Here is a 72,089-nt window from a genome sequence, read left to right as displayed (position 1 = left end):
GGAAGACAAGGACGGGGAGCAGAAAGAAGCCACCATAATCCGAGGGCAAATGGTTAGTGACCTTCTACTCCACTTAGAGACACACACATCAATGGGGCCGGATGGGATCCACCCAAGGGTACTGAGGGAGCTGTGGAAGTGCTCAGCAAGCCACTTTCAACCATCTATCAGCAGTCCTGGCTAACCGGGGAGGTCCCACTTGACTGGAAGTTAGCAAATGTGATGTTCATCTACAAGAAGGGCCAGAAGAAGGATCCGGTAAACTACAGGCCTGTCAGTCTGACTTTGGTCCTGGGGAAGGTTATGGAGCAGATCATCTTGAGTGCCTTCATGCGGTATGTAGAGGACAACCAGGTGACCAGGCCCAGTCAGCATGGCTTTATGAAAGGCACGTCCTGCTTGACTATCCTGATCTCCTTCTATGACAAGGTGACACACTTAGTGGATGAAGGAAAGGCTGTGGATGTTGTCTACCTGGACTTTAGTATAGCTTTTGACACCATTTCCCACAGCATTCTCCTGGAGAAACTGGCTGCTCATGGCTTGGATGGGTGCACTCTTTGCTGGGTAAATCTGACTGGATTGCTGGGCCTGAAGAGTTGTGGTGAATGGAGTTAAATCCATTTGGCAGCTGGTCACAAGTGGTGCTCCCCAGGGCTCAGTATTGGGGCCAGTTCTGTTTAATATCTTTATCAATGATCTAGATAAGGGGATCAAGTGCACCCTCAGTAAGTTTGCAGACAACACCAAGTTGGGAGGGAGGGTCGATCTGCTTCAGGGTAGGAAGGCTCTACAGGAGGATCTGGACAGGCTGGATCGATGAGCAGAGGCCAGTTGTAGGACATACAACCAGGCTAGGTGTCGAGTCCTCCACTTGGGTCACAACAACCCCATGCAATGCTACAGGCTTGGGGAAGAGTGACTGGAAAACTGCCTGGCAGAAAAGGACCTGGGGTTGTTGGTCGACAGCCGGCTGAATATGAGCCAGCAGTGTGCCCAGGTGGCCAAGAAGGCCAATGGCATCCTGGCTTGTATCAGAAATAGTGTGGCCAGCAGGAGCAGGGAAGTGCTCATGCCCCCGTACTCGGCTCTGGTGAGGCCACACCTCGAGTCCTGTGTTCAGTTTTGGGCCCCTCACTACAGGAAAGACATGGAGGTGCTGGAGCGTGTCCAGAGAAGGGCAACGAAGCTGGTGAAGGGTCCAGAGCACAAGTCTTATGAGGAGCGGCTGGGGGAACTGGGGTTGTTCAGCCTGGAGAAGAGGAGGCTGAGGGGAGACCTGATCGCTCTCTACAACTACCTGAAAGGAGGGTGTAGCCAGGTGGGGGTTGGTCTCTTTTCCCAAGTAACAAGTGATAGGATGAGAGGAAATGGCCTCAAGTTGCACCAGGGGAGGTTTAGATTGGGTATTAGGAAAAATTTCTTCACCGAAAGGGTTGTCAGGCAGTGGAACAGGCTGCCCAGGGAAGTGGTTGAGTCACCATCCCTGGAGATATTTAAAAGATGTGTAGATGTGGTGCTTAGGGACATGGTTTGGAGGTGGACTTGGTACTAGGTTAACAGTTGGACTCAATGACCTTAAAGGTCTTTTCCAACTGAAATGATTCTATGATTCTATGATCTCTTTATTTCATAGTGTTAACGTTTATTTTTTTAATTTTCTCTGTCTTGTCTACATTTGTTTTTCCTTAGCAAAGCCAAACCCAGCTGCAATTAAGACCCAATATATACCAGACATTCTGATGTATTTCAGAGGAAGCTGAATCAAACTAGCTCTTGGGGGGGGGTTTGAGATATCAGTCCAGCCCTTCATACTGAATCTGTATGGGTATAAAGGAGCTGTCGTCTTTGGAGTGTTTCACCTGTCATAACTGAAGTGCTAAGCTTCTAAGAGGAATCTTTTCAATCTCTCTGTGCCTTTACAAATATATTGGTATCTGCATATATATTCATGACAACTTAAGAGCCATGTGGAACTCTTGATTCTCTTTCTGTACATTTGTGACAACAAACAGTCAAAGACATTATTCTCTTCCCTTCTGAACTTTAAGAAGTACTATGACAATGATTATTGTAAAAAATAGATAACCAGTGTTTTCCCTCCCTCTTATCAGTCAACAAGCCCTCTTGCAGAATGAGTTTTGCCAGCCATTGAATATATTTTCTCAAATGGAGCAATTTGTCTATTTCTTGCATGCTGATTAACGAAAATTAGAAACACTTCGCATGTAACACTAACCCCTACACATTTGTTTGAGATGTATTTTGGTAATTTAGTCTTAGTTTAATAAATGTGTAACCATTAGTACATTACAAACGTCATCAATATATCATTCATGCACTGAGTGATTTAAGCTCTTTCTCGCTTTTTCTACATTATGCCATAGATAAAAACCTTTTTTTTGGCTTGAGAAATTGCTTCTGAATACAGAAATTGCTCGTTCATAATTTTTTCAGTATAATTCTACCAATCATTGGGCTGCAAGAGGGAAAAAAGGCTAAAAGGATTGCAGACTAAAACTCAAGCTATGTCAATCATTGATCTGTGAAGAATTAAAAACTAGTTTAATTTGGGAAAAAAAGCTAATACTCTTAGGAAAACCTCATCTATTCAAGTTCCTGTGCATCTTTTATAAAAAACCACAGGCCTACTTCCAAGATATGCAAACAAGTAATTAGAAGTTTCCTTAGGATTTTTTTTCTAACTAGCATGAGAATTTAAATTAGAAAACTTATTTGTCTTTAATTTTTCATTTCTAGATATGTAAATACTATTCAGAATAATTTTCAGAAAAGGATATTTAGGCATATTGGAATGAATCCATTTTACACGTATAACAAAAGAATAGTTTACAGCTGGAAACATACCATGAAGAACTCAATAGGGAACAATGTTGCACTGACCTGGGGAGGGAAAATGGTGCTAAATGGTTTCTCCAGTGTTTAATTTTTGTGACATAAGAATGCTAAACTAAACTAAACTATGTAACTGATCTATCCACAAAAGAAAACTTGGAGCAGATACAAGAAGAGACTTGTACTGTGCAATAGTGACTACTGCAAAACCTCACTAATTTTCAGAATCTGTAAGGGGAGAGGCATCTAAGAACAGAGCCCACAGTCCAGTACTGGAAGTAGGGAACTATCTCAACAGGGTTCAATAGATATTTAGCAAGATAAGTGCTAGGTTTTAAGTATCTTCTTTAGTGCTGCAAGAGGAAGCAGTGGTTAGTGATCTCTCAGAAATGTGTGATGGGGGGTTAACTCCCAGTAGGCTCAAAACAGGAATGAAGCAGGATCTCTGACATTCTTTTAATCATTGAGTATATTGGACAAAATAGATCACCTTCACTCCAGTTGTGTGTGGAGCCTTTTAGCCATGGATGCTCTGAGAGCCTTTCTGCACTGAGTCTGTCAGCAGATTTGGGCTGAAAAAATACTGATCTTTGTAATTTTGAAGAGGTAGGCATGAAGCTGATGTACACCATCAAAAGCAAGGTGTTTATATGGCTTCCATCTAATATTTTGGAAACTGGAGACCTGCTGCTGCCTTCTAGGATTGAATGGTAGCTGAAAAGGATTTGTGAATCTAAGTTATAGATACAGGAGTCAAAAATGGCAGCTGAAAAACTCAAGATAACTTTGTGAATCAAGTTTCACAAACAGTAGATTTGATGGTGAGCCCTAACTATATTGAATTCCATTATTTGTGTACAATCCAAAATACCAAAAATAAATGGACCAGACCACTTTATAGGAAGTCCCGTAGGAAGAAGTCACTGCATTACTCACTGCAATCAGTGAAGGATTCAATTCAGAAATTGGAGAACTAAATATAGTTCTCCACATATCGCTATCTACAGACATGGTAACCATTGCAGTCAAAAGAGATCTGAGCCTTTGTTCAGCTGCTCACACATGACTGTTTAGTGGAATTTGAGATACTCTAAGGCATACTGTCTGTCAGTTGCTCATCCCAAAGGATACAAGTGTCCTGTAATGGATCCACCAGCCTCACAAGAATGTCTTGGTTGTTCTAGAGCATGTTATACAAAATTAAGTGCCTATACACGGGCAATTGAATCAAAGACCTAGGTATTTACTTTAGGGTCAACTTCTAGCAGAGTTCTAAATTACACTGATTGTAGTAATTATACTTCCATTGATTCCATGGGGATTTATGTGGCATACCTACAGGCACCTATACACATAGAACTAAATTTAGACATTTTAATTTTGAACAGAATTCTGCTGTTGAAGTCTGACGCTGATCAAAAGTATGAAGGGCATCATTTAGATATGACCTTGTAGATGAATTTTCTTCCTTTTAAGAAGAATGTTGCTATAACCCTTTTTTTTTCCCCCTAAGCCTCTAAAGACTGTACTTACACAGTGGAAACCACAACAGTTGTATCACACAAAAATATTAAGCATAAAATTCAGAAGATGTGTCTATGCAAAGAAGGAAATAATTTTTACAATGCCTGTGTTCATTTATATCTGGTGTAGGAATAAAAAGGAATACCTAATGAAGTGATGATTCAGCTAAATTTAGTCAACTTTGTTTATGCCAGCATAAATTCTACAGAGCTTTCATTGACCTAAATGCATGTGAGCATATCAGTTATTCACTGGGGATCACACTGCAGTCTTTTTTCTGTCTCTGAATCCTGAAGCACTGCATAAATTAAAAAAACATGTGCTGAAGGATTTTTGAATTAAGACTCTCTTAAAAACAAGTTGACTGATTTGTCAGGCTTGCAAGATAAAATAAGACTGCCTTTCCATCCTTACCAAAGTTTGGTGTTATTGCATAATCAGTGTGTAAGGGAAAGAGAGCTTTGAGATGATGTACAGCAGTCATGAGAAGAGTGTTTTGATATATGGCAGTTATCTGTGCTGCTATCTTCTGCTTGACTCTCTAAATTCATACATTATTCCACCCTTTATGTATTGAACTTGTGCAGTCACAGTCTTGTATTTGTATTGTATTTCAGCAGACTTATGTAAAATTTTAGAAAAGGCATGAACAATTTTATTTTTGTAATTTTTTGGGGGGGAGAAATTCATTTTGATTCTACCATTCTGTCTTCTTTGATGCAGAGAAGTTATAAGTAATTTACAGACATAGATGCATTTTATGTGCATTGTGATTAAAAAAAGAACAAAATCATATAGGAGATTTCATTGATAAATAAAATTAATACAAATTAAACTCAAAAGTGAAAATGCATGAGTTTTGTAATTGCTATTTCTGAAGATTTTTAAGAGACCAGGAATAAAAATAATGATTATTGGAATATCTTTCCACACTGACAAAGACTTTCACATGCACAAGATATTCAAAATATCTTCAACATTTTAAGACAAAGAATTCTGGAAAAATGTGCATGAAAAGTAGTAAACAGAATGCTCCTCGTGTTGATAACAGTTTATTCTCATTCCTTGTAAGAATACAATATATATATTGTATATTTCATTATAGTTGTGTGATGACAGATGAGACTACTTGTTTTTATTAGGTTATGAGATTAAAAAGCTAATCACAGTGAAAACAAAGACTCAGCAAGCATCCAAGGAACTATGACAGGCCAAGGCACCCAACAAGTAACCTGACCAGTGAATATGGAGCACACCGTCAGCTACTCTTAATATTGTCAAGAAGAACAATTAGATCACTGCCCCTTGTCCCACCTGCCAAGGTGACTCAAGGAAAGAAGTTCTGTTCCTGAAATGCCATATAAACTAAGGGGGATTATTTTCCGAAGGGGTACAGGACTTATTTTGGGATGCAGGCAGCTGAGGATTTTGAGGAGGGAATTTGAAGATGGTATAAAACTACAGGGTGTCTTCAGGGGACTGTGAGAATGTGCAAAACATTTAGGGGAAGGATCACAAGTAGGGGAAGGGAGAGATCAAGTCGGGTCAGGGAGAAAAAAAGGAATAAAAAGGGCAAGTAGGCAAAAGCCTGGCAAACCTAGTGGTCGACTACCACTGCCTGTCATAACTTCTTTTAAATCCACTCTATTTTCTGTGTGGGTCACTCCATAAGTCTGTGTGTGCAAAATGCTCATGAACTTCAGGTTGGAGCAGCCAGTGAGTAGGAAGAGATCCGTATAAGGAAACACCCAAAGCCTCAGTCTGTGTGTGGGAATGGGCCACAGATATTGGATGGATTTAAAATCTGTGTCGGTATTCAAGGAACCCACAAATGTGAATCAAGAGTGAGGGTGTGCACATATCCTGCCTCCAATCCCAACCGCCCTGGGGGGAGGAATGGGATGAGGCCATCTATGGTGTTCACGTCTGTGAGTGCTGTGGGTGTTTATGTGAGTGCTGATAAAGGCACTGATCTCCCTCTGTGCTGGTCTGTGCGTTCGGCCATGTGTGCATGTGTGCGTGTGTGTGCGCGCGTGCACGTGTGCGCGCGCAGGCACCCGCTGGGAATACAGGCTCAACCTCACTGCTGGCACATGGAGAACACAGACCTGCTGCAGCCTCCCTGCTGACACACTGGGATGAGAGGGACCCCAGGAGGATTCATACAACCATATGATCACAGTATATCACTAAATCCCATATAATATTAGTCTGCTTCCACAAGGTGTAGCCTCAGCTCCACTGGGTCAATCGTAAGTACAATATTTATCCCCACCTAGCAAGGAAATGCTAAGCAGTTATAGGTAGGGAGGTCATAGCAACTGAAAGCTAGCTCACCTCAAACACAAGGTACCGTTCCTTTCCATTTCTGAGAAGAGAAACTTACTTAAAACTTAGTGAATCCGTACGTTTCATTGCCAAGGATGTTGGCAACGAACAAGCATTGAAGCAATGAGAAGGTATTCATGTGGTTCTAACGGTCACTCAGGACCTGACCGTCCGTGTGTTTGTTACTTAGATGAATAGCACAAGCTGTTGCAGAGCAAAAGACCTGAGAGGCAGCCTGTGTGAGAGAACTTCTGCCTCTGCAGATATTTCTTGTGATGGCTCTCCATTTTTGTTTTAAATTCATGGTGCTTTTTCATGCTGCAACGAGGGTGGGGATTAAAAAAATGAGGGTGTCTCCATCGCTAAGTCTCTGAAACAAGACTGCAGAGGGATATTTTGTGCACAGATTGACCAGGCAGAATAAACCCCACTATTTCATTGCACATCTGTTACTGACTCCAAAAAAAGAATATCATCTAAGCAGCTCATACCACTGCGTTGAAGGCTCTAAATTCTTTGTCTGTCATCAGAGTATTGTCTTATACTATTTCTGCTTAACTGGGGGGACCAGATGGGATCATATGTTCTAGATATTCCCGGCATGTGCAGTGCTGCCAGAATTAACAAGTGTATGCCATTTCTGCAGTTACACCATTGACAGAAAAATGACACGCTTGCTAGTGACATTGCAGAAAGTGCTCTTGGAATTAACTTATTGACAGATATCTATCAATTAAAAAAAGTAATAGTAATATGTCAGAAAGTGGTGTGCTGCTGACAGTCTACTACTTGAGCTTTAATTGAGAGAAGAACTCCATATAGCTTTATAGTGTACATACTTAGCAGTTTAGAAGGATCCATGTAACGCAATCCTATTCCTTTAATCTACTTACCTACTTACATGCTCTTCTGTTGTCTGGGAAGAGTTGCTGAGTTTAGTGCAAATTTCTTCTACTTCACCACTCAAAAGTAAAGGCCACATGTTACTGATTTTCTGTTTCTCTCCTCAGAATTCATTTGCTCTACATTTTACTCAGAGTTTTAATGTATCTCCTGCAAAACTATAACTGTTGATCACTCTGAGTTAGTAGATTTTCGGGTGAGTTATTAAACATCTGCCAGATTTTTTTTTCCCTCAAACTTCAGCACGCTATCAGGTTCTCTCATCACCATTTCCCACTTCATGAAATTAAGATTTTGAAACTCTTCAAAATTATGTTATCGGACCTCTAATAACCCAGCCTAATTTGCCCATTTATCTGCTGCTTTTCCTAATTTGTCTTGATCTACAGTTTTCTTCTCTGGTTTCAAAACTGGCTTAGCTATTAGTATAGCAAAATGATAGAGGCTAATTCGAAAGACACAGTTACATATTCTCTAGGATCTAATTAGCATGGTGAAAACCTCAGTAGTTCACATGACTTGTCCTTGGGATAAAGTTTTGGGACAGGACTAAGCAAGGTGGAAGGGAGAGTAATATGTGTGTTATATAGAATCAGGAACATCACTTATGTGCAGTAAATAGCAGTGCTAGACTACAGGTTTGTTGTCTGAATACAGTCACAGAGCAGAGAGGCCATAAAAGCTGATGGAGCAATGTGCAAGTAGGGTCACAATTCCTTTAGGTCCTTAATCACTGTTCATGGAGCACAAAGCAGCTGCGAGGCATGCTGCGCTGGAAGTATAGAGCAGGTCCATCGCCACACTACAGACTGAGGCAGGATTCCTTTTTCTTTCATTCCCATGTAACCCTTGGTTATGTGGGCTGCCGACACAAACATCTATGTGCCCAGTTTCAGATAGCCAAGCAGTCCTACGAAATGCAAAATTGCTGAATAAAACTTTTCTGGAAGCAAGGTAGAAGTCATGATTGAGAATACAGCACAGTGCAAGCACCTAAGAATGAGGGATAGAAGGGAAGATGAAGGAAAAATACTACAGAATGCTCACATACATTCAAGGTATTTTGAAATAAATGAGAATTAAAAGCTACACAGTAATTCACCTTGCCCAGAAGAAAGATTTACATTTAAAAAGTAAGTTGATAATGCTCTCTGTAATAACTCCATGCCTTAACATTTAACCTTGGCAACATGATCTCTCTCCCAGATAATAGCGACATAAACAAACTCCTACAGTTGTTAGCAGCAAAATGAATTGTTATTCTCTCAAATTAGTGGGAGTTTCAACACTTTTGCATAAACCTAAATCAGAACCTTGAAAGTTCATGAAGGGCAAATTTGGTGCATCGGTGGCACCACTCATTGGTAGTTATAAAGAAAGAGCTTTGAACAAAAATGGTAATTAAAAATTACTCTTTCTGTTGCTAAAACAGGAATCCTGTTAGAATTTTGCATTATCATGAACTGTAAATTACCAGGATTAGATGAAGAGCTCTGTCCACCAGGAATTTAAAAGGTAGAATATAAGACTTAATGCAATTGAAAAACATATTCTCTTAATTCAATACCTTTCAATTTTCTGACTTGGAAAAAAAAAAATATCACTCCATCAAATATCCTTTACCTTCCCAACGCATCCCACAGACACAGTTATTTCCAGACTTCAAATTGAGTAATATCAGGGTAATATTTACCTATCCATTAATACATGTCGGAAAATCTTAAACTCAAAATCTGAGACACATTGTGGATACACTAGATATTGCAAAGGTGCTTTGCATTCTATAAATATAACCCCTCCATTTCACTACTGAGGTTTTACTGACATTATTGTGAGCTTTACTAAATCTAGAACAGATTGAACTAATCAGGATATTCAGTTGTGTGCATGTATGTCTCAAATTAGCTGTTGATCAGGAAGGTGGAGTGGGGAATGATCAATAGATCGCCTGGGTTTTCAAGCAGTTTTCACTACATTAAGAGACAGAGCAAGTAAGAAGTCAGACCTCTCCAGAGGGAAGAAAACACTGAAACATATTTAACAAAATGTGATGGTTTTTTCCCCGAGCCCATTCTGAGAATATGCAAGACAGCTAAAACCTTTATCAACCTGTATTGACGTTGCCAACTCTAAGGTAGAATTTATAGCAGGTAATAACTCTGAAAGCCGCAATCTGCATCAAAATTAAGCACCGAGCACAGGAAAGAATATCATCTCCTTTGTTGAAAAGTTCAATTTTCTAGAATAATGCACACTTTCAGCTCCATTTTTTCTGCCTATAGAGAGTATGAGCGAAAAATATGTGGCAAACAGTAGTTAGATTGCTAGAAGAACAACTGGCAGGAACTTAGATGCTGTGATGGTGACTGCAAAGCAAGAGGCAATACAGATATGGCAACCCAACTAATCCTCAGTACGTGGCCTACCAGTGACAGGAAAGGGGGAAAAAAGGGTGCTGTATTAGTGAAAATTAATTTTGTAATTAATGGGATTCACTATCCATTTTGCTTTTGGTTCTAGTTGTGTTGATTAATGTTATCAAATCTTTCTGTCCAAACTGTGGCTGGATTCTCCCTGTGCACAGTTAAATCATAAAAGGGCCCAGGTTCACTTTAATCCTTGTATCTTGCCAGCATGGTATAAATGATAGTGAAAATGGTGCTATGGGTTGTTTTATTGGTATTTTAACTGCAGTAATATACTTCTGATGTCATAAAATTTTAGATAGAATTTAAACTCGGTGGAGCAATGAAATATAAACTGGTTGAAGGGGGAGATTTATAAGTAAATTCAGCAGTCAACTGGTAGGTTAATGAAAAAAAGAAGCATTCTGGTTGCAACATTAATCACTGAAATGGCGTTAATGTTTTAGAAGAAAGAATGATATTTTATATTATAATCAAAATTTCATTAGCATTTCAATAAACTGAAAGGCAGTGCTTTGAACTCCAGCAAAACTAATCATTTATAAGGTCTGTAGTAGATCTACAGGCTATTTGGTTCATTTATTCTAAATGTGCATTTTAATGTTCCATTTTGCCTTCAGAAAAACAAAAATTTTGAAAATTTAAAGATTAATCTTTGCAATTTGAGCGTGCTGTAAATATGGAGGAAATGGAACAACTTAAAAAGGCCATCTCCCTCCTCACCTCCCCTACCAGCTACTACACTTGAAAGCAGGACCCCCATTTTGGTTGGTTTTTTTTAAAGTAAAGTGCCTGTGCATATTTGAGAGAAAAGAGTAAAGGAGAGGGTCCTGACTGATAAATGATTCAAATCAGTGGTCCAGGATTACTGGGTTATTTTTTTCTGTTTGTGGTGGGCTGACCCTGGCTGGAGGCCAGGTGCCCACCAAAGCCACTCTATCACTCCCCTCCTCCGCTGCACAGGGGAGAGAAAATATAACAAAAGGCTCGTGGGTCAAGATAAGGACAGGGAGATCACTCACCAATTACTGTCACAGGCAAAACAGACTCGACTTGGGAAAAAATAATTTATTGCCAATCAAATCAGAGTAGGATAATGAGAAATAAAAACAAAATCTTAAAACACCTTCCCCCACCCCTCCCTTCCTCCCCAGCTCAACTCCACTCCTGGTTCTTTCTCCCTCCTCCCCCAAGCGGTGCAGGGGGACGGGGAATGGGGGTTGGGGTCAGTTCCTCACACATTGTCTCTGCCGCTCCTTCCTCCTCAGGGGGAGGACTCCTCACTCATCCCCTGCTCCAGTGTGGGATCCCTCCCATGGGAGACAGTCCTCCATGTTCTTCTCCAATGTGGGTCCTTCCCACGGGCTGCAGTTCTTCACAAACCGCTCCAGCATGGGTCTTTCCCACGGGCTGCAGTCCTTCAGGCACACACTGCTCCAGTGTGGGTCCCCCACAGGGTCACCAGTCCTGCCAGCAAACCTGCTCCAGCACGGGGTTCCCACAGGGTCACAGCCTCCTTCGGGCATCCCCCTGCTCTGGCGTGGGTTCCTCCCCGGGCTGCAGGTGGAGATCTGCTCCCCCGTGGAGCTCCCTGGGCTGCAGGGGGACAGCCTGCCTCACCAGGGTCTTCCCCACGGGCTGCAGGGGAATCTCTGCTCCGGTGCCTGGAGCATCTCCTCCCCTCCTTCTGCACTGACCTGGGGGTCTGCAGGGCTGTTTCTCCCACATGTTCTCACTCCTCTCTCTGGCTGCAATTGCAGTTCCACAAGGGGTTTTTTCCCCTTTTTAAACCTGTTCTCCCAGAGGCACTGCCACCGTCGCTGATGGGCTCGGCCTTGGCTGGTGGCGGGTCCGTCTTGGAGCCAGCTGGCATTGGCTCTGTTGGACAAGGGGGAAGCTTCTAGCAGCTTGTCACAGAAGCCACCCCTGTAGCCCCCCCCGCTACTAAAACCTTGTCATGCAAACCCAGTACACTGTTTAACTCAGTTTTAGTTACCCTTTTCAGTCTTCAAATCACCAGTTAACCCATAAAAACCAATAAAGGTCCTATCAACAAATAAACATCTACTATTGCATATTGAAGTCCTAATAGATTTACCTTTAAAGTCAGTGGAGAGAAACAGACATTTCTCCAGCAGATATCTGAAGTTAGATGAGAGGCAACTCATTCCTGGACCCATACCATGTAATTTGCGACACTGCAGTATTGATGACCACATGTGAGGAAGTCCTCTTTAAAAGGTGATTCCTGACCCTGAGATAGTCATCTTTCCTTTCTCTGCTGCCTGAAGATATCCAAATTATAGAGCCTTAATTTGGACAGATGATTGTCCTCCCCTATGACTCCCTGCAAAACTTCTTGCATAAATGACCCTGTATGTTCCTATGTGCTTCCCGTCAATACCTCATTAATGTGGAGGAGCCTTAGGCACACACGCATGCTTTCCAACAGCATAACAGCCCAAAGGGACATACTGATGCACCATTTGGGGAAATAAGGCCGGCATACAACTGCCACGCGTGCTTGACTGAGAAAGAGAAAGGCTCACCAGGGCTCCATCCAAGTAATATCCCTAATCAGGAAATCATTGAAGGACATGTTGTGAGTCAGAAGCCTAAATACATACTGAAATTCATCAAATTAAGGCCAGCGTGTCTGAGACTATTTTTTTCTACATTAAGTGTACTTTATGGAAAGAATGAAAGTGGTGTGGATCAGGAAATTATTTACAGAACAGAGTGCATTTAGAAGGTCACCTCTTGTCTCCAGCATAGAGTGAGAGAATTACACTGAAAGATGCCTCTATCAATCAGCTGTGTAAGAAATTCTCCTCCTCCCACTCCTTTCTTCCATATATTCCTTTTCACTCCTATATTTCATAACACATATTATCAAACAAACAAACAAAAAAGACATCTAAAAATCTTTGTATTTATTCTTTCTGTTTCTTTCCTGCTTCTCCTTTTGCCTGCATTACATAAAGTCTGTTAACCTGGTTCATGTTTCTCCTTTTTTTTCTATGTTTGAATTGTCTGTAGTTTTCCCCAAGCCAGAGAAGTTACAAGATGGCAGGGTTGAAATCATTCCTGTTTGATTTATGTGGAAGAAATAAAAATTGCACTTCCATAACTGTAATTTTTCTCTTGCAGCTCTGTGAACCCCTGAAGAGTCACATCACTCAAGTTACTAGGTTTTAGTAAACAAGTGGCTGGATATTGATGTACTTAGTGCTTCCTGATAATTCTGTAGCATCTACTATAATGATGTAGGAGAAAAATAAAATCTTATGTATTCTCAGTATTGTTTAATTCTTTAGTAAAAATTAATACTTATCTTTCCTATGGATTTTAGGATGGAGTATAATGCTAACATGAAATCTCATGTAAGAAAGCTCTGAGACTGTAGCATTATGCTTAGTGCCAGTTTTATCGTATTATCCTGGATTTAGTTATTGAAACGCCCACTTTATTTATAGAAAATAATCCTCATTTACAAAAGCAGAGCTAGTGGACACTGCATGTTTTCACACAGGTAATTTGCAAGGAACAATTTTTTTTCTGGGAATTTTGGGGGCAAAACCAAACTATTTTTTAAATTTCTTACCTCATGTAAAAACAAAAAAAAAAAAAAAAAGGTGAGGGAGGGAAATAAAAGCTCTCATGTGTCTGAACCATGCTTCATACAAGAGACTTCAGGCTTAGAGGAGTGAGTCCTTGAGGATGCCTGCCAGGGGAAGACTCCTAATTAGTCCCAGCAGCTTAACGAGTTACTGCCTTCACCCAGACCCTGTGGAAGTCACCTCCTTCTGATCCTGTGAATGGTTCCTACACTGCTGCAGTCAAAATAAGCTGAACCAGCAAAGACCTGTTTATTTTTTAAGCCTCTTTTGACTGAAGCACTTAAAGGCATGCTGATACAAACAGTTCAGCTCTCAGGTCAACAGAGGTAGCAACAGGAGGCAAAGGGGGCAGTGAGGAGGAGGAGAGGGCAACAGCAATTAGCAGGGGAAGGCTGGAGTTTGCAACTTCTGATGGCAGCGTATTTGCTGCCCGAGGAGTTTACTCTTTAGAGAAGTAGCCACCTCTAAACCTCTGCTCCCTTGTGTCACTATAAATATAACTGGTAGTTTTGCATGATGCAGTTTTCTGCAGCTAACCAAAGCTGTATAAATTATTATGAATCAGTTACCATCTACTTTCTACTCAAGAGGCATGTAAAGCTAAAGGTTGTTTCTCTTCTCATTAAAGTCCAAAACCATGTCCTCTGCTGCTATATTTATAAAACTACTTTCTTCTCTCAAAAATAAATGTGGCAACCAAGAATACATTTAATTATCTCACCCACTGACCCCTAATTGCTATCTTCATGAATTTACGATCAAGCAAACATTTAATTTAATTTAATGGAGACGTGCGCACTTACTTCAGAAATCTGAATACATTATAGGTTGCCAGATGATAAATTTGATAACACAGCTGCTGTGTTCTGCTCAAATGAGTGAAGAGAACTGCCATGAGGGTTTTCACTATCTGATTTCTCCTGGTATCAGATGGGTCCATGGAAACAAATTTTATTCCAGTTGCACAAAGACTTTATTTGATCTAGCTTATTAATAAAAACAGCAAATATTCTTTCTTCTTATTTCTGTCTTCAGTCAGGCCACATTTTGCTCCATTGGCAGAGTTAAGTTTTCTAATGCTCCATGATATTCTTAACACTTTTGATCTACTGTGCTTTTCATATTTTTCTGTTTTATGCTTGGAAAATGTCTGAAGAGATTAATTTTACCTTAAAGATTGGGTATAGGTTCACAAAGTAAATGCATAGCCAGCCACAGCCTGCAGGATGACACTTTAAGTTGCTAAGAGGTGTTTTCTAAAACTGTATCTTATTTTTAAGGAAGGATTGGCTCTGACCTACTATCTCCACCTTCTGCATCAACCTCTGACTATCTCGTAAACCCAGACCTTTTCACAGCTCTCCTCAGGAACTTGTGGCACCAGGTGACGAGATGCAGGATTTCAGTATTTCTCGCTCTTCGGAACAGGCTGTTCCGACTTTCACGTGCAGGCCTGGCTGGGGCAGGGCGATGAGATCGCGCTCGGGAGCTCGGTCTACGTTAAAAAAGAACAACACGTTATGAGCAGATTGCACACACGCCAACAAGACTGTACTGGCACGGCGTTTGGTGCAGCAGCCGTGCGAACGGTAGTAGGCAGCAAAAACGGGGGGAGGGATGATAAGGTATTTGTTCGATATTGCAACACCTGCATCACGCCACTGTAGCCCTGCTCTCTGTTACAGGCCGAGACTAGGCTGTGTGCAGAGGGGGTCACGCTGGCAGTCACAGCCATCGGCATACGCCACGGGCCTGTGGCTCCCCGGGGCCGGGAGCCACCAGGGCTCCCCCAGCACAGCAGGGCCTGGCAGCCGAGGCGCGGCCCACCTCCAGCTGGGAGCCGAGGGGCCGGCAGCAGCCCCAGCCCCGGCCGTCAGCCACCTCCCTGGGGACAGGACGAGGCCGGGCCAGGTCGTGGGCCTGCGGGTAGGCCTGGCCGAGTGTGGCCCACGGTGGGGCCCACGGCCAGGCAGGGCTGGGCTGTGGGGAGCTGGAGACCGGCCCAGCTGCGGCGTCGCTGGGGCAGGGGCTGGCGGGGGTCCTGGGCTGCGGGCGGGGGGCACAGGTTCTGGGGCAGCTGGTTCAAGCAGTTGCTGTGTCAATGAGAACTCCCGCATGAGCAGGCACTGGTGATCTGTCTTCTTCCAGCTTGATTTAAAACTTCTTCTGACGATTCTTTGGTTTGGGATAGGTTTTTCCTGTTCTGTGAATGAAGAGCCCCGGGGGGGGGAATCTCTGCAACTTCTTGCAAATGCTGGCAATGAAAATCTGGTTTAATATTTGTTGGTCTCTTATTTTAGCTCTACTTCTTTATATATTGTTTTAGCAGAACTGCTTTATACATAAAAAAAAATGCAACTCTCAAACATAGCTGTGGATGTGGCTGAATTATGGGGTTTGGAAGTAAATTATATTGTTGCGTACACATTATTAGCATTTTTGGTAAAGAGGCATTATCTTGTTTTCACTTTGCTTTATGTTTTACTAACTAAATTTTGTTTTTACACTTGAACTCTTTGTTAGCACAGGCTATATACAATTACATCAAATGTATAGTTTGTATCACCATGCAAGAGCTATATTTTTCAAAAATAGTTAATGAAATATAATTAAGAAAATGCATTGCTTTAATTTGATAAAACTAGAACTATATACCTAGGGAGTACAGACTTTATTGAAGTCACATCAGAATTGCTTATTACCATTATGAAATTATTTGGGGGTAATTTAGGGTAAATTGTATTTTGCTCAGAGACTGTAGAACTAGTTCTGATCAATTTACTTTCTCTGAGTTTCTTTGACTGGAGCTCTAACTTTCTTTGATGTTCAGAATACATTTCTCTTTTTAGCATTAGTTGCTGCATTTGTTGCATCTTGAAGAGAATTGCTCACATCCTAAGGAAAAAGACTGTCTGGACAGACTATGGCACTAAATTTATAGCTTGTAAACTAAATGCACAGGCTATAGTCTTTCCTGAGTTTTGTGTAAATATCCCAGTTTTTGAGAACTCAGCCTAAACAGTCTGTGAACCCTGTGACATCAGTTGACCTTTGACCTTCTGACCATGCCTTTGACTAAAATCTGTTTAATAATTCACCATAAGTAGCACTAAGTGTGAGTTTTGATGTTCTCTTGCAGCTGACATCCCCCAAAGAATTCTATTATTGGACATATTAATAATTAATATAGAACTTTGACTTTTAATTTTTGTTCAATTCTTTGGCTAGTGCTGCGGGAGGGATGTTCCTCCTGCAATACAAGATCATCACAAGTTCCATTGTATGTCATGACTGAAGGGCCAGCTGCAACTCCACCTTTTTCTGGATAATTTGATTACATTCACTGAAGGCTCTATCTTTGTCAGTATAATTATTCTGTATCAAAATAATGCATTGGTCAGAGAGACTTCCTTAGAAACTCTGAATGTAGAAAAAGCCCCTAATAATATGTACTGTCTTTTATTGCACCTTAAGCTTAAACTACCTCTTCCAGGGATCATAGCTAACTGCTCCCAGTCCCTCAGCCCTGGGTGTTTATTCAATATTAAACTCAATTTATATTATTTGTACTGTAGGGCTGCTTAGGTATTTCAATAGAGAAACTCCAGTTCCATGGGAAAGAGTTGAAGCTTTTATTCTCTGAAAGGCCCCAGATGTGATCTTTTTTAATAATATTATGTAAATTGTTATTGATACCCATTAGACAGATGAGGATTCTGATATCAGGAATTTTGGTACTTGGCAAAGGAGGCAGCTTTACTATACATCAAAGCACTGAAAAAAACCCATATTCTTTATTTAGGATCCCTGGATTTTCAGCTATGACAACTAGTTTTCCTACCATCTCCTCCTAACAAATGAATATATGAACCTGGAGTTTCTTCCCAATGTTTAGCTGAGACAATGCTAGTTCTGGCTAAAGACAGTCAGAACACAGAAGGTTAAAATTTTGAGAGATTGTAAAAACTTTCCTTTCTTCTTTTAATCTTTCTTCCTTCTACTTTTCTTTCTCAGCTACTGCAAATTAAAGTACACTGTGAATAATTACGACTGCTATCCTTGTAGTCAGCATAGCTGTCCCTGAAATGAAGACAGAATAATCACTGGTGTCCTGAAGAAAGTTAATGGATTGCATAACTCCCTGCTTTTTTTTCCGGTAATAAAACGAAACCATCTCTCTGATATTGCTGTTCCTTTGAACAATTTCTGTAACGGGCACAGGTGTTATCACATCAGAAGTGGGAGTGAGAAGGGGATTACTGAAGAGATGGCACACACTGAAGTTGTTACAGAATCTTAGCGTTTCAGACTTTTAGGTGAAAGTTATGTTCTGAAGTACAATTATGTAGCACCATAAAAATAATCAGCAATTATGAAGAAATTTGCAGGGATGTGTAACAACATTGTGTGCAGTATAATGTTCTGTTTATTTATTATCAGCATTGAAGATTAAAATATTATCTATAGAAGCTCTTCACATCTAAGCAATGTTAGCAATAGAACAGTATTATTTGCACTTATGAGGAAAGCTCAGGGGTAAAAAAATTGGCTATGTTTCCTTCTAGACTATAGGACTTGACTTATCCAAATGGTCATCTAGTGACACCTCTGGAGAACTGGCTAAACAGTATGACTCTGCAAGGGCTTTGACCTTGATGAGGCAGACCGCTAGATGAAAAATAATAATAAAAATTGTAAATTACTAGTAACTGGAGAAGAGCTACTTTTGCAAAATTCTAATTAATATAAACATAATTAAGCCTCTTAAGATAGCATCACTGACTGCAAATTTCTAATAAGTATAAACATAATAAAGCCTCTTTAGATAGCATCATTCCTAACTCTGTTAGCCACTATGCCTCATGTGAATAGCATTGATATCAGGAACATTTGTGCAGAAAACATTGTTCACATAGCCTGTTATAAAGTCTGTTAGGTTCACAAAATATAGTTGGGCTAATGGTTTATTTATCAAAACTGAATTGGCACTTGAAACTCATTGAATGAAAATTCATGGATAATTTAAAACCCATAACTGAAAATCATGAGCTCTGAGTTCTGTTAGCTAATCCTATAAATTCTCCATATCTTATTTTCCTAATTTTGGGTAGTGGTGGTGGGGTAGTAATACTATTGCATCCTATGCAACCTATAGCACTACAAAATTAGAATATGTAGATCAGTGGTAATTGAATTTCTTAACCTGAAATGGAAGACACTAAGGTCATTATAAGGACAGTGGTCAAGGTTATCCATGTGCTTTATGGGTAGGAACTTATGTACATTCTTAGGAGAGAATAGGAATTTAGGACCTAGGATCACAAAAGGATTTTACTTTGGATTTATATTCTCACATGAATAGTTAGATTGAAGCCTACATCAGTGGTTTAGAACTTTGAAATATAATTTAATAAAGTTCAGAACAAGGACAGTATTTGCACTGTATTTGCTGCTGTGCATCTGTACTTTGAAAGAAGTTTTCCTATGTTAAGCATAAAATTTGAGTAGGAAGCTCTTCCCTTATTTTTATTTTTCCAAAAGGAAAGAATATGTCCTTCCTGATCTTTAAGAAGTATAAAATAGAAATGATGAAGAAAAATCAGCTTTCTATAAACATTCTATTGTTAATGTGGCATAGTGAATTGTTTTTATTTTATGATTGATGTAGTTGAAGGAAGATGGGCAGTTTATACCACTACAGTTTCAACTACGTCTGAGCATTTAAATGAGCAAGATGCCAAGATCTAAATGAGTATTTACTTGCTGTAGCAGTTCTTTAATCAAATACAGACCTGTCAGATTTCAAATGGGGATGTGTTTTGATGCAATATGTTTATTTCAACATTTGACAAGGAAACAAAAGTAACAAATTTTCATCTCTTGTTTAGCTTTGAAACCCATGGTTATTGGGTTTTGAGATGAAAAAATGACATCTGTAAACTTTAATTCAAATGGTAAAATCAAAATATGCTATCTGAATTAAACAATACAAATTGGTGGGAGCAGAATTCCTTTTCTAAAGGAGATCTTAAGATCTTCCTCAACTGTGTGATCCATCTCATTGCCTGTTGGGTTTGCCAAGTGCAGGACACCAGTGCCCACTCCATAGGTAGCACAGGAATATGTAGGCAGATCTTCTAGCCTCTCTGTGTGAAGTACTTGGTGGCTGGCAGATTAGCTATAAATTGCTGCTCTGTCTATTCTAGAGCTCCGAAGACTTTCACGATCATGTTTAGTTTGTCTAGGAGATAAAACACATAGGGATTTTTTCCACATCAAAGCAAGTTTTAATTTTCTCTTTAATTTCCAAGTTGGAAAAAAAAAAAAAAAGACATTTTTCATTAGAAAAGAAAACATTCGCAACTACTTAGACTCAGTTTTGACCTCTCTGAAGCCAAAAATCATATGTCTTCCTTAGAAATTTTATGTGTGCATATTTTATGAAAGTGTTGAGTCCTTATGGAACTGATAAATTGAGTATTCACAAACAGCCTTGAAATAAATTTAGTAAGGAACTATCTATGTGTTTATTACTGCATAGATTACTTGCTGTCAGTAAGCAAGTTTTTAGATAAAAGAGCTTCCAGTGAGGGTTAAACCTAATTGGTTTTTGTTTGTTTGTTTTTTCTATGTAAATCCTTAGGAAGCTTGAAAAGATTGCTTTAGTCAATTTGCTGAAGCAGGCTTTCGTTAGAGATATACCGAGCAGTGCTTTAATCAACATGAATCCACCAATTTCATATAATTGGTGCTAATCATCATTTCTCAGCATAAAAGAACTTGAGCAAGGATTTTTGTCAACAGCATAATATGTGAAGGCACAAGTCCTTACAGGCACAATGCAAGCTCACCCTCACTTCATGGAACCTACCTGTTCACTGGGCTGAACCTGTGCTAGATGTACCAAAGGACATAGACTAATAAAAATTACATACCTGGAATTCTGAATGTTGGCCACCATGAAAAAATCTGTTGCCCTGAACTAGGCACTACCCTGAAGTCTGCATTTCTATAGCAGGAAAACAGGACAGGGAGCACTTCTATCCCCTCGTCTAACTGGCACAGAACGGCTTGCATTCGAGCAGCTATGCTTACTCCCTCCTTATCAAAACAAGATAATTGCATCCAGTCTGCTTTTTTTGGATGCTCCTTGGTCCCTCCTCACCCCTGAGCTGTGACAAAGTACTGTCTGGAAGCACATGAGTTCAGTCTATTGCCACAGTTTTGCCATGGACTCTGCTAGGAATTCAGCAGTACGTTTTGTGTCATACAGATGTGGCCACAGGCTCCCTTTTCATAAAGGCTGAGGTACCTCAAAATTACTGTCCAAGGTACTCCAGCCATTAAAAAAACCCTGGGAACTGGTGAGAAACTGACATCTGTTCTCTTCTGTCAGGTAGTAATGAGGCATAAGGGCTAGAAAGTCCTTGCTGTTTTAAGAAGTGTTGGCTATCTGATTTGAAGATATACTGATTATTTCTTTGAGCATATGAAAAGAAAAATGGGTAAGTGCAATACCTTCATTAGCTCTGAGAAAACTGAAATACACAGCTCTGCCTCTTTTAAAGGGCAGGCTTCCCTCAAGTCATTCTGGAATGAAAAAGCAGGGAGGGTTATCCTGCCTCCCTCCCACTATAAATGGTCAGTTGTACAGCAAAAAAGAATTACTCATATGTGTGACACAGGAAAAAAAATAATGTGTCGCTGCACAGTGGGACATTAAGATTGCATTAGGACAGCTGTGAACTAACCAACTGTTCTTGACTACAGCCTTACCCCCTACTCACACTGCAGACCTTCTAAAGCCAGAACGGGACACTCCAAGCACACCCTGTACCTCGATGCAGACCTTGTTCATAAGGTTTGGGCTATAACCCTGTCTATATAGCTCTGCCAGTGTCCTCACCTGACCCAAACAATAGGTTTTTGGTTAGGATTGTTACCAGTGACTGAAGTATTCTGGGTTTGAATCCCTTCAAGTCTGAAGAGGGAATTCAACCTGTCTTTTTTTCTTCAGGATAAGTGCTTTAAATCATAGTTTATGATATAAAAGGTGGGAGCAATACATTTATGTTGCTTTAAAATTATATCACTGCAGTGCATTTTGCAGCCAGCTTAATTATATGAGAGTTTGCTAACATTTTTTACAATCTCTTTCTAGAAGAGGTCTCAGCAGACTTGGGTAAATGCTTAGTTACTAGACATGTCTAGTCCAGGAAGCTGGGTTACTGAAAGCAGGCCTTTGAAAATGAATACGCTGGAGTTTAAAATGCAAATAATCTTTCACGTGTTTCAGATTCAAATTATTCGACTCTGGTTTTATACCTCTGTGATTGCTTCTATGAGAAACAGATGACATTAGTCTGACAACAATGTACAGGACATGGTCTCCCTTGTTAAATCATTTCAAAAAAATCCAGTTTCAAAAAGAATCCAAACACTGGCAAATGTTGCCTCAAAATGTTTCTTGATGCTGCTCCACAGGACATGAAGCATTCTTCACCCAGATGTCTGGTCTTAAGGCATTTCTTAGTTAAGAACATAAGAATCACCTTCCTGGATCAGATCAGTAATTCCTGCTGTCTGCCAGGGAGCAGTGTTAGATACATAATGTTGCACCTGACAAATCAATGCAAAATCATTATTAGTGCAAAATCATGCAGATTTTGGCTATAATCTGTCTAAAATAGCATTCCTGGTGTTTAAAATCCGGGAGATTTGAAGTTTCACATTCCTTTTATGTATAGCCTTATACATGCTTCGATTTTAATTATCCACTTTATAAAATGTAAACCAAAAGTCTCTGAGCAAAACACCATCCTCCCCAGAATCAGTTTTCCTTCTGCAGGATGAAGTAATCATCTCTCCACTGCAAAAATGGCTGAAATGCTGTAGCCAGAAAAAAGCTGGGGTTAGGATAGATGGCCACTGTGGTGTTTTCTGGCTTAAAATCTATGATACATAATGCTGTAGCCATGCATTAGTATGATCCTAAACTACCTGAAATCCATGTGGGCTTAGCTAAATGAATACACAGGCTTTACACTGTGTGTTGCCTTCCATTTTGCAAAGTTCAGCTGGCAAAATGTAACAGGATGAATTTAAGACTTTATTAGGCATATCTGAATGGAGAGAGCATTACATTTTTGAAGTAGAATGTGGAGCTTTAGCCACCTGTCTCCAATTATACTCAGTGTGACTGCAAGATTAAAATGCCATCTAGCTCACTGTGAAAATATGTCCCATAGCATCTCCTTTTAGCCCAGGAGCACTAATGCTAATAACAGCCCAACAGAGAATCAATTTTATTTCGATACTTTCAGTGATTAAATATTTTAGAGAGAGCTCTGGCAACATTGTTAAAAACTCTCAAACACAAAAATGGAGTTGAAAACATGTACTGGCACTGAGAAAAACTGCATGTGGAATAGTATGCACTAATTTAATAGCTAGCACACATGCTAGCCAAGAGAACTACATTCACCTGACAAATTAATATGAAGCAGAATGTGAAATCAAAGAAGCTGTGAAATAACTATGCTGACAAGTATTGAATTTAAGTTAAATTAGCAGACTGCATTTTTTTTTTTTTTGAGTGCATGGCATATTTTAAACATCTTTTGACCTTTTAAAAATATATGCAAAACCAGCCAGTACTTTAGTAAATACTGTACATAAACTTTTGTAAATGGTATGATGTCAGACTTATTTTCTAGACTTCCACCATTCTTATTCTGAGTTAGAAGGCTCCAAAGCTGTAACACAACTAACAAATCAAGTGCAAGACATTATTACCAAAGTTATACACAGTCTTTCCAGTTGATAGTTAAGTATTATTTCTGCAAACTCACACCTTGAAAGTAAAAGATTAGTAAAATTGGACCATCTTGACAGAAATGTTAGCTAAGGAGACACTGTTGAAGGTATCATTATTGTAATTAGAGTGTTTAAATATGAATTCCCATTTTAAGTTCCAGATGTTTCAATCCAATGTACAAACAGGTCCTTTTTCATTAAATATAGCTGACTAAGATTTTCTGTGTTGTTTCACAAGTGCTTCAGTTTAAATTCCTTTCTAGAAAAAAGGCCTAAATCGACTCTGAAAGAGGAGTAATTTGACTGTCAAGAAGTAGCCATTGGATCAGACTCAGGAATTTTTACCTTACATTTTTCATGCAAGATTCTGATCCTAAAGAGGGCAGAGTTAGGACTGTCTTTATTGCCTCAGACAGTAATACACTTTAGAGATGGTAATTCTGGGGAATGTTAACAAGGCAAGTATTAGACTTTTTCATAGCAGGGATCTTTGGATTATCTTTACATCAATACACTTTTTTTTTTTTTTTTAGATTATGATAATTAACATTCACTACATGGAAGAAATCTACCAGTCTGCATTTGGTATACAAAACATTAGAGGTATTAATTGTATAGAGGCATGTATATTACAAAAAAGTAATTGTATTTTGTTACTTGTGATTTCTGTTCCTTAATCTTTAAGCAATTAATCAGTTATTGCCTTTGGAAAAGTAACATCTCCCATTTTCAAATGGGGAAAATAAGACACGCAGAACTGAATCCCTGAATGTCTTTAAAGTACAAATTCAACTTCAGATCTTGAAATACCCTGCTCCGGTTCTGGAAACAGCAAGGAGGACCATAAATTACATGATATGTTGTCGTGGAGAATTTTAACATGTAACCTTCCTGGGTGGTGCAGAAAGACTGTGACAGAGATAGAAACAGACCTCATGTCTCTTCTATACCTTTACAATATATGTGTATTCTTTCATTCAGTGTTATACTCTGAATGAAAGAATACACATCACTATGAAAGGAGATGAACAGTCTATTTGCATTACCATCATTTTGCAGAACACAACCCTGATGCCATTCCCTGTTAAAAAGAAAGGCTGTCATCTATGCCAGGACATTGTTCGAACAAAGGGATCCAAAGATCATGTGTATAAAATAAAAATCAGCATAGCAGAGTTTAAGTCATTGAAAACACAAAAATATAGAGAACTCCGTACAGATGTCTAGCACGGCTGTGTTTCCACCCTGACGAAGCAAGGAGCTTTTCCATATCTTCTAATTGCTAATGGGGCTGTAGAATTGCTCTTAGTGCACGACTCAGCATTTCCTTTTAACCCGCCTTTGTGCTTGTTGGACTTCTTTTATTGCTAATCCACTGCCATCTCCTCTGCTCACTCAGCCAGCTTTACTCTTATCAGTCATCACCTGAATTTTGTGCAGAATCATCAGTACTAGAGTTTCTGAGATTGCTGTTGACACACAGCAAAGGGACTTTTTCTTCTTGTGCACCTGCTGAACATTTCTTTGCCTTTCTTTACAGAAGTTTTATATTAACTCTGGGGGATACTGACACACTCTGGTTAAACTACATGATATTTTTCTTCAGAAAACATTCTGCTGTTGTGATGGGTTATGGGGTTTTATTATTATTATCTTTTCAATACCAAGGCCTCAAGCAACAGAGAAAAAATTGTTACTGTGGTCTTCTCTTATGTTTTTTTAGCATTGCACCATTATTTGGTTTGTGAAAAAGAGTAAGATCCCCCTGGCATCTACACAACTCTTGTATGTGAAAACTTCAATAATAATCCTGAGTCTGGCCTAATGTAGTATGGCCATGCCCAAGTCACTTCACTTCTGCTTCTCCTCCTGTAAAACTTGGGGAGGAACACGTTTCTCCATCAATTCTTTTGATATACATGAGTACAGTAGATACAGTAGTAGTAGTAGTAGTAGTATCTCTGTGCCACAGATGCTGAACAAATCTATGTCACTACTCTCTTCCTGGAATTAAACCAGCAACTGTTATTGATACTGACTGTTCCTGAGACAATGAACAGATATGCTATTCATCATCCTTCAGTTCACACCATTTTCCCACGCCCTTTTTCAGCTCCATCGCAATCTCATATGCTCTTTCTCATTGTACTTCTGAACAAACAATGGGAACCAAAAATTTGGATCATGTCCACTTAAAATATTTATGAGTTATGATAATATAAGGCTTTGTTTAACATAAAGCACATAGAAAAGCAGCCTTTAAGTAAAACTCAAAGCCCAATTTAGATGACAGTCTATATTGCTGGCATCTTTACAGGATGTCAAACCTACGTTTGCAATCAGGTGTAGGGACTCAGCTGGGGCTGATAGGATTTGCCCTGTGCTTTAGATTGCAGTCACAGGCATGTTTACACGCAACATATTTGGGCTTCCAGATACTTGGGAAGTAGCTGGCTCACATACTTCCAAAAAAATGTTTCCTTTGCAGTAATGTCGTGCCACCAAAGCCAGGCAGAGAAGCTGTACAGATTCCTTCACCAAATGGCCTTCTCTCTTCCACTACAGGAAAGAATGGGTTCTCTAGTGTCATGAAATGAGTAGTTTGGACCACTTAAAAAATCACCGTCAAGGGTATTAGCAAAAATGTTTTAATAAGAATTTGCAAAAAGCACGACTTCACAAAGTGTGATGACGAGGGTCACTATTACTTAATACACGTACAAATGTACAAAGGAAATCAAGTTAGAATCAAACCAAAATTATTTCTACAGAGACTGAAGATGCAAAAGGGTAAGAGAGAAACATACAAGGAAAAATCGAGTCAGAATTGGTTTTTCATGATTTGCACACAAATAAGGGATGTAAAAAGGCAGGGAAGACCCTCCCATTGAGTGACAAGGTTCAGAGAAGACGCCCTTGCTTTCTAACTCCTGATGGAGCTTAGGTGCAGCTGGATCCACTCCCAGTCTCAGACTTAGTTGATGGTTTATGTCTAAAGTAATTATGTGTGAAACAGCAGTCTGAGGTTCATTGAAGTGAATCATAAGATTTAGAAAAGGCAATACTTATACTATAATTGCCATAGGATACTCGAGTTAATTCACACACATGTACACAGACACTAAGAGATATATAGATAGATAGATAGATATAAAACAAAACAAAAGTAGGTATATCTGTTAAAAATTCCCCTTGAGTTCAGTGAAAATATTCACATCAAATGTCTCTACATTATTCTCAGTGGGCAAAGGGTTGAGCCTCAAGGAGCGAAGGGTATCGGCTCAGGTCCCGTTGTCAGCTCTCAGCAGCAGTCCTCTGATTTTCGCAAACTGGGGAGTTTGTGAGCTCTGAGAGGCATCCCCCTCAGAGGGAGATGTTGGTCGCAGCCCACTGCAGTCCAGGAGAGCTTAAAGGGCCTCAGTTAGGACCGCTGCTTATAGGGTCACAAGATGATCGGCTTCAGTCATCAGCAAATGACTGGAATTTCAATAGCACTGGTACTGTTTCACATGAGCTACAATTCAGATAAGGGAGGACTCCAAGGCTGTCAGCGAATGACTTAAGATTCGGATAAGGAAGGCTCCAAGGATGTCAAGGAACAACAAAAGCCAGATGAGGGATGCTCCAAGGCTGTCAGGAGATGACTGATGTTCCTGGTTCCACATCTCTGTCTCCTCAAAGCGACAGGAGTCCTTGGTCAGTGCTTGGCCAGTGCAGCACCCTGTCTTAGCCATGCAAGAGTTCCTGATATGGCCAAGGGGCGCTTAACCGCCCAACTCATTACACAAATGCTAAGGCCTAATGGGAATTCCTGAGACATTCCTGTAGTTAAAATATCTTTTTTTTTTCTTTTTCGGTAAGTGAAATACCAGTAACAATACAGTTGTCTTATCAATCTAAAGGTAAGAAAGAAAAATGTCAAAGCCTACTGTTGTTAGTTTTCATGAGAATAAAACCCCATTTAATTAAAGAAGAAACCTCACTGCTGCAGAGGTCAGCATTAATAACTGTCAAGTAAATTCACATATAAAAAGAAACTGTCAGGTCAGAGTTGGCTGCTGTGTGTGTGGAGGATCACTAGACGTGCTGACAATAGAACAAGAACAGTTTTTTCTTTATCCTTAATTCAACCTGACTTACATCATGTATATTCAGGTATATTGAAAAGATTTAATGTCACATTGCTTTGAAATGAAATAAATATTGTGCTTCATGAAACATCTCTGTATAATATTATGTTTAGAGATTTACTTATTTTCTAGGTTCAGTCACCAGACCCAGGCCAGAGTTACAAAATTGATTATATCATCTGCATGTCAATGGGTCAGCAATATCAAAATCCAGTGTTATCTGCTTGCTTTATTTTTCTCTGAAAATGAAAGATAGATACAAAATAATACAAAATTTATAGACAAAAATTAGGTGAAAATAGTCACCATGAGCAAACATATATCATAATAAAATACACAAAACAAACTGAGTTAAATACAGAGGTAGATGAGTTGAATCCCTGGTAGGTGGACAGCCACTCCATCCCTTGTTGGATGTTGTTCTTGGTCTGATGCTCACATGTGAATAATCACTGGCTCCTTTAATTTTATCTAGGCATATAGGCTCTTCTTCCATGTTTAGCAGGTGATCTGCAGTGGTACCTTGGCAAGTAAAGTCTTGCTATTGTACTACTTTATATTCTTTTGTTAAGAATCATTTATGATTTGTAAGATGTTTTCATTTTTGAAAATACAATGTAGCTCAGTAATTAACTAAAATAAAATGTAGACATGGGACTTAAACACTTATTCTGAAACACAAATAATTCTCACAGTGACTAATCTGCTATCTACACTGAAAATTTGGAAAAGGAAGTTTAAATAGAACAATAAGGTGCAATTTTATGAAAGGACAACGGGTAACAAATGTAAAAGTCTGCTGGAGCAGGACACCTTGCGGTGTGTAATGGAGCTAGCTCTGCAGACACACTAGAGTCTATATTCACAGGATTTTCAGCCTCTTCAGAACAATGGGCAGTTTTTGCCACATCACATTTTCAAGTTCTATAGCTTGCAAACATGAAGAGGACCTTTGGATATGGAGTTGAAAATGCATGTTGTTGCATGAACTGGATAACACAGAACCTCAACAAGGAGAGATTTGTAATAATGGTTAATACTCAAACGGAAAAAGCTATAATAAAATCTAATGTTTGGAAAATGAAGCTGAAGGAATTCAGATTAATATTGAAACATAAAAATTTAATCAAGGATAATTAATTGCAAAAACTTGTCCTACACTATTTGTTGTAGTTTTAAATCAAGAGTGAATGTCTTTCAAAAGTCTGTGATGTATATCCTGTTGAAATTACATGCCTGAGACTGATATTCATCACAGTTCTGCCTTAAGAAATCTAAGAAACAGCCACTAGTACTTACATTGTTTTATAATTTAAGTAAGAAAAACTGCCATCAATATTTTGATTGCTGGGGCAGCAAAAACTCCATTAATAAAGTAACATAGTTACAAATGCAAGTGCTCAAAGTGACAAAATGTCAAAACCCAGTTTGCCAATATAGAGGTTTATAAATTGAGCAAATCTGGCTATATTTTTGCATCAGCAGCCAATGAAACATACCTAGTACACATAACCAACATAGTGGAATATTACATAGCTTTTCCTAAAGTAAGCAATGAGGATTTATTAAAAATGTCTCAACGGACTTTTTTTTTTAATATGAAGAATGGAATATAATTTTGTAAATTTCATTTTAGACATGTCAATCATTTCTTGGTTGAAACTTCAGAAATATTAATGCAAAGTTTCAGCTTACATCCCAAAAGTGGACAAAGTTAGAAGCAGTTGAAAACGGTTTCTTACAGTGGAAAATCTTGGTCAGTCTTATCTTTAGATAACCTCAGCTGCAAGCTTTTGCTATTTATTATCTACAGAAATTTGCCTTAATACTGAAAAAAGACCATGTATTTTAGCCCTCTGCGTTTGCCCATTTAGAGAGGGATTCATCTTACCCACCATCAGCTCTCAAATAGTTAGGCATCTAGTCTAAGCAAGTAGTATAACCTCCCTCAACAGTTAGTGTAAAATATAGGTGTCTCCAATGAGTGATTTTCCCCATCAAACTCCAGAGAGGAGGATGGCACGTATATAGCTTCTAGAAGTGCTTCTCCCTGGTTGACTGTAAAACCAGCATCGGTAATGAGCTAAAATGAAACTTTCAGCTTTTAAATTGCTGAAGTGAGATGTGAAACTCCAACAGTTTGTGATCTCAACAAACCATTCATAAGAAATATCTCACAGATCATAACCCAGTCCTTCAACTTGTGTTTAAGTGAATAAATCCTAATTCACGCAAACACTTATGTACATGAGCACTGGCAACGGAGCTGGTTCCTTCAGTAGTGGAATTGATGTCAGATACAGAAAATCCTGTGGTAGATTAGAAAGTCCTAGTTTAAATTAAGTTAGTTAGCCAAGATCATTCTGATCTTTTCCATTCTTCCCGTTTAATGGTGCCGCACCTGGAGCACCAGTTCTGATCCTTTCTGTTCTTCCTGACCGATGGTGCGTCCCTCTTGGCAGGAAAATGAACCACTGACCCGATACAGAGCGGCTCAGCGGTCAAAGTGAGGAGGGGATACCTCCCCAAACGACCACCGAGACCACCCGAGACCCCCGCGCGTGCGGAGGAGGCATCTGATGTGTCGTGGTTCCGTAATCCTATGCATATGCATTAGATAGTTTGAATATGTACCAGGTAGGAGTAGTTTAATAAATTAGATGCAATTGTTACTGTATAAAAGGGACGCACCTGATGGATCTGGTGTGCTTGATTTGTGGAAAGTCCACCGAGCACCCTGCACAGAATAGAGCAATATCTCTCCTGTGTGTGTGAGTTTGGTCTGTTGCACACTGGGTAACGAATCTGATTTTAGGACAACAGAATGACACTGGTGGATGGCAGAGCTGAGACGGTAGCACCAACCAATGCTAATCTGTCCTCTCAGTAATCAGACCCAACTGCACGTCCCCTGAGAGAGATCAGTGTCGTCTTACATTAACAACTTATGATTTTATGTGCATGCTTCTCTATGGAATAAAGTGGTAATACAGCACTGAGTCTGTTTTATAGCAAGTTCAATAATAATTACCAAGAGTTACATAGTGGATTAGTTGGTTTGCTTGTAGCATATTGAGACAGATGCCCTTCTGAAGTCAAAATAATTAATTCTACAGTGTTTTCAATCTACCTGTGCTGCTTTGCGTTATCCTGCAATTTTGTTGATAAAATAAGTATTTGTGTTCCTAATTAGATTGGAAAAATAATTAATGGAGTCCTTGGTTTATTATACTAGCAGCTGCACATACAAATGTGCATTTGTGTAAGATGTCTTCCAAACTTGTTATAGCACTAAATATATACTAACTGTCATCTAAATTCCCCATTGACAGCTGCTTTAGAGTGCCAATTCACCTATTAGTATCCTCAATTATGCATAAAGAGAATAACGGGCATAACATTGTAAATGTTAATTTAGGAAATTTCTAAAATGTTTTGTAAATGGCAAACACTGTTATGATAGAAGCCATTCACTGATTAGATAATGAGGGAAAAGGTGAGAGGCATGTTAGCTTTCGTACCGCAAAAGTACTATTTCCCTTACTGAAGGTGAGTCCAAGATATACATAAAAACTTGTCCCTCCTGAAAGCACTGGCAAAGCTGTCGTATTCTAAAGGGATCATGAATTCACTCTATTTCTATCAAATATCTGTCAGAAAATCAACTAAAAATTATAATTCAAATCAACAAGCAGAAGGTGCAGATTTTTCAGTAAGATTAGAACAGGAATTACCACACTGAAATTTAGCCAACTACATATTTAAGATTTCATTCAGTCATCTAGTATTTCCCTCTAATCAATGAAAGGAGATACACACTTGCAAAGAACAAATCACCTACCTTAATAGGAGGGAAGAGACACTTCTCTCCCTACACTGACTGGTAAAGTCTAACTTAAAATGAATACCTATCTTTGAGACGGCTACCTCACCTCCTCAGCAGCAGGACTTATTCCTACTGATCGGTCAACCATATATAACACTTGGTCTGAATTTCTCATCACCCTCCTGAATTTAGATCTCATCATAACTACCAAAGGTTTTGGTGCCTCAAGGAATATGGCCTAACTTCTGATCAGGGTCAGTACTCTGAAGGAAAATTCAGCCCAGCCTGATGTGCAGAGAAGGCGTTTGCCGTGGGTAACCTGCTGGAGGGTTGGCTGTGGCAGGCAGTCTCAGGGCTTGCTGTACCACACCAAATCACAGACACAGTACTGGCTCCTTCCCTCCAAACACTGCCTTTTCCCTGTGCTAAATGCCAGCTAAGCTTGAGATGTCTCAAGAAGTCATGGGAATAACTGTGGGGTTTTGTTTGAGATTAAGCGCTGTGATTTTCCTTGTATGTGTGTGAGAGCGCTTTGATTTCTTGCTCAGCGTTAAATAGAGTATCTACTCATATTCCTAGAAGCTCTGAAAATGAAGTGTGACTACCTCTGCTAGCACATTTTGGTAGCTACAAAATAAACCATATTTTTTTACTTAAACCTTATCTTTAAAGTTTACTTTCACTCTGTAACTGTGTTTTGCCGTCATAAATTCCAAAAGCCTGAGAATCCACCCACCTCAGACAGTTGTCCAGAAGATGATAAAAACTCAAAGTATGTGCTGTCCTGACAGCATCAGCTGAAAAATAAGAAATATCATCCTTGATCAGTCCTGGGCCCTTGTCATTAGGCTGTAGGTCTGACAGGCTGCCCTGTGAGTGACTGGTTCACTTTTCTGATGTTCCCCCAGGGAAGATGAAAGAATATGCTATTATTTTTTTTTAATCTGTGTTAGGCTTAGTGAAGAGCATTTATGCTGCAAATGCATCTGCAGTTCATTTAGGTATATATAATATATCTGTATCAGTTAGCTTTTTTTTTTCCCCCTGAAGATAATTGTTGGCATTTATTTTCTCAAAAATTTATTTCCCCTGTATGAAATGAGGTGAGATGATGCATGAGTGATCACACAGAGGGAGATACTGAGATTTGAAGTAGCAAGTATATATTTGGCAACAAAATCATTCAGAATAAAAAAATTACTGTATCCTGTGTTGTGGTAAGTGAGGGACTTACAGAAGCAGATTCAGGGGATGAAAAAATAAGGAAGTGAGTGATTTGTATTTATTTAGGTGGGATGATGATAGGGATAATGTGCATTACCTTGGTAGACTGGCAGTCACCTTAGCAGATCTGATGAGTCATCTGTGTGGTACCAGTTGAGTCACTATGTATTGTTAGCTGCCACTGTAATCACAGAAAGACTTATTGAAAAGCAATAGATTATATAAGAAAAGTAAATAAGTCCCATTAGAATTCTGCCTTAGACAGAGTAAATTCAGCCTGCATGCTCACCTTTTGGAAAAGTCATGAGAGACTGACAGCCTAGGTGTATAATGCAATATTCGGGGTGCCTCAGGGCTCCCCTTTGGGGGATAAAACTGTTGTAGAGAGCTCAGCTGCTCTATGTCACGTAGCGTGAAGTACAAGCTGGCTAGCACTATCAGAGCAGTGAAAGCTGCCCCCTTGTAAATCCACTCTGCTCTATATACGGCACAGCAGAGTCGCAAGCAGAAACAATGTTCACTTGTAACTGAGCAAACAAAATACAGCAAACAGGACAATTTATGGCATGCGTTATAACCCAGTTTAATGTACTACTAAATTGTCTACTGAAAAAAAACAAGCACAGTTTTTCTTTTCTTTATCATTAAAGGTGGATTATTGGTTAACTGATATGTTGGCATGGAGTCCAGTGGCTGAATTTAGACTAATTTTCAGTGTGAACAGAGTCACAGAGGAAAACAAGTTAAATGAAAACTGTAGGCATACCTGCAGCCTTTTATTCCGGGAAACCAATGATTCCTGTTGAATTCAAATGTTTTTATTATTAGCCTTTGACCAAAGATTTGGTACAAGATTAAGTAGATTTGTAGGTGATGTCTCAATTTCTATGGGGATAAATTTGCATTGTGACGGTGAAGTCCATATAGTCAAGATAATTCACCTGATGTCAGGACAAGATCCCCAGTCAGTACTAAATTCAAGGCCCCCCCGTCAATATTAAATTCAAGACCCTTTTTCTGGGTAAAGCAATAAATTATTTCAGTGGAGGTAGCACCTGATTCTTTAATGAAACCTCAGGCCAACAGTATCAGGCTTTTCTGTTCTTTGGTTCCAAAATAACTTTGCACAGGCTCTCAGACAAAAATCTTTAAAATCCCAATCATAATTCAGTGAGATCAGAAATCAAAACAACTTTTGTCTGAGTTAGAATTTTGGATATTGGCTTTAACATATATGTTTATCCGCTATATTACTTTATTTTCCTTCTTTTTTTAGGTATTGACTCACTGTTACTTGACTGTTGAACAAAACCACCCTAAAGGTTTTGCACATTGGGGAAAATTAATTAGGTCATTCTGGCTTCTTTTCTCAGTAAACTCAGTTGTTATGACAACCAAACTTTTACCACTTAACATCAGTCCTTTTGCTTTCTGCAGTTGTTAAAAAAAAAAATCAATTTAAACTGTGAAAAAGAAATCTATAATTTCCAATATTTAGCGCAATATAGTTCACCTTCAGCAATAATGACCCTGCTTAGTAACTTTCTTAAAGTCTTCTAAGAGTCAAAGAGTTCTTCCAAGGACCACAGAAGGGTTAGTGCAAAAAGTATCTGCAACTCACCACTGGTCCTACATGCTCACTGATCAAGGAATCCTTCATAGATTACAGCTAAAATAAATAATTACTGTAGTTCTGAAGTCAGAAGAAGGCTTGCAGTAGAAACCAGTCTGGCAGAGGGGTTTTTATTATTATTTTGATTGCTCTCAGGAAGTACATGTAATGAGGCATTTTTGTGTCGGGGGTGACATGATGCTCGTGTTTTATGTATAGCTTTTCCTGCCTGGGAAACTTTCCGTTTGCTTCCAGCTCTTTCATTTTCTTGACATTATTGCAAAAAGCAGTGTCACTTGCTAAGTACCTGAAGCATCCTCCTTTGTGCTGATTTTTGCTGGGATAGAGTTAATTTTCTTCACAGTAGCTAGTATGGGGCTATGTTTTGGATTAGTGCTGGAAATCGTGTTGATAATGCCGAGATGTTTCCGTTCCTGCTGAGCAGTGCTCACACAGAGCCAAGGGCTTTTCTGCTTCTCACCCCACCCCACCAGCGAGGAGGCTGGGGGGGCACAAGGAGTTGGGAGGGGACACAGCCGGGACAGCTGACCCCGACTGACCCAAGGGGAATTCCCACACCATATGACGTCATCATCAGCATAGAAAGCTGGGGGAAGAAGAAGGAAGGGGGGGTTGTTCACAGTGATGGCGTTTGTCTTCCCAAGTCCCCGTTAGGCGTGCTGGAGCCCTGCTGTCCTGGAGATGGCTGAACACCTGCCTGCCCATGGGAAGTGGGGAATGAATTCCTTGTTTGGCTTTGCCTGTGTGCAGCTTTTGCTTTACCTATTAAACTGTCTTTATCATAACCCACAAGCTTTCTCATTTTCACTCTTCAGATTCTCTCCCTTGTCCTGCTGCGGGGGAGTGAGTGAGCGGCTGCGTGGTGCTTAGTTGCTGGCTGAGGTTAAACCATGACACCCCTCTAGGAATAATATACCGTACAATTTTTCACTGAAAGAGAATAAAACATTTTATGTGACAAAGGCTAGAAGACTGTCTAGAATACAGATGACTGTATTGTTCACCACTGGAGTTTTGTGTAAGATTTTGCAGACTTGTTAGGTCCAGATAAAGTAAAAAATTTAGATTGGGCATCCTACTCGCCTCCAGTAGCCCTTTACAGTGTAAACCAAAGTTTGATGATTCCATACCTGCATTCCCTGAACATGGTCTGGGGAGAATTAGATACTTCAAAGTACAGCTGCATTGAAGCACATAAAATCATAGAATCACAGAATCATTTAGGTTGGAAACATCAAGTCCAACTCTAAACCTAACACTGCCAAGTCCACCACTAAACCATGTCCCTAAGCACCACATCTACACATCTTTTAAATACCTCCAGAGACAGTGACTCCCCTGGCAGCCTGTTCTAATGCTTGATAACCCTTTCAGTGAAGAAATTTTTCCTAACATCTAATCTAAACCTCTCCTGGTGCAACTTGAGGCCATTTCCTCTCATCCTATCACTTGTTACGTGGGAAAAGAGACCAACCCCCACCTGGCTACAACCCCCTTTCAGGTAGTTGTAGAGAGCGATCAGGTCTCCCCTCAGACTCCTTTTCTCCAGGCTAAACAGCCCCAGTTCCCCCAGCTGCTCCTCACAAGACTTGTGCTCTGGACCCTTCACCAGCTTGGTTGCCCTTCTCTGGACACGCTCCAGCACCTCCATGTCTTTCCTGCAGTGAGGGGCCCAAAACTGAACACAGGACTCAAGGTGCAGGGGAGACAATCACTTCCCTAGTCCTGCTGGTCACACTATTTCTGATAAATGGAATGAGTTGATAGAAGTGGTCAACCTGAAGTTATTTCTGAGAATCACCTCCCTGTGAACTTTTGAACCTAAAATGAATGGGAAACTAAGGAAGCTCTCTGTCCAGAGGGACTGAAAGCCCTCTGCGATAATAAGATTCATACACGATGTCTTTTTAAAAAAGAAATAAATTTGATTCTTGTTTTGAATTGTGGTAAGCACTGACATCTACCTTTGTAACAACCCAAAGGGTGGACAACTAGCAGAAATGGGAGAGCTGTTTTTAATGCCTATTCAGTTCTCTTTCTAGAAGAGATGGAAGTATTTCAGAAGGAACTTCATGCAAGTAGCTCCTGTAGTTTTTTAACTAGATTGCACTAGATTGGATTCAAGTCTAGAGCTACACTAAATGAAGCAAGGGGACAGGCTCATACAGAAACATACGATTGTCCACATTGCTTAATTTTCACCCAGTTCCTGTCACAGTTTTAGCCTATGGCTACTGGCACTCACACTCAGTTGTACTCACTTGTGAAGCCATTAGAAACTGATGGATGTGAAATGACTGAAAGTATATTTGTATATTGTAATGAGTATATAGCTTTAAAGGTTTAAATATATGTTGACCTTAATTGCCGATGAATTAATAATCAATCCAATTTTTAAGCTATAAACCATACCGTGCTGGTATAAAAGCACAGTATGTATACATATATACACATATATATATATATGCAGGAACTGTGTGTTGATCATTGGTGATAGCAGGCAAGAATGAGCAGCTTTTATAATTTTTTGTGAAGATATCTTTATAATAATGTGAATGTAGTACAGTTTAAAACTTGCTTTGACTTTAAACTTCACAAAACACACAAACCAAGGTTGAACAAAGCAGTTTCAATAATTTAAAGTCAACAATGTGAATTTTTTCATTAGTTTGTATCAATACAAACTCAGAGAAATGTATTGTTTGTATAGGAATAAAAGACATAACAAGAAAGAAGTGATTCAACAAGTATAATGAAGACATGCGTGGAAAGCCTGTTGAAAATAACAGACATCCAAATAACAACCACTCCCTCTGCAGCTTCAGTGTTTCTCTTTCTTCTACATTAGCTTATCATAAAAGACTTTGAATAACAAAGAAAATAGGAAAAAAATAATGGAACTTAAGTGAAAGCACTGCCAGAAGACACAATCTCTCATAAACACTTCTTTAGAGGTAGCAAGGGCCAGGTCGTCCATGCAAGACCATGAGACCAGACCTGGAAAGGGGATGACAACTTGTAAATTCTGCTACATGGCACTCCCTGCACAGAAAGTATGAGCATGATAAAAACACATGGAAGATTTGTGTGGATGGGAAAATGCAAGGGGGATGGAGCCAGGAGAAAGCATAATAGAATAATTTCCAGTTTGATTTCTGCTGTTCATGCTTACTGGGGTTCCACCTGTCATTCCCCAAACTGTTCCTGTCTAAAGTCATAAATTCCTTCACCTAATAAATAGAAAATCACTGTGGGAAAAGGACGCCATCCACAGGGAACTGCAGGATTTCCACATACTTTTACTGTTGTATTTACATCATGGTTTGCATCAATGTGTTCTGGGTCATGATCGATAAGCTGAAAGGCAGTTATAGACAGGGCATTGCATTTATGCCTGCTAAAAACGTTTGCTGTTAACTGTTTGAGAACTGAAAACATTTAGTGTCCAGCTCTTAGGAGAGAGTATCCATGTGTACTGGGTGACAGGGATTTTTCATTCTCACTGGAGACCTCTTGAGAGCTTGCAACTCTATACCTAGTATAGCCCACCTCTGTCTAGTAAAAACGAAAAATCTCCTGAGCAGCGAATGCATTTTTATTACAAAGAAAATGGATACCAAGCGAAGTCTTCCCTGGCAACAGCAGTTGTCTGTGAGCAGCACCACCTTATTTGCAGGTTCAAGGAAACGCCTGCTTCAGCTTTCTCGTCCTCACCCTCTGTCGTGCATATTTAAGTCCATCATGCATACCACCAGTCTCATGCTGCCTACTACATTTTGCCTTGGCTGTGCTCTCTTATCCTGAGATAAATGGTGGATCTCAGACCTGGATGGATTGTTGCATCGGTACTGTAGGAAGAGCATGCTAGGAAGTTGGGAACTACTGCTCCACATAGCAGGGAGCTACCCCAGTTGTCTGATCAGCTCTAACTGCCCGTTCAACATCTTCCTCAGGCCTGGTAGCTGTGTCCAGTCCCTGGCACGGTTAATTGTCTCTATATAAGAATCTGGATAACTCTGAAATGGTGCTCAAGTCTCATTTTAGGTGCCTATGAATTTATGCTTTGTGTCTTAACAGTTTCTAAATATGCTAAGAAATTCCTCAGAATCTGCTGCCAGTTTGTTGACTACAACCACTTGGCCAAACATACAGACAAATGTGTAGGCTTTGTAATACCTTCAAGAAGCATTTCATGATGATTCCTACCAAGAATAGGAAAAAGAATCATATTTGAAATAGTTTTAACAATTTATGGTTTCGTTCTGCTTCTCACAGTCCTGACAGCGTCAGGATGAAGGAAAAAGTTTCTTGACTGTGCCCCTGTCTTGACTCTCTCGTCTATTCATTGAACTTTGAATGGTTTCCTCTATTGTGTTTTAATCAGAGCATGCACACAGAACATAGGTGCTTCTTCTCTTCACTCATCCTTCATGTTATCTTCTTTTTGCCTCCTGTACATGGTTTCTTAAGCTGAGGGCTGTGATATTTAGTGAACAACCTCACTCATTTGCTGACAGATCAGACTCGCTGCAATCTTTCCAAATGCACAGCTTCTTCATTTGTATGCACCACAGCCATCCCTTTCTCTGCAGACTAGATCAATCTCAGCATTAGAAAGATCATATTGCTGTCAATAAGCCTTCAGCTTTTTCCTCACATTGCTGTAGCACAAGGCTACATATTGAAGACTAGATGAGCTTGACATTTCATTTCACCCATTCAATATACCAAAAAGGAACTTTGCTTGAAGAAAAAGTTATTCTAATAGAATATTACATAGTCTATAGGAAATAGTCCCTTTTCTTTGTGATCTAGTTAAAGACAAAGGTACTCCTTAAGTATAGGTGTCATTGCCCTAGACTTCTAGAACTCATTTAATGTCCAGCCAAAACCAGCCTGCAAATATTATAAAGTCCTGTGGGCAACATTCAGCAAAGCAATGGAAAAAATGGGGAAATAGAGTCAGGTTTTCCGAGTTCTGATCTTAGCTATGACATACTCTATGTGTGGCTTCATCTGTCACAAAATATTTCTTTCTCTTCACCTCTAAAACTGGTGAGAACCTTGTAAGCCTTTTATTGTTTTTTTGATGAAAGCTTGCCACATATTTCAAGATCAATGATGTTTTAAAAAATAAGAAGCTACATAAGCTTACCTAATCTGTCTTCCTAGCAAAGCTGCATAAACACTTCCAGCTTTGAGTATTCTGCTGCATAAAATTTGGAATAGATGATACCAAATATAAATTTCAAAAGAAACTTCAGATTTAAAAAAATACTTTTTTCAAAATAAACCTCACATTTGTTCAAGAGCTGTATATTAGATAGTAGTGTAGCTCGTGGCTTAGTAATGGCTTAGTGGTTGCAGGATTTTTTTTTTGTTTTATCTAATGTAAATCTTCCACGCCCCACCTCCCCCCAAAAATCTAAATATTAGTAGTCTCAGCTATATATTTAGGTGGGAAAAAAAAGGGGGGGGGGGGGGGCAAAAAATACAGAAAAAGGAAATGAGAATATTTGCCTAAGGTAATATATAGACTGGATGATTTCCAGTATGGTTAAAAAAGAATCCAGGATGTGATCAGAAGTGAGAGCAACATTTAATTTACAGATATTCACTCTGTAAGGCAAGATTTTTCCATCTTTCACTTTCTCACAACATTCCTAATGCCTTAATTTGCTCACTTGGCTTTACCATTATATTCTTTTTTTGAAAAGTACAAGTTAGAAAGAAAAAGTGAAATGCTTCTCAGAGCATTTCTGGCTGCATCTCTTAAAATTGTATGTAATCTTTGTTTATGTGATGGCATAATTGCTGCTTTCAACGTGCCCATTTGGATGTGTAAGAATTGCAGGATCTGGCATTAAATTTTACATGCTCACTTACTTTGGGAGGCTGTGCATGGACATGAAATACATCCAGAAATGTGGGGGAAATCATGGTGGCCTGGGGACTGGGGAGAGCAAATGTACAGTTAAAATTGTCCTAAAAATCCGAGGATGCCAATGTGATGTTAATGAAAGATTGCGATTGACTGAGTCCCTAACCTTATGTAACTGCTGTTGCTGTTTGCCAGCTTGCTTCTTTATATTGTGATTAATATTATTAAATGTCTTTACGTTTCTCATCAGGAGTGTTACTAGGCAGAAGGAGCATATAGATTCATGGCAAGGAATATCGTCTTCTGTTGTGGGGTGGGGTGGGGTTTTTTTTACTTCTTTCTCCTTTCCTTTTCATTCTCTATTTCTCAACTTCTGTTAGTCCTGTTCCCCCCCCCGGCACTTCCTTCTCTAGAACAATTCTCCACCCTTTTGGATATTCCTCCTATTTCTTGTTGATTTGTGTAAGGGCAACATCTTTGTAATGGTCAATGGTGAAATTCATTGCCAAAGATTATAGCGGAGGCCACAGAAATATGTGGGCCAGATGTCTGACCTCCAGAGCACCTGTCATGTGAAGCGTTTGGGGTTTTATTGCTTTGCTTTGCAGCAGTAGAAATTTTAATTTGTGAAGAGAGTGCTGAAAGAAATGGGAAAATTTAATCCTATCTTCCCCGCTGGAATTGCTGGCAAATATGAATGGGAGTAGAGCCCTGTGGTAACGAGAAAATTACTGTTCCTGTGACGCTGTCCACATCTGAGCATGAAATACACAATGAAGCAGAGCAGTAACCAGCAAGGAGGTTCAGGGACAGCCCCGGGAAGGCTGTTTTAGCACATGAGGACAAAGTGGAGGCTGTTCCTTTTGGCACAGCTGCAGGCCAAAGTGGTCACAGTAGCAAACCCCAAACCATATGTACGAGTACAAAGCAAGAAGTATGTTTAAATGGAGGCCGGGTTGGGTCACCAGAGGGATGCCCTCTCTTCCCACGCACTTGGTCTGACTTGCTGGGTCATCCTAGGCAAGGCACATCACTCCCTTGTGCTTCCCTTCCATTGGACTGCATGCCACAAGATTACCTTTAGAAATATTTGCAGAATTACGTGATTTCTAATTATGGAAAGCTGCATATTTGTTATTATTTGTGAAATTGTCTTTAGTTTATGCATGGTAATAACTCTGCTCATTCTCCCACTATTTTTTCCTCAATGTTCGTGATATATAAATAAATACTCCAGTCAGCTAATGAAAGAGGAACAAACATGCAAAACTGAAGCTATAGACATTAGGAAGTGCAATTTGTGAGGAAATTTTGGAAAAGTTTTGTTTCTGTGCCAGCCTTTGCTTTTTTTCTTTTTTTTATAGATTAAAATTTGATCTAAGAACAGCTGACTGGGCACTAGGTATTTATTTTTTAATTACACACACCTATTTTCTTGACTATAGAACTGCCCATTCAACAGCTTACACTTGCCATTTCTCATTTTCCCACCAAGAGATTCACAAAAGCATCCAACACAGTCATACCTCTTCCAAATCTGCAGCACTTTTCAAGAGCCCAGCTTCACTGTCAGGGATTTGAGACAAATTCTCAATTCACAGCCCTGAGCTGGAATGTCAGAGATTCTAAACCTGGATTTGCTCTTTAGATTGATGATTACAACTGGCTGGAGGGAGCTGGGGAAATCTGCCCAGTCATTGTCTGAATTTAATTACTTATATGTGTGCTGAACTCTGACAGTTAAAGGAGGATTTCTTTATAGCAGATTTTTTTTTATATCGACATTATGACCCATGATAATAAAGCGACTCTTAGCAGATAGAAAAAGATGTCAGAAAGAGAGCAAAATGGGAATTTAGAATAGCAAGTTAAGGCGGCCTCTGAGTTAAGGTGTTGCATAGGTCTGACTGTTTGAATAATGGTAGAGCATTGGTTATTTTCCACAGTACACAGTTCCCAGAATGATGTGAAAATAGAGAAACGTCAGTCTCTTGAACTCTTACTCACGTTGGTGACCTCTTATTTGTGTGAGAGGTCCCATCCGAATGAACAGGAAACAACCTGAGTTACCTGTTGACAGTATTTAATAATAGTGCTTGAGATTTGACCTGAGCTTCGCTTTTCCTTCTTTCCACAAGCATTCAACTCTTACTTGGATTTTGCTCCGAGCATGATCCTTTGAAACTAGTGATGCTGAATGTCTTCTCCTGTTCCCGTTTTAAACCATGGCTACTGGGTACATGAGTATTTGCCTAAGCTATTACACAAATACAACTAGGACATTTTCAATTTAAGTCTACATAATACATTTGGCTCATATGAGCCGTTTCAAATAAACCAGAAGAATTGATGGAGTTGCAATTGTCAATAAAGCCATTAGCTTCAGGGGAATTACCCACTGAAGCGGGATGTGTTTTGGATTCCACTGAGGTTTTCAAAGGGAAGATATGAGCAGCTTGTCTTTCACTGAAAGCACTCCTGATATTCAGCAGTTCCTAAGCTGCACATATTAAACTTGTGTTTTGAAGTACTTCAAAGCTGCAGGACTACTTTGAGAAAAGCACATACTGGGTATCAATAAGTTATGCTATAGTTATTAGTGTAGTTTAAGTTTTGAACATATACCAGAAATATGAAATCATATAAATTATTTTTTTTAATTACAGACTGTGGTCCCGCAACTATGCAGAGCAATCCTTGCCTTTGGTCCACAGGTAATTGATTTCATTAACTTCTTTAACATAATTAAGTACTAGTCGGTATAATAAAAAAGTTCACAGATTTGAGTCTGACAATTTTGGAGAGGAGGACAAAATTGTCACTTGTCTTACTTGCAAATGAAAGATTTATATCCAGAGGTCCATCCTATTCCCCTCTTCAGCTGTGGTTTGTTTATTTATATATTAACTTACAGGTCATCTCTAAGTGGGTTTGTAATGTGAGTAGCTATTGCAAATCTTGTTCCTCTATCGCTTTCTACCCTGTGCTGATGGATCTGATGGCCACATAAGACATTGTGGCCTGACCATAGACCATATTATGTCTATTCATGAAATACGACATAGGTCAAGGCTGAAAATGTTATTATTGTTGTACCATGCCATCACAGTTCACATCTGTAGATGTGAAAGAATGGAAAGTGCACTTCCCTGCACAGGATGGAGCTTTTGAACACATATAAGCCAAAGATCTTTTTTACCTTTAGAACATGCATTCTCTCTTCACACAAAAAACATTTTTAATTGAATGACACAAAGGGCTAAGTTTAGCTCATTAAACATGGGCAACTGAAGCACTAGAGTGTCCTACCTGGCCGGCTGTGGAAAGATACAGGTCTCCCATACAGCCATGTCAAGGTGGATGTCCCACATGCCTGATGGCATTTCACATAGGAGTCAATACCTATGCTTTGTGAATTTCAAACAGGCCTGTAGGTTCTTCTGCAAGTATCACCTTTTCCCTGGTAATTTTAGATTTTAAATGGATAGAGGATTACTAAAAGGGGGGTGACATTTTTGACACAGATCAACTCAGAAGCTGGCTGCTCCACTTCAGTTATACCTGGATATGTATAAAGTGTAACTTATGCCAGGGAATCATAAGATTTAAAGATTTATGATTGTCTTCCTATCTTGGAAAACAAATTATTTCAGACTCCTAGTTTTCGCATCTTGTCTGTAAAATATGGAACAAAGTTTCTACATGAAAACCAGAAAACATGAAAAAAGGTTAGCCAAAGAGGAGAGTTCTCTTCATGCACTGATAGTAACACTGTTCATCTTCAAGTAAATTCTTGAAGGTTGATGTGCAACGCACCCTGACTCCTGAGATTCCAAATCTTGCTCTGAAGAGGGTGACAGGATTTGTTTGCACCTCCAAAATTGTCTCACTGAGTTCACAGTAAAGCTAAAGAAAAGCACATCACATTTACCAAAGTTCATTTTTAGAACTGTTCAGTGATTGAAGAGATTTTTTGAAAGAACATTTTTATTCTAGCAAGACAAAGCAGTCTTCAGTCCCTCATTAAAAATTGGACAGAAAGTTGATAAAGACACAGTTAAGGCTCTTTTGCATGTCAGCTAACACAGCAGAGCTAGCAACTGATTCTTCATCAGACTGTGGGCTAGTATCTCAGGAAATGAAAGAAGCATACAGAGCTTCCCTGGTGAGAAGGTGTTGTGATATTTCAGTTGTCATGTACCATTAAAAGTATACACATATCAAAATCACGGTCTCTCACCACTAGTTGTTCATGGACCATGACATTAAGCAAATGAATGACAAAATTGTCACGTAGAATGAGGGGGGTTTTTCCATGCGTTTTCTTAGCTTGGGTGCTTATCCTGTCAAAGATGCCACTTATTTTGCGTGAGAGCTAAAATAACCTATGAAACTAGACATCACTATTCGTCTCAGCAGTTCTTTCACTGACAGTAAATTGGCTCCCTAAAAATCAGTGTGGTGGCTGTGCTGGTGTTACCAAAGTTAAACACTTTCATTTCATAATGCTTACACAGGAAACAAAATTAAATGAAAATAAACATGTAGAGAGATTCAAGTTATGAGAAAGAGAGGTCAGCTCACATCTGTGCAGACATTAAGTCAAAATCTAGACAGAGACAGAAAGCAGACCAAAAGAAAGTTGTAATAATTATCCAGTGCCTGTTTCGTGAAGATCCTGAGCACTCTGGGAGTTCAGTGTGTTTAGCCCATAGAAAGAGCAGTTCCTCCAGATCTGGCACTGAGCAGAGCTTAGGAGAGGTGACAGCCATTCCTTTTCTCCACAGAAAGGGGATTTCTCTTTTTCTGGGGAAAACATTCTCCAGCTCTACCTCCCTCACCCTGGAGGCAGCAGGTTCAGCACAGCAGTGGCAGGTTTCCACACTTGCTGTGCTCCTTTCCCTTCCCAGTTCATGAACGTTCTCTCCCCCACTTTTCAATGATACACGAATTGGCAACATCTCACATACCCCCCACAATATCTAACAAGGGCTGACTCCTGCCCATGACACCTCTGAAAAGGACATATTCAAAATGTCCAGTGGCACTTTGGTGTGAACTTCAGGAGAGGGTTAAACAGAGCTGCACAACTCAAGATCAGATCAAGAAACATGTTGTGGGTTTGATCACTGTTTGATTCCTGATTTTTTTTCCATAAAAGTCAGAGCATAGGATATGGCGCACCTCAGACCTCCACGTGGAACAGGATGGATGCTGACCAATATAAGCCATGCTCAGTGGAAGTCAGACTGAGAGCACTGCTGCCATTATTTGAGATTTATCAAATAGTATTTTGGAGATGGCTGTAAAGCTGCATAGTCTAATTAAACTTCTTCCTATGATACATCATCAGACAACAATGCTTCTTCCTTACCAGAGGGAAAAAAAGGAACCAGAACATTACTTGGTGCCTGGGAGAAGTATGTTTGCATCATGATGGTTTCTTAAGTGGTGAACTTCACCACGTCACAACATAAGACCAATACGATGCAATGACAAATTCTCAAGCATATACCTATACTCAAACAGTATTTGTTGCAACACAGCTCCTCCTAGGCAGGAGCAGAGCAATTGTATATTCAGTGGCAGATGGGTTACAATCTCCCGAAACTTCCACTATTGTGAAGGCAAAAGAGAGGTTTGTAAAGATGAGAAAAAAAAAACACAAAAAAAAACAAAAAAAAAACCCAACTTGTTATTATTGCTGCTATGGAAACTGAACAAAGAACAATAACTACTTGCCAATTTCTTCTGGCTCCTACAGTGAGTAAGCCTAAAACGCTGAGATTTCAAGGACAAGAATTGCTGTCAATAACTAAATATTTTGCTATTCTGGGATTTACCAGCATTGGAGCTGTTTAGTTTCTAAACCTTTGTGAAGTCTTTTTTTTTCTGAAAGGCAGTGCATTGTAAGTACATGAGAGCATGCTGTTATGAAAAGGCAATTAATTTTACATGGGGAAATCGATTAAACAGTCGATCTGGTCCTGAAATTAGGAATGTATGCACTGATTTTATTTATATCTATAAAGGACAATGCTTCTATAAAAAGAAGAAGCACATTATATTTACAGGTGTGCCTAGCCCTGTACAGCACCTGGGAGCTTATAAGGAATGAAACGTCATTGTTTAGATGTTTATTGCCACACAGTTACAATATGCTCACTGCACTTGTATCTGTGTAAGAGGCTACTGCTGAGACTCCCTTGCTTCTGATTCACACGTGTTTCATCTCTGAAAGGGAGAAGTAGACCATGTATTTCTGCCCAATAATAACTTAAGTCATGCAATATTTTTTTAATAACCTGCACTTTGGACTTCTCTAGAAATGAAGGTGCAGCTATTTTAGGGCATAGAGTATGACTTTCAATATGATTTCACCATGGTTTCCTACTCAGAAAATAGTAACTGAATCCTAAAGTTACTGGAAAGAAATGGCAGCATTCATCACTCAGTTTGGAACAATTTGTTAGTTGTTAAAATTTAGAACAGCGTAGGCAACATTAACCACAGGGATCTGTGGGGAAAAAAATATCTAGAGTCTTCTGGCAACTAAAAGGTGAAAGAAGTTACTTCTGTTCTCCTTTGCTTGTATTTACAGTGGGTGTTCTTTTTGAAAAATATCTCTTCAGTAAGAGATAAATGCACATCTTCCCTTGTTTAAAAGTTCCTCAGAATGCTCCCTACTGTCAGCCAGCATCATCTTCATCTTCCCCAGTCTGTGTTTAAGGCATATGGTATCCTCCCAAGTAATTCTCTCTGTCAGATGTTGACTATCCTCCTATGTGCAAGAAAAAGAGGTACAGTTTAAATATCTCTCAGCTATAATTTGTCTTACAACATCTCAGTGGCATGAATATTCTCACTGTGGGTTGGAGAGGGAAAGAAAAATGATGGGGTAGAATGGGTGCTGCAGGTCTTTTAAACCTGAAGGACCCCTTAATTATTAACTCTAAGAAATACTAAATAGTTGTCTAATACTATCTTTTTAAGAATCCTTTCAAGCAGAATAGATTAAAAAAAATCAAGATCTGAATTCTGAACAACTTGAATGAAAAATAATCATGGAAACCACAGATTTCCAAACCACAGAGGAGGCAAGTCTCCATCAGCAACGTTCCCTAGAAAGAGTTGGTGATTTTCCTACAGTTTCATTTCCAAATTGTCTTGCGAGTACACCTCAGCCAAAATGAGTGTGGAGGAAGCGATGCTACCATTCAAAATAGTAGCAGCTATAAATACCAAACCCTGAAAATTAAGACCTAAATTCCCAAGCATTTCCAATCCACTTAGGCTCTTTCCTACTGAAGAGTTTCATCAATTCATTTCAGCCAGTCATTTACAAGAGCCTCTGCAGTCTCTAATACAGCCTTTAATGCACAGCTTTCCTGAAGGACATAAATGCAATACAGCATTATCAGGACCCGGGCGGGAGAGGCCAGGGCGGGCCGGCGTGGAGCCGGGAATTCCCTGGGGCCGAAGGAAGGGGCAAGGGCAGCCGACGGCCGGCGGGAGGCTTTCTTCCCGGCGGGAGCGGCCCGAGCTCGGGCCACCGGTGTGACAGGCAGCAGGCGGCGGGGTCTGCCACAGCAGGAGCGGGCGGGAAACTCCCTCAGCGAACCGTGTCACCCGCGGGAACCGGGCCCAACCGAACCGGGACCGCCGGCCTGGCTCCTCTGGGGAGCGGAGCGGGGCAGGGAGGAGAACGCGGAGAGCCCTCCCGACGGGTCGGGTCGGGTCGGGTCGGGTCGGCAGGTTCGCAGCGGACCCCCCGGCTTCCCGGCGGGCGGCCGGAGCCGCTCCTCGGAGGGGCCCGGCCCGGCCCGGCCCGGCCCGGCCCGGCCCGGCGCCTCAGGCCCGCGGCTCCTCACCGCCCGGGACGGGGACGGGGACGGGGACGGGCAAGGGCAGAACTCGCCCCGCCACGACGCTGGAGACGTTGACTCCATCCGTCCCTCCCGTGTGGCGTTGCTGCGCGGCCTTGCAAGCCGGTTCCGTTCCTTCCCTCAACCGCGAAAGCCAGGGCCCGTCTCTGTCCGTCAGGACGGCGGTCTGAGGCGGTAACTGCGTCCGGCCTCTCGCAAGTATCACTAGTTGCTACCCTGTGTTTTTATTACATGCTTATTTTTAAGAGAGATAACTCTAAGGTATTTTCCTGTCAAGAGTGCACAATTCTGGAAATCCCTTGCTGTTGCAGCACACAGCATCAGGAGATGCTCTTTGAATTAGAGAGTTTCCAAATGTGATTTTCTCCATCATTCTCCCAGTATAGCAGTGAATGCAAATGACACATCTCGCTGGGTTTTTTTCACCTTGCAATCCAGCTGTGACACAAATCTGCCTCTCATTTGTCACTCTATGTCCACAGACAGTAGTCAGTCAGTCAAATATGGAAATGTAAATTATCTATAAAATCATACAATTGTAGCCTTGCAGAACTACAGGAGTAGGTGGATACAACCATGAATTTCAAATTAAGTAATAGGCTAATTACCCTATTATTTTACTATACCTGCAAAGCCTGTACAGTATCTCTCTGCCATATATAAAGTTATATTTTAAACAAATTCACTCATATATCCTGTCTTTTCTTTGTTTTTTATTTCTTAATAAATTCAGTTCATTCTATTTTTACATGATAGCAATAGAATACACTATTATAGATAGTATCTATAATTAATGACAGACATATGTAACACATGGGGTCGGGCCAAACAAGCAGTATGATTTACTAATGCAAGTAATAGTGGATGTGCACTAAATAAAGATTCTTTCTTGGTTCTACTTTAATAAGTAGGGCTACTCTTAAAATCTTTTATATGCGAGGCAAGCAGGGAGAGGAAAGAGGGGAATCTCTGCATTCAGCAGAGATATTTGCAACCCAAATCAGCTTAGTTTTCCCATGCCGTGAGTGGAGGGGAATTGAGAAACTCTGCAGTCCTAAACATAGCTCCACTAAATTTGTCCACGGCTCTATCAAGACTAATCACAACTTTGTCTACTACAGAACATGTTCATTGCATGGCAGCAGCTCACTCTGACACTTAAAAAATTGCAGGTGGATTTTTGGCTGTATGAAGCTGAAGGGTAAAATCCTTGTTATTTTTAGAGAAGCCAAGATTACACCCTGCATTTTTAGATGCTGCAGAATAAAGACATCAGGAATGTTGGTCTGCAGAAAGTGATTTCACTTAGGCCAGATTTCCTTTAAAAGCATATTGTAGCTTGAAGTGTAGTCACAGCTTACACTGGCAAAGTGGTTTATCATTAGTACTAGACTTCCTGACTGAAATTACCTATTTAATTTAGGTTCCTTTGTATAAAAACTAATAAGAAAGTGAAAGAAAAGTAAGATTAAGTGACATATTATCCCAGAAGAAAAAAAAAAAATTATTTTAAATATCTGTATAAATTTTTGCATTTATAAGTACTTTATAGCTTTATTGCATTGTCTTAAACATTTTTACATTCTTTTTTCTAGCCATTAACTAACTTGGTCTACGTTTAACAGTGTTTGAATTGTTCATATATTCAAATTTTATGCTTAATGAATGTTGTGTCTAGGGGCTGGAGATATATATTTGTCAACTAGTAGTTAGGAGCAGGATTTAGTTTGATGCTAAAAAACTACAACTGGGTGTTTGTATGTCAGCATATACAGATGCAGGATGGTCTTTTGTGGCAGCTGGAGGCTATGTCAGATCTCCTGGTGCATCTATAGTCAAAATCTAGGAGTAGGTTAAGACATCCCATGAGTATTCCTCATTCTAGTGCACCATGAGCAAAGCTGCTCTGTCAAATGTGTTTAGGATGATGCCAACATACTGTACCTGTTGATGTCAGCAGTTTTGAATGAGACACTGTGTGTGTTGAAAAGTGATGCATTTCCTACACACACACAAAAAGGATTCATACACAGTAATATCCTAGAATTGGCATTCCTTCCCCCAAAACCAAAAGTAATCTGAAATGAAGCAATGATGACACTTTCAGTTAGAAGTGTTCAATAATTAGTTTAAATGTCACCCCCATTTGCTAGATGACCTGTCCTTCCCTCTCTAACAGATATAGTGGAACCATAGAGGAAAACATTGATGAAGAGTTCTTAAAAGGGTTAATAAAAATTTAGCCAAATCATTTTCCAAAGAAAAATGGGAGCTTTTGTAGGAACGTTTCTGTTTTGGTTATATCTTCTACAGAGAACAGGTGATACAAATAATTCTAGTTTTGTTCTGACGTGAAACACATTTGACCTTGTTGCTTCTTCTTGGCTTTTCCATTCTGACATTTCAAACTTCTTTCAAATGAAATGTTTGATAAATGTTAATCACTTCCTTTCCATTTTTCTTGTTCTAACAGAGTTAGATTCTTTAATTTTTTCTTCTCTTTAAGCACAAAATCTTCAAAATTCTGGTCCTTGCTATAGAAAGAGGATTCCACTTAAACAAATGTTCTTTAAATCTGTGGATCTGATGTTCAACAGCACCAAAACCTATGTGAAACTGTCCTTGAAAAAACGTATGCTGTTTCGTGTTCACTGGCACTCCCAACTCTTCTCAGTGTCTACATCTACACTAGTAAACTGAACAGGGAATGGGCCTGAGCACTGCCATGTAATCATCCATACTCCATCCATATGATCCGTACAATTGCTATGGTCTATGGCATGGTTTTGGCTCCAGCTTACTTATGCTCCCTCAGACAATGCCTGGGCATGCTTCAGGGTTAGCACCTGCCAGGAGCGTGAGCAACAGCAAGTTTGGATTTGAACCCTCTGGTTTATGGGAATAAGGAAGACCAGCTGTAAGGACACAGACTGCATCATGATCAAGAATGTGCCTGATCTATTTTATTTGCACAGATATAGAAAATGAGAAGACAGGGAAGACCTACTCTTGGAAATGTCTTTGTACAAGTATAATGTTCACTAGACAAAAACTGTACTTGTGTTACAAGACTCGCAAATATTTCATTAACGGCAGTCTAATTTTTTATTAGGTGAAAGTGAATAGGACTACAGCAGCTTCTGCTCTCATGCCACATTCCCTTGCGGGGCCTGAGAGAACTGAAGAATATTCAAGCTACTTGCTAGTGGGATCAGAAGAAGACATTTGTTCTTCTGGGTGTGTGTGAAGCCAGAAAACCAAAATGGTCCGAGCGGTATGTGTGCTGTTAGAGGATTGATTTGTCACATCAGACAGGTAAGAGAAAAAGGGGAGTCGAGAGCAAAAGGATATTGTTGTGTTTTAAGTAATTATGTAGTGGTTTAAGTAATTATCTAATTATCTCTTGTGTTGTGGGGATTTTTTGGTTTTGGGGTTTTTTTTAGTGCTTCCAAGGTACTAATTTGCTTTCTTCCACCTGTTGATTTTGCCTTTATCTTTTGGAAGGAAGTTATGAAATAGTTGGTCTCTTATTACCAAGCATGAAAGTTCAGTATTTTATCATCAATATTCACTGCACTATTCAGATAAGAATTCATTCTGAATATAACCCTGCCTGTGTGAGGAGATTTACTGCAAATTACTGCTCTCTGCACAAGGCTACAAATGCCAATAAGATACCGGGGGCTCAGAAATAATGCCCAGTGCTCTGCAGCAAACATGTAAGGGTCAGCTAGATAAGTCCAAAGCAGATTGCTTTCTGTCACACTGGTAATTTCCATTTCATTTAGCATTTTTTCCCTGCTGAATTATATACTTTATCTAAATCAAGTAGAATCTGAGAAACTTTTTCATTAAGTTTTTTGCATCTAAATAAAAAATAATTAAAATCATTTCTATGCAAGAGTGGAAAATTTTTAGCTTGTATTGAACAGATCATGCTAATGTAAGTAACAACAGTGAAAAGATCTCTCTAAATTGTCTTTTATTCCTCTCAAAGTGAAAGCAGTCACAATGTCAGCACATTTTACTTGCAGATTGCTCCCTCAGATCTTAGTGCTGTTCAATAGTATTCAGCTCCAAAAAGGATCAAAAAGTAGTGCATCACCATCCATTTCCTTTCACTAGGTTACTCAAGGTTGCTGTTGTCTAAGAGCTGCTTCCCCTGACTCCCCTTAGCTCCAGTAAGTCAAACCTACATGTATCATATATAAAATCAAATGACAGTAAAATAGAGGATAAATAGATTTGCATACTAAAGCACTTCAGTCACCAATATATGCAGTTTTATTAATTACATGACTTCCCTGTGCTGTAGTGGAGATGGTGCAGTGGGGGAGAGGAGGCAGCTAGGTTAACATAGAGGCTTCTGCATGACCTCCTTGTTCCACATGACAGATGGTGCAGTCCTGCAGGGAGGCTTGGCAGTGAGCATAGTAGTTGCTTCTGTGCTATGCATAGTCCTGGTGCAGGGCTGTGAGGCTTCCCTGGTCTCTTCTCTGTTCCATGGGTTCCCCAGAGGATGAAGAGATAGTCCTGGCTCCTGGTGCGTGGTTCTGGGACTTCCCTCCCTGCAGTCGTTTTTCAGCCAGTTTTGGTTATCCCAGTAGTCTTCAGTGTCCTTAGCTGTAGGACTGACTAAAGAACACCTTGCTGATGATCAGGTCATTTGTTTTTTTGATTTACTGTTTTTTTCTGATTTGCTTCACTGTTGTTGGCGCTCACAATCTGCTTGTTCTGGACACTTCTGAACACTTTGGGTGGGACTTCTTGATGACCTACAAGTTGTTTTCCTAATTTGGCTATCTATTTCCTTGATCACACCAAAACTATCCTGTTGTCTGAGACAGGGAGTTGATCATGTTTCATCTACTTCTGCTACAGAATGAAGTTGATTAAAGTGCACATTGGAACAACTGTATTACAAGTTGGACCCACTGGGAACAGTAGTGACTCCTAGATCTCAAGGAAAGAATATCTGAAAACATACAGATCATACAAAAAGGCAGAAAACCTTTGCAGGTCTGTTTCTATAGTCTCATACCTTAATCTTAATGAAAATTCTTAGACCCCTGATTTGTGAAGAATGAGGATCTCACTCATTGGGATTCAACACATAAATATATTTTACCCTGTTCTAGAAGGAGATTCAGAATTTCAGCCTAGACTATATTGAACTGTATGTTTTTACTCTGTGCTTGACTTTCAAATTCTAATGCCTTAAGTAGAGAGATTTGTAACCAAGGAAACATGAAGTGGAATTTCTCTTATTATTCAGTAAATTTGACACAAACTACAGAAAGCACCTGTCCATTAGCACTCTGAAGCTAGAATGTTGTCCTACTTCCTTTCCTAGAATTTCTCTCTGTCTTTGATAAATTACTTATAGCTTCAATGTCAGGTATCACGGATATACAGACCATGGTAGAAGAAACTGGAAAAAAAAAAAAAAAAAAAAAGCAATTATTTTCCTTGGCATATATGAAGAAAGATTTATGATTTCTGTTTCCTCCATAGATTAAATGTTTCTTGAAGAGCTACAGTATCCTACCCAGCCGTTCCCTCAGCAAAGGGTCATAACGGGGTGTCAGAGATTCTGGAATGTTACTATTATCTGGTTTTAAATATTAACAGTTTTGACAGCTTTCAGACATAGCTAATTCTAAGAAAGTGCTGATAAGAATAGTGATGATGTTCTGATTAATGCACATAATCAGGACTAAGAAGACCAAAGTTAATCCTATAGGTTGGCTACAGAATTCTCTGTTCTGTTTAAAGCAATGTTCAAGATTTCTTAAGGTTAGTTAGACCCCAGCTGGGCTGAGTATTGAAGAGAGTATGAACTTGGCTTTTTAATAAAGGAGAGAAGGTGATTTAAAATAATTAATTAATGCCAAACGAACTCTTTGGCTTCCACTGGAAAAGTGAAAGGAACAACCTGCATGACTGATAAACATAACACTGAAATTTCCAGTGTTTGAGCTTATGGTTTGTAGTTTTTTTCTTTCTCTGTCCACAGCCATCTGAAATGTACCAAATATACTATTCTGCACAAACTAGAAGGGTTATCCGTGTTGCTGTCGATGATGTATATGCAGTTTGGGTTGCAGACGAGTCATCCAACTGCCACTTGCAATGAAGCCTTTCTGTGAAATTTGTTAAGAATTTGAGAATAAAATCAAGGTCTTGAATTGTGATGGTGAAAACAGCAATCAAGTTATTCAGTGCCTTTTACTACGAGTATATGATTTATTATATCTATTATAGTACTAAAGCAATTGGTGATTAGTGAAAAAAGGAGGAAGATAGATTTGGTGCACATAGAAATTCAGATTAGATCAAACCCTTTTGGTATATTTATACCAGATTGGCAATATGATATGATTTATGAACTGTTAATTAAATCTCCCTTCTCTGTGTCAGGTTAAATATATGAGTATACATTTCTTTATCTACATTGATAGCAGATAGCAAAGCCATAACTTAATCTGATGACTGTACATGGCATATTGATGAAAAACTAGACTCAAACAACTAAAAACTTGGTAAATATGACAATAAAAGACAATCAGAAGCAGAATAAATTCCCACTTGTCAGCTATTCCTAAATAAAATCAAGCATAAGATCGATAAATAGTCTTTGCATTTTCTGTAATCATGTAATGAAAATACTTTTATAAATATATTCAAAATATTTTATTAAGGTAAAACTACCTACGGCAATTGCTAGAATAATATGAATTCCTTGATTCTAACAGGCTGCTAAAGTTACTAAAGGTAATTTTGTTATTTGCTAATAATTTAAAATGTATAAAATAGCTAATTTTTATTACTGTATTATGATTGATCTTATGGCTATGATGTATAAAATATGGCAGTTAGTTTTGCCCAGCCAATAAAAGTCATATCTGTGACATCCAATTCTATATATTGTAATCTAAGCAATCTGTTTTGTAAAATGAATTGTACAAGGATGCATCACTTGATCCATAAAAGAAAACAACTTTCACCATGTGTTGTGATCTTTGTGCTTTGAGCTCTAGCAGCTCCAGATAGAAATTCAGTACTGTTACAAAAAATTCTATATTGCCTTCTACATAGTCTCATAATCTGGTCCATAACTTCTAGTATACATAACATCATTAGACTCAAGAAGCAGCAAAATGGAGCAGTAGAATATTTTAACAGTTAACATACAGAAGAATAGTATAAAAAGTTTGTGCCTCTGTAAATGCACACTAAATCTTGATTTCCTACTTTGCCTGAGTAATTCAATTTTAATCTTTATGACAGTTCAGATAGCTAAGGTGACCTTTTTGCTGTAGTATTCTGTTTTTGCATAGCACTTCTCTAAAAGGGTGACTACATGTGATAGTTAAGTATTATTTCTATTTCTGTCTTTTCTTTCCTTTACCCTTCAGCCACACCATCCTGGCCTCTGTTTGTTGTTGTCTACTATGTTACATCCTATTCAGCATTATGGAAGGCCCAATGCTGATGGCATTGCACTTGTATTATTTATCAACAGAGAATAATAGTGAAAAGGGAGAGGATGTTGGAAAAGGGGATAGGTGAAATTTAGAAAGCATTCTACATTTCCAGTATTACTGACATATTTCTGTGAAGGAAACTCAAAATACTATACTTCACAATATTCACTGGTTGCTATGCTATCACAATTTCTTTTGTAATAAAGGACAAGTTATCACTCCAAAGTAATGAGATGATTAATTCTGGAAAAAGGATACAGGATGGAATGGAGAGTTATCATCTATGTTACAAAACTTTTACCACATCTGCACAATGTTGCCATCCATCACATCAGTTTCACTTGATTCTGTGTGCTTTTGATTGGATTTATTTTGCCTGACTTGAATCTCTTGCTCTTTATGCAAAACAGAGAGACGACAGACTTAATAAAGTTGTCTGAACATAAGCATTCATGTCTGTTTGAGATAGCCGAGAGAAGCCTCCAGCTGCTTCTAGAGAAGGGTGCAAGTCTCCACCAAGTCATGTGTTGTATTTGTCAACCCCACGCAGATGTTTGGACAGAGTAGGACATCCCAAATGATGCTAGACATCCTGTGTCTAGGCATCTGAATTAAGACCACACATCTACACATTTTCAGAATATAAGTCATCCCGTTTCTTTAAGCCTTATAACTCACAATGATGAAACATATGAGAGGAGATACCCTTTCTCTGCATTTAGTAGAGGGAGTCTAGGGACTTCATTCAGTTCACTTCTGTGAACACACTAAAATGTGTTCATCATAACAGACAAAAAGGGAAAAAATTATTCAGACAGTAATATTTCATAACATGGACTTTGAAAACTGAACCCAAATGAGACATCTCCCCACCGCCCATCCTCCCCAAAAGTGTTAGTAGAGGTTCCCATTGTAAAACCCAGATCTTCAACTAGGAAAAAGCTATTGGAGAAAAAAAATAGGAACCATGAGGTCTCATCACTTATGGGATAGTCTTTAAAAAGAGGAGAAGAATACTTTTTGTATTGTTGTTACCTACCACCACCCTTCCCACCCTTTGATATAATACACAAATATCATTACCTTACTCTATGGACCACCCCTGTAAAATGTCCATAAAATGTCCACAAAACATCCACAAATGTCCACAAAAATGTCCATTGAGTTCATTTAGTCCATGACTTTGGGCTCCATCTGTTATGGTGGTCACTCAGGACAGGAGAGGTGGTGTCTTGTGTGAGTTACTGGGCACCAAAGCCAACCCAGGTCAGGTCGCTGCTGTAGTTCCACTGCTTCTTGCAAGATTTGTCCTCTGCTGGTTCAGGTGGTTCCTGCAACAGTAATTCCTCTAACATGCAACTCAAATCATAGTTTACAATAGTTTAAAGGTATATCCATTACAGTCTCCACCCCTGGTCCCTTTGGGCCAAGTTATAGAGTTTAGCATTGCAAGGAACTCCTCCCCTTGCTCCTAGCCTGGCTAGAAACAAGGGTTTCCTGCTATAGTAATTCCTATAATGTGCAACTCAAACCCTGGGTTACAACAGTTTAAAAGTATTTCCATCGCAATCTCCACCCCTGGTCCCTTCGGACCAGACCATGACGTTTAACACTGAAGTGAACTCCTCCCCTTGCCCCTGCTCCGGCTTGCACTTACCCACAGACCGCAGTCCCTTAGGGTTGTACCCGCTCCAAGTGGAGCCTTCTCGGTGAGCCACAGTCTCTCCAGGGGTATACCTGCTGCGGCATAGACTTACCCGCAGCCGCAGTCGCTTTGAGGTGCACCCGCTCCAGCGTGGCCTTCTCCATGGGCCACAATGTCTTCAGAGATACACCTGCTCCAGCGTGGCCGTACCCACAGCCCCAGCCCCTTCAGAAGGAAACCTGCTCCAACACGGCCTTACCCACGGCTCCAGTCCCTCCAGGGCTGTACCTGCTCTGTCGGGGCCTTATCCATGGCCACAGGCTTTGAGGTGCTCCAGCATGACCTCATGCCCACCCACTGATGCTTCAAGGTGTACCTGCTGCAGCATGGGCTTAGCCACGGCCACGGAGGCTTTGAGGCGTACCTTCTCCAGCGTGGACTTACCCTAGGGCCACGATCCCTTCAGAGGTATAGCTGCTGCGGCACAGACATAACCACGGCCACTGATGCTTCAAGGTGTACCTGCTGCAGCGTGGGCTTCGCCACGGCCACAGACGCGTCGTGGTGTCCTGCTCCTGCGTGGACTCATCCACAGGTCACAGTCCCTTTGACTCGAGTTCTCACTGGAGTTCCAGCCTGTCCGGCACAGCAGCACGGAAAGAGCAGCGATGCCCTGGCCGTCTGCCAGCCCAGGCACATCACCATTGCTGTTATCAAACTGCTCCCAGGCACAGCACAGTAGGAGGATAAGCGGTACAGCAGTACAGCCAGCAGCGAAAGCAGAAGGCAGCCACTAACAAGCCCTAGACTCTAAGATACAGTGAGGCAAGCAAGACCACGGCAAGCACAGGAGCCTGGCAATTAATAGCTAAACAGCAATAACAGCTATAAATTTGACCTGGCACATTCCGATCAAATCTGTCATTGTCTTGAACCCTTGGAGACCCACGTTGGGCACCAAAAAGGACTGTTGTGCTTTAACCCCAGCCGGCAGCTAAGCACCGCACAGCCACTTGCTCACTCCTCCCCCTCCCAGTGCATTAGGGAGGAGAATCGGAAAGAAAAAAAAAAAAAAGTCTTGGGTTGAGATAAGAACAATTCCATAAGTAAAGTAAAATAAAATGTAATACTACTAATAATAATTATTATTGTTGTAATGAAAAGGAATAAAATAAAATAAAATTTAAGTTTAAAAAATGCAAGAAAAGACAAGTGATGCACAATGCAATTGCCCACCACCTGCTGACTGATGCCCAAGCAGCGATTTGCTCCCCCCAGCCAACTCCCCCGTTTATATACTGAGCATGACATTCTATGGTATGGAATATCCCTTTGGCTAGTTTGGGTCAGCTGTCCTAGCCGTGCTCCCTCCCAGCTTCTTGTACACCTGCTTGCTGGCAGAGCAAGGGAAACTGAAAAATCCTTAATTTGGGATAAGTGCTAATTCGCAACAACTACATCAGTGCATTATCAACATTATTCTCACACTAAATTCAAAATTCACTGTACCAGCTACTAAGAAGAAAATTAACTTTTTCCCAGCTAAAACCAGGAGAGTATGGAAAATCAGACACAAAGCAATAGGTTCTGAATAAGACATGTGGGTTCTGTAGAATAGCTGTTATTTCTTTCTTATATCTAGATTCTCAAATCTTGCTATTGGAGAATAATTTTAAAATTCATTACCTTAAATTTTAAAATCTCTTATTATATATTTATAATAAGGAGTATTCATGAAAAAAATGAAAAAAGTATTTGAAAATTCATCATATCAGAAAGGATTATTATGCTGAATCCAAAGCAATTACTCAAACAGCTAATAAACCATTGCTTATTAGTACAACATGTTTTCTGGATGTGGGTGTTAAATCCCTAACAGCTGTTAGTGATTCCCTCCTGTATTCCTTTATTTTTATTATTGTAATCCATGTATCTCTTGAATATTAGAAGCATTTTAATACATAGAGTTACCAAGCAACTGCTCAAGACAGCTTTATTATGTTCATGTTTCTTGCATGCTTCACGAGACTGCTCTGTGAACAGAATTATGAAAGCACGAGAACAGAAAAGTAAGCTGGAGAAAGAGATCAGCTAAAGGAGACAGCAATTTTAGAGGACTAATTCTATGAAATTCTCTCTAATAAACCTCAAAGACTCAAAGAATGTAGAGGCTGTTAACTTTCTGCAGCTCCAGGCTTCACATTTTGCCAGAGGTTGGCTGCAAGGTTCTTAACACAAATAAGTTTTTCAATGACTTAAGTCCTTCTGTCTTGGCCCAAAATTATACTTGTGTGGAGCATGTTCTCAAACCTTAAATACAAACCGGATGACTCCAAAATAAAAAGCAGCTTAAAATGACAGAATTCATCAGTGGTGATAGTATTCCTCATAAAATGTGGTGTGAGTATTTGTCATTTTATTTAGTCTAATTTCTGCACTGTTTAGGTGCACCTCAGCATATTTTTAGGCCTTTTCTCCAATAATAAGAGAGCTCAGAGCTTACATCTTTTATAAAAGCCAGGTATTTCCTTTAATCACATGATTTCTCAAAGCTGCGGTGCTTGGAGGGAAGCAACTACATATATATTTGATATATATTGGTCAGCATACTTTGATTATGGTTAGATTCTAAGAAACTCATGCCATGGTGTTTTTAGAAAACCGCAGTTTGTCTACACGCTAGTGCTGGAACTGTAACAAAAATACAATATAATAAGAGATATGAGGAAAAGGTGGCAAATAATATTCCTTTCTGGAAGACACATTGTTTCTGAGAATGATGATACCGAACAGGACTACAGCATTAAAAAGTGAATATATGAGACATGAAACCTTGTTCATTGAACAGATTTTGTTTTTAAGGCTAAGTACTCTTTAAGAAAACATGATTTTGTACAGTCTAGAAAATACAAACTGTGTGTCTTTGCTTCTGTACTTCTAACTCCATGTGTGCTATAGCATTGTAGAATGAATTCTCTGTAAATATTTTTTCTTTTTTTTTCTTCTAGAAGGAACACCCACAAGAGGATCTGCAGGAGTTAGCACATCTCCTGCAGAGCTTGTGCTCAGGCAAAATTAATAAATCTTTCTCGATAGGAGCTGACATGGAATAAAGCCATGTGTCTTTTCCCCGTAACCTCCAGAACTCCAGCTTCCAGGAACATAGCTTGCTGCTATGATAACAGGTCTGTTATCCACAGGCAGTTGTCTTAGGCTTTGCTAAGTGGTTATGCTGCTACCCTTGGAAGCAATATAAAGGCATTTACATGCTACTGTGCTTGGACTCATAATTAATATTCCAAGCAGAGCAAGCGCCAGTGTCTAATCTGCAAACTGGATAAACTGTTTCTGGATAAATGAGAGTTTGTCATTTATAAATGCTGCAGTATGCTTTCATGTAGTTAATCATATGGGATGTAAACATGCTGAAAAGCTGTAACATCCATATTTCCCATTAAAAGGATGCTCACCTTAGAGTTAAATAAAGTTAAAAGCTCTACAGGATAGCTTGAAAAAATAGCTGTATGGTATTAGCAGGACAAATCTGATAGTTTTTCCAATGTACAGTTCAGGGTCAAATTGTTGTCACATTATCTGGATTGTGAATTCACATCAAAAACTGTGGCAATCCTTTCTTGAGCAACTCAGATCTGAGAGCTGCACTAGTGGTTGCCATTAATTGCCACCAGGGAGAAGGAGGACTGAAGAAAAGACAGGATTACTTTCTCCACCCCATCTAAAACCATTGTGGGAATCAGAGCAACAGCTGAGCATGAGACTACAGCATGTTTCATACGACATAAAGAACATAATAGACCAGGTGGACTCACACTGGGAGCTTTTAATTTCTGAGTGGTTTATCACAACATGCAAAGCCTACCTAGTAGTATGTTGCAAGGAACATAAAGAACAAAGATTTGCTTATAGGGATTCATTAGTAACTGGCCACACAATTTCAGACATTAACATCCTGCTTTGCTGCTGCCAAGCAGCTGTAAAGTTTTACCTGCACTTGCGGGTCATAAAGCATTAACCTTTCAGGCATTATCTGAAAGACTCATCTTTGTTAATAAAAAGGTCCACTGATTTTTGAAGATAGGCCAGCAAAAGTCAGCATTAGAAGGGCACAAGGCATTATAATGATCATGCTGTTGCAGACATCTTCTTCTCCGAAATTACACTCACCAGCCTTCCCTCAGCCCCCTGAGGAATTATGCAGGATAATAAAGATGATCTGGACTTCACTTCTTAAGCTGCTCCATTTTAGCTGGAGAAGGAACACAGCACTGTAGATAGAATATTCTACTAAACGGTTTTTTGTGCAATAGCTAGAAAAAGAAACCAGCTTTGTGTTTTCTTTTGCATAATACATTAACACCCTGCCACCTATAAATACTCATACTCAACCTCCTGTCAGATTCCATTTGTATTTCTATTTAATGCTTTCTTCCCCCCCCTTTCAGCACACTGATACTCTGCTTTTTTACTGGTTTCTTGGGAGCTTGTCTACACATGAAATTAATTCAGCAACTCCTTCCAAATATTCCTGTTTTGAAATAAAATTATCTTATTCACATTTATGTTGATGATTTCTGGACTAACCTGAATAAGTGATAAAATACTCACATGATTTCTAAATACATTGGTATTCAGGAATAACTACTGCAGAGTATATTAATTCTCTAAATCCAAAGTAACTTTTCAGCTCTACTCTTAAAATATCTATTGCTAGTAAGACTCATCCTAGTGAAATGAGACTATGCTTGATGCTGAAATTATATGAATAATGTAACATAATATATAAGTGCTAACATAGTCCTACCATAGTGATCTTTTTTAATTCTATTTTAATTGTTTTTGATATAAATCCCAGAAGTTATGAATGATCCTGGGAACAGAAGACTTCTCATCTGATATTTTTCCTATTTTTTGCATGGATGTAATGAACATTGCAATACAAACGTGTCCAAAGAATTTCTACACTGAATACTTTTAATTTGATTAATATGATCTTTTTAATTAACTTTGTTTCATCTATTCATTGCACCTCTGGTCACTTTGAACCACTAACATAAGGGTCCTCACATCATTCCACTGACGATGGATGGAGTCTGGAGGGTCTGAGTCAAGAGAAATTGTCTCTTAATCTCTGCCCTTTTTTATCATGTAGGCTGCTGCATCCATACACATTCTTAGCTCTTGTGAATTGCCCTCATTATTGGGCTATTCAGTCCACAGCTGCCTCCTCCTCCTCCACAGTGTCTTTATGTGTCTGCACTGCAGAACGAGGCATGTCCTGGGAGGGACGCTGAGCACTGGGACCCTTTTCCCACACTGCAGCACTGTTCGTTTCCCTGCCTTTTTCTGGAAATCTCAAACAACGTGTCTCCAAGACAAATCCTAGGACAAGCTTGGGGACAGTTTACCCCCTAGGAGGCAATATAATTAAATCTACCCCATGTTTGGTTCCCTCTGCCCCACTCATTTCCCCATCTGCAAGCATCCCTTACCCTCGCTGATGCTGGGGTGGTGGGCAGGCTGCCCTGTACCTGCTGTTCCCAGCTGTGCTGCAGGCGCTCTCAACCAGGATAAAAACTCTACAAAAATGTTGTCTCTGGGCCACAGGGCCATCAAATGTGGACACATGGCCTAGTGCTATGCTGTATGGCCATGCGTAGTCTGTCATAGAGCGTGCTAGGTCAGAACCATGGGGTTTGATTTACTCTTTATTCTTACTCCTTCACCATCATCCCCCTAAAAAAGGAAAATTATTATTATCCACTTGTACCAGCGAAACATTTCTAAGAACTGACCTTTAAGAGACAGCAAATTACCTCAGTGCAATATTACATAAATTGTTGATGTAATTCCTGAAAATCTTAACATTTCTTTTTGTTTGAAAAGTACATATGTATATGTATACATGTATTACAACTGAGAAAAGCTACTGCTTCGCAATTAAAAGCATACTGTCAACAACAAACTTGTCAAAATCCCAAATTTTCTACAGGCTTTTACAATGGTACATTTTTCTACCAGGTTTTATATGCTACCAGTACATTTGCTGAGAGTAGACAGATTTGGGGGGTTTACACAGGTTAATTTTCCTTATGACATTGTATGATTGCTTTGGAACACAGCAGTATATCTACTATACCTGCTGCTTAGGTCCTAGGCACTAGCAACATTATTTAAAGCAAGGAGCTGTCATAAGGATTCTGTATTCACTCTTAGCTCTATATAAGGCAGGAAGAGCAATATAGCTGTGCCTAACTTCGGAAGATTTTATTTAGCAAAAGAAAGAAAAATAAATCACTTTTTTATTCTACACTTTCTATTCTGTTTCTGCTATTTACATATCAGTCTTTGAGTTAGGATACAGACCAGAATAAAGATTTCTTTACATTTTAAATGCAGTGAGATCTGAGATTAACCTGATTTCTGAAAGGAGAGGATTCAGTAGCTGTTTTATTATCAGTAACTTCAGGCATCTGCCTCTGATCTCTCCCTAGGCCTGGGATTATAACAGTTATTTTCTGCGTTGGTGGAGGAGGAAAAGAAAAAGAGGAACAAATGTCAACAGTGATGTCTTTAAAAGGTCAAAGTGAAACATGAAGTTAGATCCTCCATGGAAAGGGGAGCAGTGCACTAAAAAGGAATGACCATCCCTGAGGAAGTGTCCTGGTATTTTTGCACCAGGGCAATAGCAAGTAGTTTTTACTGTGTTTTCCAGCAAGGACACAGCTTCCATCACGGTGTGTTTAGAGGCAATGAAAAGCCACTTTACATGGACTCTGCAGCACTGCCTGGCTGCCAGTGGCTCTGCCCTGTCCCTTAGGCATGGAGATGTGACAGGTCCAGCTTCCTAAAAAAAACTGCTAAGAAGTTTCCAAGTCATTGTCAGATCCCATTGACAACAGACCTGAAGGCTCTTTTTTCTTGTACAAAGACAAAACAAATATCTGAGATTTATCTGGCTTTGACTGGGAAGCAAGTCACTTGTAAATATGGACAATATCTGACTTATTTTTAATTTTTTTTTTCTAATCAGTTTCCCCAGGTATATTCTAAGGATTTTTTTTTTTAATACCGACTTCAAGCATTTAAAAGATGTGACTCTTATGCCAAGTATTATTTAATGTAGTATAGTGAACAGTCTGCACTAGGACTACATCTCTAAAGGATGTGCAGAATTTCTCTTTAAAAACCTGGTGCTTTTCCACAGCAATTAACTGTCATTTCTACTCATATTATGGAGGAGTCTGGTTTATAGGAATCTCAAAGCAGTCTGAATCCCACAGGATGCCATTAAGGAGCTTGCAGAAGATCTGTCAAGAGCTAATCAACACCACCTCACTTATACACCACCTAAAACTCATTATGATCACTTGTGAACGACATTGTAATATTAGCTGCAGGGTGATAAATCACAAAAAATGACACCAAAATAGCTGTTAGTTACAGGAAAATGTAAACAAAGAAAAATGCTTTCCCTGCTTCTTCCTTTCTTTTTTTTTTAACTTTCTTTTTGTTGGTACTGAGCGCCATCTGCTGGATGGTGCCAGCTTGCACTAATGCCCGTCCCCGCGGTGAAGAACAGGTTATTCACACACACACACAACCTGGGTGCGGCAGGTCTTGCCCCCACATACAAAGACAACACGTGTTTTATATAAATATCCTCCCAATCCTCATAAAGCCTAGGCTGACGTATTGTTTTATCATTTATTTCTAAATGCATGAGAGACGCTTAGTATGTCAACAGATTGCATACTGTGCTTGAAGTGCTAAAATAATTAGTGGTCAGTGGTACAGCTGCATGCTTGTGTATCAGGCGCTAATCTGCTCTTACCACTGGGCAAGCACTGTCCAGAATATGCCTGTGGAAGGACAAGCTCTAATCCTAATTATCAGCCTTGTGTTTACTTGGTGTTAGAAGATACAGATGTAAAAATAGGTTTTTAACCTTCCACATTTGTTTTAGGCTTATTACCCTGCCTTGTAATGTAGCAGCCATAGTCTGGCATATTTGCTCCTTAGCAAATCCCAACCGAATTTCTCAAAAAGGTCTGGTTTCACTGACTCCAATATTTCCCCATTAGAGACTATTAGACTTGTAAGAGGAAAACACAATCTCATCTCATCTTGTAATCCCCAAGACACCTACTTTAGATGTCTTACCAACTATGTGCATGTAAACTGCGACATTAAAGTGTCAAAACTGGTCTTCATTAGCTGCTGCTTATATTTTTTTTACATTAATTTTGCAAAGATTAGTTTTATGACAGGCACTTCATGCAAAACATTTGGAAAAAATGGCGATGTGTTTTTATTATCTGTGCCGAGTCACTAATGTACAATTATTATCTGTATGGAGCTGCGTAGTTATGAAGAGGACTGTACCGAATGTTTTTAAGCACAAAAGTAGCCTTGACCAAGCTATACCTTGAAGAGGAAATAAGATAAAGAAGGAAGGCTCTCTTACAGAATTGCCGTTTTTTTGGTCACAACCCCCCTGATTTCTTCCTGCAAATTGAGGCAAAGTGGAGGTGTTGCTGAGGGCAAAGGCAGGACTAAGTTGTGCAGAGTGAGGGAGCAAAACAGAGCCTGTCTAGAAGCACATTTGAGAGTGGTTCTATTCACATGCCCCAAAATTCAAGTCCTTTACTCCATGAAAGATGTGTCAAACAGAAATCGCCTCAGGTAAATTTCCATTTTTTATTTTTCCTTTGGTAGCATGGGATATGTAGACCAAATGGAATATACAGCCTACAATACTTACAGTAAATAAATTCCTTCTACTTCGGATTTTATTGTGAATATATCAAGAACATTGGCCTCTAGATAATAGCATGTATCTGCAAAGGGTAGAGCAAGAGCCATCATTATGAATGCCGAAATATTTTTGTCCTAAAATGTCCTTTTAATTTCCTTAGAGGCTTTGCTTTCTGGAATGAAAAAATTGCATTTTTTTTTCCTTGGTCCCAGTGTGACTATTCTAGCATTCCAAAAGATAATATTAAGGGGTTTAAAAGCAAAGAAATACATTGTTGGGGGACAGAATAAAAAAGTGAGTAATCATTTTATGCCATTGATATTCAAAAAATGAAATCAGTAGCACTGGATTTATTAGTGTTTTCCAGATGGCACAGCATTGTTGCTACTGTGCTCCAATAGAAGTGGAAACAAAAATATTAAGTTTTATGGAAATATGGAAGGAGCCAATGCTCTTACTGCCCGAGAAGAATGTTCTTGTAATTTCTGTTAACGTTAAAACATGTTTACTGAGATAGAATGAGAGAGTTGTGGCATAATTTGGGTTGGAATGGATCTTTGGAAGTCGTGTGGTCCAACTGCCCACCCAAAGTAGAGCCAATTGCAAAGTTGAATCCGACTTTGAAACGCCAAGGTTGCTCATGGCTTTGCCAAGCCAAATTTTGTATCTAAGGATGGAGATCTCACAGCCTTTCTGGGCAACCTATTCCAGTGTTTCACCACACTCATTATAGTAATTGGCTTTGTCCTACTACTTAATTGGAATTTTAACTGCCTGCAGCTTGTGCCAATTGCCCCTAGCATTAGAGGCTGTGCACCTCCAAGTGGAATCTGGCTCCATTTTTTCTACAAACACCCACTAAATAGTTGAAAAAAGCAATTTTCTTGCTCTTCTTCAGGCTGGACAAACCCATATCTCTACAATTGTCTTCATGTCATGTGCACCAGCCCCCAGTCATTTTGATGGCCCTCTGCCATACTCATTTCAATTTATCACTGTCTTATTTGTACGGGGGAGCACAAAATTGGACACAGTAGTATAGAAGCAGTCTTACAAGTGCTACATTGAATAGACAGCAGTGATCACGTCCCTCTTCCTGCTGGCTGCAGTCTTACCGATACAGTCCAGTATGTTCTTAGGCTTCACTGCAATACATACAAATTGGTTGCATATAAACCAAACACCGGTGTGTACTTTGATGCTGTAATATAATTATAACATTGTTGTGTTGGATTGTAGCTGAATTTCCAGTGAAAAACTGTAGTTAACTGCAGTTATTATTTAATTAATAATCATATCATGTAAGCCATGTTATTTATTCTTAAGATAATACCTCAGTGAAATTCTATAAGCTGGAGAATCCCTCCTATGAGCTGTAGAGCAAAATACCGTGCGAGCAGATGCACAGCAAATCTAACTGCAGTAGAAGCACACACCACTTTGCACTTCTGTAGTTAGTTTTATCCAACACTAATGAAGCTTTGTAGAACTCCTACAGAGCAGGTAATTATTACATCCGTTATGCAGAGGGGAGGAACTGAAGCATAAATAAGCAACAGAACTAATTTTAAAGTCCGCAGTGATGGCCTAAATGACCTCTTACTGAGTGGGAGTTTTAGGAATGATTTAATTAGAGGAGAACCAGGTCAAGCAGAGAACAGAAGTCAAGAGAAGGCCTTCCTTCTAATACTTTAATTTATGTTGAGTGCATATCATACTCATAAACAGTGAATCAGATACCCCCTCCCCAGGTGCTAACATTCCCGTTAGAAGCAACACAGAGTTAAAAAGGGGAAAATTGGTTAGTTCCACAGTTCTGGGGGAAAAAATAGCCAGCTAGACAAATGGCTGTAATAGTAGATAGATTCTTGAAACCATTTCAGTAATTCAGTTATTCAGTGCTTTGTCTACAGTCTATCAGTGTCCAGGACACCCTTCACCCATTTCAAAAATACTATTTTCCATGAACACAATTTTTATCAAGGCAACCTGTCAAGCTACCCTTTTAACAACAAGATATTTTCACAGCATGATTAGACAGTTTGTTTACCTTCAAATCCTGAAATGTCTTTTAGAGAGGTAGGGGTTTTTTCTTTTTATTTAACAGGATGAAATTTTTTGTTAGAAACAAAATAAAAGATCTCAAAAATGTTCCTGGGTGGAACAGGGAAATTTTGCTTAGTTGTTTTCTTGGTCAAAATTTCAAGAATAATCTTGAAGACCTTAAAATTAGTGGTGCCTATTATATCACAACAAAAATTAACACTCTTGAAAATGTAACTGAAAAAATCAGGAAATGGCTATACAACTGATGAGTGCCACAAGATGGCACTGTTTTATCCCACCTGATATAGTCTAAGCGTCCTAAAACAATAACTGGGTCAACAGAGATTATAAAAACAGCAAAGGATGCATATACAGGTTTATAAAATAAAATTAATAGTTATAAATGAACACACAATATACTAAAAAAAATAGCTAAATAGCAGATTCAGTAGAAATAGGATAGCACTCATTCAGCAACAACACATCTGCCCCCATGTTATCAGGAGGCGAACAGGGGCTGGAAGTAAAGACAGCTGGTCTGGTTCAGATTAAGCAACAATTCATCAGTACAATTACCTAGTATTTAAACTTTCATTCTAAGTCTTCAGGTTCAGGAAATAATACTTAATTGTCCTCACAGCATTTTTCAACCTTTTTCGTTTCTTTGAAAGATAAAATGCATCTACACTGATTTCTATGGTCAGAAAAAGTATTTTGCAAGAGAAAGGAGTTCTATAGCATGGACACTTACATATTTGTGCAGAAAGTGTGTATTAACATTATTCACAGCCCTAAGAATAATTTTACCCAAGCTTCCCAGAACAACAGCATAACACTTGATCCTGCGGAACAGGAATTTGTTTCATGTTGGGAGAAAGGAGGATCAAAACAGCTTCTCAGGCACACCCAATACACTCAGTTTGGTATTGCTGGTTGAAACTTAAGACAGTTGATGCTTGTTCAGACCTAAAATGTGGCTCTTCTATTAGTGGGTTGCTCCATAAAGCTCAGGTAGCTTTCTTCACATTCCTGCATGAATGTCAAGATCAATTTTACCTGGGAGAGCACGTCCTACACCTTCTCTGAATTCCTTGGGGAACAGGTTGTTCCCAAAGGCATATAAAGGAAGGCATTCATTTCCACTGACTTCACTGGGAAAATGTAGGCTATTAAATCTTTGTATGATTGGCAGTCTTAAGTTCAAGGTACAAGTCCTGCTGGGGAGCATGTCACACAATTAATATACAGTCCGTCTTTATATCAATACAGGTGAGGGGAAACTGTCTTAGTTGTGGGAAAATGTCTAACTACAATATTTTTTTAGGCATATCTTTGAAAGCCAAGCCCAGGACATTTGTCTCTGAGTTTTGAGTTGCCACTCATCGCAATTAGTTCTGTGTCTTCACATAAAGCCAAAGATAATAGGAAAGTACCTGATGAATTTCAAGGAATCTCTGCAATTTGTCCCTTTTTTTTTTTTTTTTTTTTCTATTTCAGTATTTGGAATATGCAAGAAAAGAAAATGTTTATATACAAAATGCACATATGCATGTACAGCAATATTATCTCAACAAAGAAACATCAAACTTGATAAGCATTCTAAGAAACCTTTCTAAAAAGTATTAATTTGTTCATCTAAAAAATTTCCCATCCTCTTCTTAATAGAATCACAGAATCATAGAATCATTTAGGTTGGAAAAGACCTTTAAGATCATAGAGTTCAACCATTGACCTACCACTGCCAAGTCCACCACTGAATCATGTTCCTAAGCACCACACCTACACGTGTTTTAAATACCTCTAGGGATGGTGACTCTACCACTTCCCTGGGCAGCCTGTTCCAATGCTTGACAACCCTTTGGTGAAGAACTTTTTCCTAATATCCAATCTAAACCTCCCCTGGTGCAATTTGAGGCTCTTTCCTCTCATCCTATCACTTGTTACTTGGGAAAAGAGTTTGACACCCACACCACCACCCACCATGGTGAAGTGCACTGGGATAGTCAGTCTTAAAAAACTATGACTCCATTGGTCAAAGGTCTGTTTATCCCTACTATAGGAAAAAAGCTTTGCAGTCATTATTTTAGCAGCCTTCATGGAAAAGGAAAGCAGAAAAAAAGGGGAGTAGGATGAGGGATTTGGGGTATTTTAATCTATTCAACTCCAGAAATTAATAATAAAGGTAAATTTTGGCAAAGGGTTTGGGAGGAGAGACAGGAGGGAGGAAAAAACAGATATAGTGTTTGGAAGATTGGCTCAGGACCCTGAAATATATGTTTGTAGTGAGTTCCTATTCTGCAGATAGTCCAGTCTTGTCATGTCTCTAAGCGACAAGATCTGTAATATGCACTTGCACTCACACAGAATAAATTGCTTCAGATGTGCATACATTTTAAGCCAGATCCGAATCTTTATTTAGTGATTGCTTTATTATCACAGTAAGTAGGGGAATAAATATTGTCATGGGTTTAAAAGCCTCATAAAGCTTATTATTTTTCAGTATTCATATGAGAATAATATCTAGGAATTATTTATATTCGGAGTTCTTCACCTGTAATATTCACCTCTCGATATTTTTTGGAGGTCATTGATGACAGAATGTAGAAATCTCTGGATTATAGCTTATTCAGTTTTGTTATACTTTTATACAAAATATGCATTCTTTCCAATTCTTGTAATCTGTATGACACTAAAGTTTATAAATAAAATAGTAATAAATGCATGTCTTTCAAGCATAAACTAAATCTAGATATAACTTGGGTTGAATTATGCAAAAAATCTTTTGTCATTCCATTAGAAGCAGACTTCTAAATTGCCACATGCAAACATGAAGTATGTTACCTGTATTCCACGTGTTATAAAACATGTCACAAATTAGATTTAAATCTTTTTGGTAATTCATGACATTCATCAAAAAATGTACAGGCAACATGAGATATTTTAAAATGGGAAATTAATGTTCTGGAGATTAGAAACAAAAGAGTATTTATGGGACTTGAAAATTGGACTTTTTTGCATTTTTATACTCAGCTCTACAGTCAGTAGAAGCATTTCAAAATGACTGAATAAGTCTAACATAAACGAGCAAATTTTACAGCACAGAAACAACATTCTATAACACAAACAATAAAGAGAGAATAGTAACAGGCCAAATGCTACATTAAAAAGGTGTGAATTTGGCCATCATAATAAAGTTGATGCTATTGAAGGTATGGGAGATTCATTTATTCATTAAACACACCAAAGTAGATGTATAGCAACAATATTCTGACCTGGTAACATTTGAGGTCAATATATAATTGATACAAATTGATATATAAACTTATACGCAGAACGATACAGATTAGTTATGTTGTACAGGAACCTGGAGAAAGTTCAGTGCATTTACCTTACTAGATAAAGTATCTTTCATTGACAGTCTTCTCTGAACTGGATAGTTTGTTCAATAATTCTAAAAATAATTTTTACTTTAGATGATTGCTTAGACTTTATAAAATATTATTCCTCCTTTACAGTGACTGACTGGCACAATATAGGAATGGGATTCAAATCCAGATTTGGACATCCTCAGCTCAATTCAGTCATTGCAAAAATTGCCATCTGCTGCTATTTAAGAAATTACACAGGACTTGTGGAAGACTTGTGTTTCTGTAGTGGTTGTTGGGGGCAAGGTATGATGCTCTGGGGCATCTCATACACCATTACCTACCTATATGCAGGAAAAAATCAAGTTCTAAGTTTTGTTGACTATAACAAGATCTTTAGACACCGAGCACACATACAGACTCCTACAGGTAGAAACCTAAGCATAGATGTCTATATCTGGAGCTGAATTGACCCTAGATATCTTTTTACAAGGACAGTAGAGAGCTGATGTAGTTGACCACACATTGGCATCTAGGATTGTTTGATATGTCTTAGTGTTTGACCGGGTGCCTATGTGCCACTCCAAAATAGCCTGGATCACCTCTCTTGTATTTGGACAAACCTCTTCAATTCTTTCAAATACCTAAGGCATCTCAAAAAGCAGTGGATGCTTATGCTTGGGCAAGTGAATGGAGGATATTTTGTGTTTATGAATC

The 72,089-nt window shown here is 39.3% G+C and overlaps 1 long non-coding RNA gene across 2 annotated transcripts; it reads right to left on the bottom strand.

Annotated features, from left to right (window-relative positions):
• Positions 1-46,859: 46,859 nt before the first annotated feature.
• Positions 46,860-58,038, bottom strand: LOC126046427 (uncharacterized). 2 transcript variants are annotated; one of them, XR_007508327.1, is made up of 3 exons: positions 57,708-58,038; positions 57,298-57,561; positions 46,860-46,948 (listed from the first exon to the last, which is right to left on the bottom strand). It is a non-coding gene; the product is annotated as an uncharacterized LOC126046427 (long non-coding RNA). The 2 variants fall into 2 exon arrangements; XR_007508328.1 differs by lacking the exon at positions 46,860-46,948 and adding an exon at positions 56,722-56,871.
• Between the last annotated feature and the right edge of the window lie 14,051 nt (positions 58,039-72,089).

This window comes from Accipiter gentilis, chromosome 16 (assembly GCF_929443795.1).
Source record: "Accipiter gentilis chromosome 16, bAccGen1.1, whole genome shotgun sequence".
NCBI lineage: Eukaryota > Metazoa > Chordata > Aves > Accipitriformes > Accipitridae > Astur > Astur gentilis.
This window is presented reverse-complemented; position numbering and strand designations above follow the sequence as displayed.